Source organism: Orbicella franksi, chromosome 2 (genome assembly GCF_964199315.1).
Source record: "Orbicella franksi chromosome 2, jaOrbFran1.1, whole genome shotgun sequence".
In the NCBI taxonomy this organism is placed as follows: Eukaryota; Metazoa; Cnidaria; class Anthozoa; order Scleractinia; family Merulinidae; genus Orbicella; species Orbicella franksi.
In genome coordinates this window covers 12,983,079-13,055,167 of record NC_138146.1, presented here as the reverse complement: position 1 = coordinate 13,055,167, position 72,089 = coordinate 12,983,079, and the positions used below count along the sequence as shown (strand labels likewise).

Genomic DNA, 72,089 nt, shown 5'->3' with positions numbered 1-72,089 from the left:
AAAGTGAGTCTTGAAGAAGCCAGAAAATAACAAGAGCAATTAATGTATGAAAAAACCTACCCATTACAGGGTCCCTCCAGATGAAAACGTCGTCAATATAAAGGTCCACGCCTGCATCACGTGTCACGCTGATGAGCTCCACGTAAACCTTATAGCGTAAGTCGGCCTTGATATAAGTATCATGTAAGATCTGATCGTAAACATTCATGCACAGTGAATTCCATTTCTCATCCGGGACAGTAACAATACTGTACTTCCGCCATGATCGCCGGTCAGCACCGGACTCGTCTGTGTATGAGATACGAAAACTGATGAAGTCTTTCATCTTTCCTTTGTATGAAAAACAAAGCTGTCAAATGAAAAAGAAAACAGCAAAGATTAGGGCTCGTAAACGTTGATATAAAATGTGACAAGGTTGGTGTCGGGTTTGCTACAGAGCTAGAAAGAACAGATAGTCGAAACTACTTTTGCCATCTCTTTAATGAACAGATCGTAGTCCTTGGAGAAGAAAAAATGCTTTGCAATTTTTGCACCATTTTTAGTCAGAATTCAGTTTTAATCTTTTCTGGTATGGATGACAAGCATACAGTTACTCAGACTAACTTAAGTGACGCATTAGTTTCACGGCAACATAAAGCTTTACTGTGAATCCCGAAACTCATCCATGACAAGTCACAAAATTACAAACGCCAGAATGCGAGATGAACTCTTAATCTCAGCACATGCATTGCGAAGTGACAACTCGCCTCACTCGTTTTGTGCCTCGTGTTGCTGGGTAAGCAACCTTACAGAAATTCTCCAAGTTATAAATGGAGAGATTCAGTTCTTTTTCGTCGTAGCCTACATCTTTTTTAGCCTCAAGTTATTGTAACATTGAACAAACACGAACCTGTTGGTATCTTGTTACGTCGTAGCCTCTTAAGACTCTCCCCCACATATCTTTGGTCTGGCCGCTATAGAATATATATTGAGGATTCTTCAAGGAGAACCGACCACAATGAGGTTTTGATTTGAAGACTCTTTCGCCCCATTCAGGGCCCTGCGACGAACTCTCAAACCCGTTATAATAGTAGGCTTGTCCGGGTGGAGTCTGGTAACTACAGTACCAGTTTGTCATGTTTTTTAGTTGTTGTTGGATGTCGTTATCTGATGCGTCGATGTGAATGCGTTCTGATGTTCTTCCAGCCAGGGACAACTTGAACCAGTAGTTACCAGGAACACCTTGTTTAAGTGAAAAGGAACTCTGTTATCACATTGAATAAAAATAATTGTCAAATACTAGTAAAATAAAAATTCCTGGCAAGTCTGACACGGCGTTTTGTCTTGGCCAATAGACTCTTCTGGGCTAGACCTTTCAGAATTGATAAGATTCACATTAAATTACTCTGTTATAATGCTTTCTTGTACAAATCGGTTTGTCGTAAAACCAAAAACAAATCAGTTACTTGCCGATAAATCAGACTACTCAGCCAATCTCAAACCTTAGTAAAACTAAAACCAAAACCAAAGAAATTGCCTGATAACTTTCTTTATTCAATTAAAAACCGCTCTATCTAGCTCCGACTACTCCAAATATAAAACCGTACAATTCAAACCAGTCGTAGAACCTTAAAAAACCAAGGCTAAGCATCTGCAATGTTTTATAAACAACGAACAACGAGACGTAAAATGAAATTTATGTGAAAGTGTATTTGCAGGGAGGTTCGGAATACTGTATTTTCTGTTTGCTGTACAGTCTCGTATCGAGGTCCTAATGGCTCCCCACCCCAGCACCCCAGCGTAAACTGCTGACCAAGAAGCCGGAAGGCTCTGTATACGACACTTCTGTCAACATTTTACCTTTCTGTAAGCGTGTGATTTTAACAGAAGTCATATTGGATGTCACAGAGGTATAAAACAGCATTCGTGTTTCTTCAGGGTTCTTGAAGTAGAAGGTAACTCTATAAGCTGTGGAGTTTTTGCTCTTGATGAGCTCTGTCACATTTACTTTGCCTTGCTTCCTGACACTTGTAAGATTGTTGAGTGCTTGTTGAAGGGTTTCAGCGGTCAGATTGTTCATTGACACAGAAGTCGTGTTGACTCCGTCATAGCTTAGAGAAAACAAGTCGATGCAAACAGTAACATTTCCTATAAAATATACAACAATCTGGTATTAACATGAATCTGTTCCTTTGATCCTGCTACTTTCGCGTTACATTCACTAACAGTTGAACTTCAATTTCCCGTGGTGTAACTGCTCAGCGTTTCTGAACGATTTTCTGACATCCTATTTAATGGGTTGACTTTTAAGCTTATATTTCCGTATAATTGCGTTTTCTACGCCAGTTATAAATCGATCCAAGACCTAACTTGTGAAACTTTGTCTCCAACCAAAGCGAATTATTTCCCCAGTCTTGTTTCACAGCTGTGTTTTCTGTGCGTTTCTTCCTCAAACAAAAGGGAAATGTGCAACTTACCTTGACTTTGGTTACATGGTGTCACCTCTATTTCTTGGACTTCAAACATTTTCCCGTCAGCCCAGCTAGAAATGTTGATTATCTAAAAAGATATAGATGATGATAACATTTTTATTTTTTATGTGAAATCCTTCAATAGTTTTACTTCACGGGTGTTAACCATTTTTCGGGTAGCAAGCACTGATTCTGCACAACTCTCTCGACATAGTCTATTAGAACAAGAGGAACTGTTTAATAACAATTTAAAACTCGGTATCTATGCGTGTTTATATATTACATATCTTTACTTGAAAACTGTCGGTATAAATGAATTGCAGTGAAGCTGAATAGTTAGTAAGAGACACCATGAAAAATATCAATTAGAAGGAAGCTTTTCATAATGTTGTCAGAAGATTTTGCATCAAGTCTTACTTGCACTTCTGGATGTTTTAATGATTTAATAAGAATTTCTTGTTTTTCGTTCACTGCCGAACCAGTCTGCGAGTTCACGTAACGTGTTTTCTGCATTTTAACTCCAATCATCACGTGACTTTTCCCGCCATCCTGTACGTGCAGAGCCTCGATGTAGTAACGCTGTCCTTTCTTGAGAAAGAAAACCGCTGACTTCTGTTCGGGTGAAGCAGACCAGCTTGTTGATGGCTTGAGACAGGATGCGATTTTCGTCTGGAAAAAAAAGAAAAACGAAAATTTCGGCTTAATGTTCATTCGTTTCCAAACATTTTAACGCTGAAAAATCATTTTAAAAGAAGGTGCATTTCTCTAAATCTGCACTCTTCATTGTCGTTTATCGAGCACTCAGTAAATGAGATACTTGCTGTACTTAGCTGGCAATACCTTTTCCAATTCATGTCATTGATCAATCAGTCGATCAACGGAAGAAAAGAACGTTGTTGATAGTAATTCAGTATCAACCCCAAGACGCACAAGGTAAACTACAATAACTTACACCGCGGCCTTAATTTGCAAACGTGTAACTTACTTTGCCAGCCGCAGATTCATTCATACTCAAGTACAACTCGGCCTGATCATCGGCTTGAATGTAGAACGTGTAGTTATTGTCCGAAGGAGGAACGAAGAAGCCTCGGAGGCGATCGCTGAATGACGTTGATTCACCAAACGAGGCCTGGGTTGGAGAGCTTGCCTCGGGTAACACTTCCGAGTGGTAGTCTGCAGCAGTCGTTTTCAGACCTCCGACAGCCGATACAGACAAGGGTCTGGTGCTAGTCCAAACTTCACGTAATAAACCACGTGATCCTGAGACATTCAAATTGGAGTGTGTCAGTGATTCAAATTCAAGCAGCTGAATCACTTTTCATTTGATGGAAGTATTGCCAGTATTACAGTCCCTGGCCATTATTAATTACATCATGTACAAGTAGTAAATTGAACTATGTTCACTGGAATCGTGCTTACCTGAATAAAAATCATATTTATCTGCAGGAGGAGCTTCCATTGTTTGGCATTTAATGGCATCATTTTCCATCAATAGTATTTCACAAGGAACTCCTAGTAGAGAGAAAATAGCATTTGAACATAACAAATTGACTCGATTATAAATGACCAGACAGTTATTAACCTTGATCAAGTCATGAATTAACAGTCTTAACATTACATAACAGAGTTATCTTCGTATCTTAGGGTGAGATAACAATCCTCGTAGTCCATCTGGTATATGGTATGCACTATAGACTCGCTCAAAATTGGCAAAGTTCATTTTACAAGTAGTACCTGCTACTTCAACTGAAACCTTGGTGGCACGCTCATCAAAACCTTTGCCTTTTATGGTAAGAACTGTTCCACCTGCCGTGCTACCAATAGAAGGACTGACTTCTAAAATATCTACGGATAAAAAGAGAGACATGAGGATAAATACTATCTTCAAATCAGTAACATCAGATAGCTAATGTTACTGTCGGGTTTGATGAGCGCTTTGGAATATCCTTTGGTGGTATCAAAACCGCTCGCCCAGTAAAATGCTGGAGATAATTTTAAAAATAACAAAAGTTTCATTGAAAAATGAAACGTTTTGCCATTTAATTGACTAGGACGTAAAAAAAAAAAAAGTAAGGCGAAACTGTAAGGAAATTTAATCAGCATATCACCAAAGGAAAATTGTTCGCATACAGTACAGCCCGGAAATAATGTACGCGCAAGAACGTCTTTTTGCGTCCGCAACTTCTCGTAGTTACTTCGGTAAGCTTTCGCTTAAACCCAGCAGGCAGTTGCACAAAACTTCTTTCAATCGTGAGAAAAGCACAGGGTTTAATTGTCTTCTTGTTGATATTTTTTTCAAGCTCTTCTTCTTAAGGAAGTATTCATGGTCTCATTACGTCATACCTGCGTGAGTTTGGAATAGATAAAGCTTGTCCTGTGAATCAACTGAAATTACATCCTTAAACATCTGAGATCGCCCATATCCAGAGACCAGGAATGACACTCGCTGGGATCCTAAAGAAAATAGATACACACTAATTTCTCCCATCCTCTGACGTCGTATGAAATTTTACTGCTGGTAAGAAGTCACAGCTTTTCAGTGTTAGGCTATTCGGAATAACTTCAGAAATATAAAGTTTTAACGCAAACGTTTACGAGTGGCGTGACCCCTCAATTGTTGACGTACCGTGTGACTCTACTCGCAGGGTATCGTTGAAGGCAAATCGATGTTAAAATTCGATAAAGTTTAATAAGAGGCAAAATTTGAAAGGAAATTCAAGACATTTGATGCTTAGCCACTCATTTAAGGATGTTCGTTGTACTGCGCAATTCATTCAAGGATCAAACTCAAATCACGCATCACAACATTCCAAATATAACTTCAATTCTTACCGATCACTGTGGATGCAGGCTTACATTTGATGTAACCAATCTTCGCCACGTTGTCTTCAATTTTCATCCCATACCTAAAAATTGAAAATTGACACAAGTACAAAAAATTAACACAGGCAAAACGCGTGTTTTAGGAACGTTTATTAATGATTTTGGAAGTAATTGTTTCAAGTTTGTTGAGCCCAACAACTGGCGTACGTATAACGTGCTCTGAAAAAACGCACAGAGTTCTTGAGCACCATTTCCTATTGGTTCAATGTCCTATTTGAGTTTTTCCGCCTTTATTGTACGATTGTCGCGAAGACGATCAAATCTGAGTATACATTTCCGGGAGTGGATTTATCCTATAGCATTAATTGAATTTCTTTTTTCTTGTGTAAGTATGTCGCGTTTAGTAAATAATAACCATTTATGTAGTTATGTACAACAACTGAGTATTTTATAGGTTACTGGATGGGTCAAAATCACAATGAGTCACTTCATGAATAACAACACTTCATAGCTTACAGTTGTTCCGTTTCTGGATCTTTTATCTCACAAAGACCCGCACCAGCATATATCCTGAAAGAAAAATCACAGACAACTGAGAAAACGAACTGTTACAGAACTTGAAATTTAACCTACTCCTCGTTAGCTTTGATTGGAGGTCAATGTAACAAATGGCAAATACTCCGAAACCCTTATTAATTCAGCTGAACTATCATTTTATTATTTAACTTACTCTTAACTCCTTAGAATTTCATCAGCAATTTATATTAATAACACAGAAAATGTGGTTCTAACCTTGTAAATGAAGTACTGTGTGTGTAGGATGCGCAAGTGTTCTGCGTGAACTTCTAAGTCTAGTCAGTGTACGTGTAACCATTAAAATGAATGCTATGGAAAAGTACTGTAACTGACATCAGTGGTGATATTTTTCCTCAATATTTTCCAAAGTTGAATTTAAAATTTTCCGGGGTAGTTTTCAATTCTGAGCTTTGCAGCCATTAAAAATTTTACAGTTGGCACAGGAGTAATCTGTGTTGTGCAAACATTTTGTGAGGGGAAACTGGGAAGAGTAATCAAAGTGGTTTCAGACTCTTCCCGTTGTGTACCTTTCAATGGTAGGCATGCTGGGGTCAAAGTCCTCTGTTTCCATAACTTGATCCGTAAACATCCTTCCACGTATTGTTAAAAGCGTCCCTGTGATGAAGAGTTTGGACATCAAACATCGTTTAGCAGCCGAGTTGTACATGATTATACAATAAGTAACTGGCAGATAGACAAAGGTTAAAGCTGTTACTCAGCAAAGACCTAAAGAATAGTTGAGCACGCAAAACCTTTCGCTCAACCATTCCATTTCACAAAGGCAATCCGCCACTGACAATAACTGTAAAGTGTTATTTTCTGTGATTAAACAGCGCGCCTGTGAAACTATTTCAAAGAACCTCAGAAATACCACGCTGATAGTTCATAAGCACAATGCCAGACTGCCGATCTGGCAATCCGCCACTCACAATAACGGTAAAGTGTTATTTTCTGTGATTAAACAGCGCGCCTGTGAAACTATTTCAAAGAACCTCAGAAATACCACGCTGATAATTTATAAGCACAATGCCAGACTGCCAAAGAACGAATACCCCAAAGGTCAAGATCAGGAGGCAAGAAGAAGGCAGCTCGGCTAGTCTTAAAAAACATTTTACAGACCACGTTTTATTTCAAGCTGTATTATGCAATCGTGTTCAGCTTTCGCCGGCCTTACTAAAGCCTTTTGACTTGCTCGTATTCTATCTACATGTAGTTTCTTTTTTCAATTGTTTTAGTTCGTAATTAATGGGTTCTGCCTATACTATGCCTGCAGCTGGATTTAACATGGAATCTCTAGTAAGAAATTTAGCGCCGTATTATCTCTAAAACCAGGGAAAATTAGTTCATAAGGCTGACAAAATAAATGGTAGATCGCATAGTGCAAGCACTTTGATCGATTGGCAAGCAATGATATATGTTTAGCACGCGCATAGACTGTCATTAAACTCGAAACTCGAGTTTTTTATCAGCAAGTCTCCATCTACAACTATAACCCATTGGGTTGTTTACAAAAAACACTGAACCCTTACAAATTTGGTGGGAAGCATACTAGTTTGAATAACATCCTAACAAAGGTAAATGACAAACGTTATGAATAAAAATAGCAAGCATGTCTGATGGTTGTGTAAGTCTTGGGTGAGCCTCTATCTTCTTCGAGCTACAATAGGCAATGAAATATTGAACGCTTTTGAAAATTTTTTACATTGTGCGCTTCTGATAGATTCGGGAACTCATCAGCGTCTCGGTCGATCAGTATTTTCAGAAAAATCTAACACAAATGAAATTTATTCTACAGAGATATTTCATCCAAGAAATATAACGGAATCTTAAAAGAATATTTGAAAATAATTCTACGTTGCACTGACACTGCGCGTTTTGTGTGACCCGTCGTGCGCTCGGGTGCATTTTTGTTCGCTTATGAACCCTTATGAACCCTTATGTAGTCAACCAGACGAATACAAATACCAGTTTTAATGTCAATACAACGTTTATCAAGCAATTTCCAAGGTAGTTATAGTTTTTCTCCCCGAAATTTGCTGGTCAATAATTAAGTGCAGAAGAGTTTCTTTTCTTGCTTAGGAATGCGCTTGGTGAAGGTTACCTGCTGTTCTTCAAGATGTCACTTCAAGTGGATACCATATGTGTTTTGACAGTAATTAAGAACGCGTAACATTTGGCGCCTAAGTTTCACAAACATATTTTTGGTAGAGTGATATTACAAAATCGGTGAAACAGATACCAGGCACTGTATTAAACACCGCTTTAACATTTTTGCCTTTTGTTTACTTTTTGGTAACTAGTTAAAGAAGATTAATTTTTGTTTCAGGAGTTTTATGAGATCACGCTAGCAGTAAAGCGAATATTGCTGACGAAGGAAAATTACAATGAATCCAAAACTACTCCGGGGGTCCCTTTTTGCTACCTTACAAACTATCAGACTGAACTTTTCCGCAAAGGGAAATTGGACTGGTACTTGGCTGTAAAGGCCAGTAAACAGTGGAGCCGTTAAGTTACTTTTGATTAAATTAGTATGCGCATAATTTGTTACATTCGTTTCCATCAGTTTTCAAACTGCACAGAAATGAAAAAGCTACAAATACTCGTTCATAGCCTGTTTATGGAATTCGGATAATTTTGGTTCTGCTCTTTTTATTCATAACACCGCAAAGTTGACTTACTTGTTAATGGATTTTTCCGATGGAGTTCTGAGTTCCTTTAATCTAAAAACTAGGGCCGAGTACAAGAAATGCAACGAGTGTCCCAGAAATAATGACAACAAAACTAAATTGCCTTGAATTGCGCTTACCTGGGAATTCATATCTTGGTGTTAATGAGGTAATTGTAGGAGTTCTGTCCTCGGTATACTGAAAAAAAAAGGCCGTGTTGGATACATCACTCTGATAATGTAAGGGAGCTCGACTCTTAGATGCACTAAGAGTTATCTGCTAGTTAATTGAAATGGTTGCAATAAATCAATCCATATTCAGGTTGATCTGTGATGATGCTAATTCCTCAAGACTTAGAGAAGGAGGATTTGATCCTCAGAAGCAAGACTGGTTTTTGCCTCAATAGCATTTTCTTCATCTTGTAATTTAATTAACTACTCAATATTTTAGATGTGCTTTCTGACAAACTGTAAGCAGGTAAGCGAATAGCTGGTTTAGACTAGCTTTCATGTGTTATAATCATTAAACAATTCATAGTATTTGAACTGAAAGAAGTGATCCAAACTTGAAAAATCCCATACCTTAAACACACATTCACCTCCACAATACGCTCTTCCATCACTGTTATCCAACCACTTCCCATCCACCAGCACTCTTATGTTATAACTGTCTTCTCCTGACAATGAGGGTCTTTAAACGACAAAAATAGGTTCAATTGATGAGATCAAGACAGAGCTACAAGTTATGCTAGTTCACTTGACAAAGCGATTATACAACATTATCTCCTAAAAATATTCCGTCTACTGGATCACGGTAGTAAATCACCACAAAAGAAAATTGTTTATAATAACCTTTATTTTAAGACCGTTCCTATGAAACCAAAAGTTAACTCTAAGCTCGTAAAACTATAAGTTTTGTTCTTCCAGACAAAAACATTATACTTATTGCTATAGGGATACAACATTTAGACAGTTCACCAACCTTGTCAGACAAACGATTTGATACTGGGTCGTGTAATACGTTATGACGTCACAAGGTACGATATAGGCACGCGACACTGACACAAGGGTGACGTTATTGCCCAATTCCTTTTGAAACTCGTTAAACTGGTCCTCTGCAAATCCTAAAACAGGAAAAACCAGTCAAAGGCTTATTATGTATGAGAGTAGGTCAGAGAAGGAAGTCTCGGCTCTGGAGTTCAAACAATGGTGACGGGGTTTTTATGAGAAGTTATTACGTTTCGTTCGGTTTACTATTCGGCAGCAAGTCTCAGCAAATATTTAACATGTTTTATAGTTTTCATATCGGTTTACGCTTTGGAGTGCCATTCCAGAACAATTAAGACTTCATAGACAACAAAAGCTCTTTTCTAAACCTTTAATTAATCTTATTGTTGTATGAACTTCTCTCTAATGGGGTTAATTATCCCTTCTGGAAAAACTCTTCAGTTCCTAATAAAAATGTCAATTTGTAATAATCTTTTTTAATTATATGAAACATGTTAATACACAAGGAATTAAACCTTCAAATACAACAAGTAATCATATCCGTTTTGATAAGTTGGTGGCAGAAGATAGCTTCAGTGAAAATGTTACTATCAGTGGTTTGGAAAAGTTTCCATAAGCTTATCTCGTAAAAACAGTCTTAATTCAAGTTCTATAAAGCTTAGCTTAATTCCTTGCCATGGCCACAATTAACGGCTGAAATCTTAGGTGATAAGTGACAGAGGACTTTATACCTCCAGCTCGACACGTGTACAATACATAAGATGACAAAACAATGAAATTTAATAAAACAAAAAGGCATAAGGCAATAAACCATGTAAGCTAATTAATTTTGTAGTCATGCATCGATAGACCCTTCCAAGGAATCAAAATTTCCCAGCCATTTGCCACGTTTGCTTTCCGGCACTTCATTACGTGTATACACGCAGGGAGCGTGGGCGTTCGAGTGGAGTAAGCGTGATTCAAGGGCGTCTTACACGTGGTACACAAAAACGTGACCGTTTAATTAAGCCAAATTAATGGTTTTGATTTCCTGTTAAAAAGGTTGATCTTCATCACGCGCGCGTAGACAGACATTGTCGTTTAACACTGGAATTTTTTTCCCGCGGTTTTATTTGCGTAAAGACATCGCGGGCGAGGCGCGATTCAGAGCTCAGCGCAAGTCTTTTCTGTGTAAAACGTGACCGTTTATAAATTCTGGTAGTTCAATTTTATATCCTAAGGCCAGATTCATGAAGATCTTTTAGATAAAGGTGTCTCGTAAGTATTGTTCGTTTACAAAAGCCTGTATCTGTTATAGAAAGCAATGCTTTGTGCATGAATTTAGCCCCTGTTCAGTATCAAATTTGGCAAAAGATGGCTACAATAACTTGTTATATAACACTGATAATGTTGTTTATCATCTTTCTTGCCACTACGCTTCACTGACTGAGTTGACTGCAACACTGACACAATAAATAGCCTGATTTGAATTCCGCTCAAGTGCCGGCCGGTGAAAACAGATCCATGATTCGAGCTTTCCAACGTTTTTCACCTGCATTCTGCAGTAAAATGACGCGTCAGTGACTTACGACTTTGAAAACCACCCCATTCTTTTGAGTTGGTGAAAGATTGAAATCTCAGTTTAGAAGTTAAAGCTGGAATTCTCAGCCCGCTCATAAGGTTTCTTATCTTTGTTATGACCCTGTCAGAAGTGTAAGTCAATCTCTTTTAAATCGCTCGGCAGCCTAAAGTAAGATCCTGGAACTGATATTTTCTAAAAACGTGTACACTTTGGATCAATAATAGGCGGTTTGGTTCATGATATATTGAGACAGGGTACGTTTACACAGACGAAACCAGATGGCCGGTTCGGATTTTCGAAAACCAACACTACACGGGGGTTATAATTTCCATTGTTAACCCTCTCTTAGCTTTGAGTGCTATTGTACACAAAATACCTGAAAACTGCTCTGTACCTCGCAGCACTCATAACGTACGCTAACTCGAAACTTGAAATCAGAGACAGTAAAAATGAACAGTTTTGATTCACAGTTTTAGGCCCCAGATGGAGGGCTGGTAGCTATGGAAATTTGTGGCCTACCTTCACCATGTATTGTTAATTTTGTCTCTCCTTGCAAACTTCCAGTATTTGGAGTTATCTTTATTACCCGCCCACCTGAAAGATGAAGCATGTTGATCGATTAGCTTAAGTACTGGTCTTTTTTCAAATCGTAGAACTGTAAATGAACATATAACACCAATTTTTGAAGAATTAGACAGAAGGTAGAACAAGTTACCTTGAGCTAAGGCGAGAGCAGAGAGCAACAAAACAGCTACAGCTTGCAGAATGCCCTCGTCCGGTTTCTTCATCTTGCAGTGAAAGCAAAATCGGGAAAATACTCTCGAGTATGTCGTGTAATGTCGTCTCCGGCTGAAATCTTCGCTGTGTACTTAATTTATAAAATCGTGATTCAAAGACTGACAATTTTTCACAGCTTAGTAAGCAATTAATAAACCGTGGCTTAAAGGTCACATCCAATTGTGCGATCAGTCGAACAAATCGCTTTGCAGCGAAATCAATGAATACTGTGTCCTGTCCGGGTGTAGTCAATTCTGGTGACATAAGTCAAAGAGACTAAGGTATATTGCCAATGGATTTAAATAGACCGGTGAAGTTAAATTCGATCCTGTTTACATTGAGATTAGACATGGTCAAGAAATTTGAGTGCATATTTTTATTAGGGTTATGTAAAACAATTGGGTTGATAAGGATGCAGATCACATCCTGGCGATAATGTCATATTCTTAACACGATGAGTAGCCTCGAGTAGCCCATTAACTTAAGAAAACACCAGGTAGAGCGTAGCTTTTGACCCCTGAAAATATCTGTATGCAGCGACGCACGCACACCGCAAAGCCTCAAGAACCGACTCAAAACGTGCGCAAACGGAACTTGTCTACGAAATGAGATAAGCAAAGCTTTTGAAGGACACCTTAAATTGCTTAAGATTTTTGTTGACATAACATGTTTACAGTTGAAAACAAAAGAATTGTAATGCAGCTCAACTGAGACTGCTGCAGTGGGCATTAATGACGTCACGATTTGATCTGAGTTTGCGTATGACAAGATTGCGCAAGCTCGCGCAAGCTATGTGGCTTTGTGAAAAAACATTTTCATCACGTCTTCAATTGAACCCTCATAAATAAACTAATGGGCCATTACCCTATCATCGTGTTAGTGTGTAAAAAGTGGGTTACCGCAAAAGTAACTTTTTAACCCTTTTAATGTTAAATTGACTTGAGCTGAACTCGGCACGCAACCATCTGCAATTAAAAGGGCATATTTCACATTCCACGAAAAAACTAATAGAACATAGCAAGCTAAAATCAATGCTTAGTTTAATTTTAGTTGTTCGACAAAACGTTCTGATTAGAACGGTTGCAAGTTCCCTTCATGGTTTGCGTTGCTGAGCAAATAAGAAACAATAAAACCGCCCGTCGAGAACATTCAATGTTCTGCTTGGCTGTGGTGAACAATGAAATGCCCAGAAGCACTTTAATTAGCTGAGTTCACACGACTTAGTCTTCTTCGCTGCGTAGAAGGTTTTACAGGACTGTGACGTTATATAAAGGTACACCTTTCAATAAACAACTTTCCCGCGGCGTGTCCATTTTGCCACGTTCTTTCTTTTCCTCATTCAGAGGCACTCAGCGTAAGGATCTTGCCCAACTTCCCTCAACTCGCCTGCTTGGCACGAACAACTTTGCAAACAAAACAACGAGCATATTTATTTTGTAGGAGTCCATAAACATTGACTCGCCCTTGGCGGGTTAGAGTAGATCTAGGCCCCCAACAAAAACTGTTTCGGTCATGTTCCAAGATCTTTCCATCTTTCCATCTCCAGGGGGCGGTAAGATGAGAGACACTGGAAACGAGGTTGTCCATCGGGCTAGTTTTTAAAATTTGATCCCGGACACATCATTTCCTGCTGAACGATCAAAAGAAACCCAAACTGTATTTCAGTCTGTGATATTTATTGATGACAACAGAAGCACCATACTCAACAATTGCGTTGTTCTTTTTCGGGACTGTGCAAAATTTTAAAAGTCAAACCTACATAGCTGAGAAAAATATACAAAAGAGAACGAAGTATTGGGTATCGAAAAGTATCTTAATGTCTTTCATCCGACAGCCTGTAATGGGTTTCTGCTACCACCTTTGTTCAGCGTTTTGTAAAATAACTCCACTGGAGGGGGCCAGACATGGCTCCGGGGCGTTCCAAATGGCGACCGTGTTAAATTTAACCGTAGCCGAAGCAGCTAAAGTAGATCACCAGATGAAGCAGAGTCATCCAGTCTCCAGTCTAGTGGAGCCTATGTTGTCAATCCCAACCCACAATGAGACAGATTTGACAGAGTTTGAGCCAGCAGCTAACACATTGTCCTCAATGAATGACAGTGCACTAATGGGCTGTTGGGATAGAATCATATGCCAGGGCTGTGTAATCAATCCTGCCGCTGTGCTCTTTATCACATCAGAAAGTTTGTAAAGGTTAATAGTCTGGCCTTGATTGACTGTTGCAAGCCATCCTATTAAAGAAGGAATATGAACCTTTCAGAGTTTCTGTTAGATTTAATACCGTCACCGCGCTGGTTTCGATGTACACCTGTATTGTGTTGTCTACAGTCTACACACAGACTGTTGGCTTCGTAGAATCAACCCGGGATCATTTGATCAAATAATAATAAATAATCCTAAACAGCATTTCTCACACAACAAATTGTCAAGCTTCACAAAAGAATACTAGGGAGCTTAAGCAACGACGACGGTGACGCCGGGAACGACGCCTATTCAAAAATGAATTTGTATTTTACAGGCGAAATTCGCTATTGTCTAGATCTGTTCAGTACGCCAATGGCTCTGAAAACGTACTCAGGCTAAATATGCAATGACAGCGTTCAGGTCCAAATGAAAGGAAGCAAAATTAGGCCTCATCCGTCGCGTTCCATTTGGTCATTTCACGCTTTTGTTTTGCAGAGGACCGCAAAGAAATGTACCAAGATTTATAACGCACGCACACAGCCATTGTTTTGCTCATTAAACGTTTTGTTTGGTGACGTTCTCGTTGCCGTCGTCGTCGTGGTTTGCTTAAGCTCCCTATTACCTGGCTCATCACGACATGAAGCGTACATGATGTAGCTAATAACTCTTTATTCTCAATAAGGAGGACATTAGCTGACATATTCATACCGTAAGGTGGAGGAGGGGCTTACATATTCTATAACGATTTTGGCATGTTCTGGTCAGTTAAATTTGAACTATGTTTTTACTGTAATTTATCCAGTTTCCTCCAGTTTCATCTGTCTGATACTCCTTAGATGTAGAAGAGAGAAAAACAAAATGGTCCAAATCCAATTTCAACCACATAACTTATATCTTACCTTGCAAGAAACTATCAAAATCTCCGTTACATGATATAAAGATAGCAAACTGTTACAGAACTAAACTAACCTTCCGTCTGACCATGTTTCGCCTGGACAGCGAAAACACTGTGGCCACCTTGACTACTGGGTAGCATGATCTGTTGCAGATGAGGAGGGTGAAAGTACCACAGGTCACCAGAGCTGTCACACAAAACACAACTATCTGCCGATGCACGCTGGATATCTACAGCAGGAAAAAAAAATTCAGAATAATTTCAGATTTCCTAACATTGCAAAAATTTCCATTAAATGTTTCAATAAGGCAGAACAACCCAGGCATGGTTACCACAGACATCACTTGTCAAAACTCGCTGACTTTTCCCGGTAAAAATAAAATTTCCCTGACCAAATAAATGTACAAATGACAGATATAGTAGCGGCTTCTGCCCTCCTCCATACAATGATGGTTAATATTAGAAAGCCTGACACAGGACTGATGTTCAAACCATAGTTAGTGGAGGTTCCCTTCCACAAACTATGTTCAAACTGAAGATGTTTTACATGTATCTATAGAGAACTTGCAGATGTTCGTTGGGTGTACATGTATACATCAATCTAGTAATTTTAAACAAGCAATAAACAAACACAAAGAAGTTTTTGTATGTTAATCACGAACGTTTTTTTCAAGTGTACTATACACACTGTATTTGTAGGACAGAGGTTGGTAGGTGTAGGCCAAGCACTCAACAACCACACAAGCCTCAAGCAACCCTGTTTTTCTTTTCTCAACCAAACTTCTTTGATTCATCTTAGCAACGCAGTGGTCACAGAGAGTACATTATTCGCCCTCTAAAGTAATACCAACCTTGCACAGTATTTCCAATTTCTGATGAAGGAAAGGGGATATGACTAGTGACAAACTTTACATCACCATCCTCAGAGTTTACATCTGAAAAGCAAATGAACTGTAACTGTAAACTATTACAATCTACAACGAAAACCAACTTTTGGACTTTCCCTTCTGGCTAGCCATACCAATGATGTACTAACCTGACAATCATTATCACTACCGCACTACCCCCTCGCCACCCCCATCCCCGTCCCCATAGTTACATTATGATGTTGCTATCAACAACAATCAATGTTTGGGTACACCATGGCCTAAAAGTTCATGTGCTGGATTCTGGGTTGAGTACTCTGGGTTGAAGCCCTGGCCTGAATCACTGCATTCTAATCTAAAGGTTGTTCGTGCCCACTGTATCTGCGCATGCTTACTGCGCGCGTAATTCACGTTGCAACATCACGCCATTTCATACATCAGGCACCTGTACTAGGGAAGAAATATAAGCAAGTGTAGGGCTTGGTAAAAGTTCCATTAACTTCACTTGCAGTTTACCCTTTTACATGGTCAGTGAACCAGTCTTTTCTTTATACAGATCATTTCCTTCATTGATTTTCTCCATTTTAACAAGAAACAGACAAAATCTATATGCAAGAAGTAAAAAATATTTTGCCTTATCTGTATTTGTGGGACCGAAGTTTTCTTCAAACATGGATGGGCAAGACTAATATGGATTCTTTTCCGAGGCCTATCCTAACTCAAGGAATGAGTCAACTGCAAAGGTTTACTGTACTTCATAGACCTTGCTGTGTTGAATTGAGTATGTTTACCTGATCTAAATGTCACTAAATGTAGCTTCTTTTACTAGATTCCCTATAGTTGTAAGCTAAGATTGTCCTAAAATAATGAAAGCCTCTAAAAACGCATGGTCTTCAATGTGCCTTAGCTAAAAAATGGACCCGGTGATGACTCTCCCCCCTCCCCCCCTTCCCCCTCCCGCTTTATTGCCTTTTTGGCCAAAGTTGGTCTTTAACTAACTGCATGGCAAGTTTTAAAAAAATTTTGGGCACAAACGTCCTTAAGCAACACCCTTACACCTGTAGGTGTATGCACAGGGGAACAGCAAGTCAAATGCTGAGGTGCAGCATTAAAGATAAAACAATATTAATCAGCCCTGTCAAAATGTGTTAATGTAATTTTACTGAATTGAAGTCCTGGACAGAATCTCTAAGTTCTAATCTTAAGCAACACACCTTACACCTGTAGGTGTAAAGACTGGAGAATGGCAAATCAAATACTTAAAGGTGCCGCATTAGAAATACATGTAAATATTAATCAGCCCTGTCAAAATGTGTAAAATAATGTACAGGAATGTAATTTTACTGACTACTGGGTGACATTAAATTATTTACTAACAACTTCACACAGTCCACAGTGTAAATATACGGTACAATTGAACATTATGATCCCAACTCAGAGCAAGAATTAAACCACCCCTCAGAAGTTAAAAAAACAACAACAACTTGAATCTAAACTGGACAACAGGACGAGTAGGATAACTTTTGGCTGAAAATGCCAACTTACAAATTTGTGGTTTTCACTGGTAATTTCACAGTACTCTGGATTCGTAACAACAACATTAATGTTTTGAAACATTTCTATTTCTCATGGTTTAGCTATGAAAGCATTGCCAGCTGTAAAAATGCACTTAATTAAAGCAAAAAAAGTCTAGTTATGTATTGTACCAGTATGTTGTGTGACAGAATACAGTTTGACTCCCCCTGATTCACCAACCACTAAAGATGGAGGACCTAACAAAAAGGAAAAAAGTGTTATTCATTGCAGGCATGATAATATCTAACAATCTGATGCAAAAAACAAAAAAAGAATGACAGCAGCTCAAAGGACTAGACAATACAAGCCCTCTTAGCTGCTCTTATGATCTAACAAACAAGTATATAATTGGCATCTGTCAGTCTTAGAGACTATGGAGTGGTGCTCTGGATAGAGGTTGTGGTACAGCCCCAGGTGTGGCTGGACAAACCAATGCAGGAATAGCAGTCCTTCCCACAGCAACTGCAGACAAAGACTGGTGGTGGTCTCCCTCCCTGTCTTCGACCTTTCCTTTTCTGCCTCTTCTCCTTGGACTGCTGGGCAGGCATTGCCTCAAGGCTGGAGAGGCCTTTCTGCACTGCACTGATGCTCAGGGCCTTAAGGTCCCTTTTGCAGACGTCCTTAAAACGTAGCTGTGACCTGCCTCTAGGGTAATTCTTGGGGATGCAGCCATCATCCGTGTACACTATACTGTACATGTACATGGCCCAGCCAGCGCATACCTGTCTTGCCAGGTAATATTTAGTATATTGTAGCATATATAGTATACATAACGCATGTGGAAAGCATTAAGAGGGAATCCACCAGAAGTTCGAGTAACAAGTGGACAAAAACTTTGTACCAAGATTATTTGTAAACAATGTATTGCAAACTTCAGTGTGACTGTTTTGAATGTCTTCTCAAAAGAAATCACTTTTAACAACATCAAACATCAAAAACAAAGTTTGAAGTTCCTACGAAAAACACTTGAAAGTACTGGTGAAATGAAACTGATGATAGGATTGGAAACCCATTTGGATTGCCTTAAAAACAGTAAAACACCCTTTGATAACTCTTTTTAAACCTGCTGCAAATGCTTTTAAAAACCCTTTGGAAACTCTTTAGAAACCCGGTTTCAGAAGTTTGAAACCCTTTGAAAACACTTCAGAAACCCTTTAGAAACCCTTTGCAAACTCTTTAGAAACCCTTTCCAAACTCTTTAGAAACCCTTTGCAAAATCTTTGGAAACCCTCTGCAAACTCTTTAGAAACCCTTTGGAAACCCGGTTTTAGGACTTTGAAACCCTTTGGAAACCCACTTTTATACAAATTGCCATGTTTCATAACGTGCTTTCATATTGAGGGTCACATTTTACCTGTGTTTATACAATTTCTCTGAACTTCAAAATCATTTAATTTATTTCCTCGAGTTCCCATGGGAAATTGTTTTTGGTGTTATTTCAGACAACTACTTATATCTTAAATAAACTTTTTGAATATGCAAAAAGGACTGAAATATACTTAAATTATTCTGGTACAAGATTTTTGTCCACTTAAAACTGAAAGTACTCGATTTCCTATCGGATTTTGTCTAAGCTTTCACTCTGCCAGGCTCAAAGGGTCCAGCACTCACTGCCATACAGGAGGGTGCTCACGATGTAGGCTTTGAAGACCTGTGTTATCGTGTGTACCACCAGTTTCTTGTTTGACCATACTCTCTTTGTCAGCCTGGACAACGTGTTGGAGGCCTTATCAATTCATTTGTTGAGCTCCATGTCAACAGTAATGGAATCTGAGATTGTTGAGCCCAGATCCACAGATCAGATCCACATCTTGTCTCATGACTTGCGTCTTCTTCAGGCTGATGGATAGCCTGAACTCTTGGCATGCACTGCTGAAGTGGTTCATCTTGGGGCTGAAGATCTTTAGCAGAGTGGGCAGTAACTGCTGCGCACTCAGCAAATAGAAAGTCATGCAGGCATTTCAGCTGGCCTTTAGACCTCGCTCTTAGTCTGAAGAAGTTGAAGAGCTTTCCATTTGACCTGGCCAGCCCAGAGGTAGAAACCTGCTGTGGCAGATCCAGAGGCATGTTTCCGCAAAACAGCAGAGAAGATACCAAACAGGGTGGGCGCTAGGACACAGCCCTGTTTCACTCCACTTTGGGTGTCAAAGGCATCTGATGTTGAACCGTCAACCACCATAGTGCCCTTCATGTCTTCATGGAAAGACCTGATGATTTTCAGGAGTCTCAATGGACATCCAGTCTTGAGGAGTATCTTGAAGAGTGCATCCCTGTCGACAAGATCAAAGACCTTTCTTAAGATCGCTACAAAGAGTGGCTGCCTCTGTTCCCTGCATTTCTCCTGTAGCTGTCTGATGGAAAAGACTACGTCAATGGTGGACCTATCTGCATGGAATCCACACTCCATTTCAGGGTAAACTTTTGCTACAAGTACTGTCCTTAGAGCCTCATCAGTGCAACCCAAGTGAAGAGCTTCCCAATAATACTGAGGATAGTTGTTGCAATTGTTCATGTCATCCTTGTTAAAGCACAGTATGACATTTTTGCCATTCCAGATGTCTACTGTAAATTAACATGAATCCTGGGTACTTCATATAATAAATGGCGGATGTAAAGTAAAATCTGCTCTGGATTTCAAAATGACATTTGAGTGGTTAATTGTTAAAGTGATGCAAGATACATATCATTCTCATTTTTCAGACTTTGTTTGCACAGATATTCTCAAAATGCTGTTGGCTTGTTCACTTTCTAAGTAAACACATGTCACCTGTTGCATCCTTATTGTTGACAAAACACAATTTTGCAATAACTGTCTAATTTCTCGTGCGCTGACTGGCTAATTTTATCATCAATAAGAGTACAGATGGATAAAATTTTAATTTATGCAAGCTTTCAGCTGCCAAACTGTCAACTTTTTAACCAATGAGATTTTATGGACTTTTTAAGTAGCCAATCAAAAAGCAAGAAAAGCTATTGACAATGTTTGCGTCATTTTGATTAAAATTCACTTTGTTTATGGTAAGTTTATGGAATCTTTTCCCCTCATTTGTTCCCAGCATTTAACCATTTTGTGGTCTTGTTATTGTAAAAAAAAAAAGTTTTTTATGCATCTGTCCTCTTATTGATGATCAGTTTTGTCATAGCATTGTCAAAGTTTACTGTGGAACCACTCACCTGTGGCTCGTGGTTCCTCAGCTACTTTGACACTGTTATGACACAATTTATCATCAATAAGAGGACAGACATATAAAAAACTGATCTCAATTTGTTAATTTTGAAAAGCAGCTAAGAGGTCTTGGAAAACAAAATAAACCAAGAAATACATGTGGAAATGTCTTTCAAGGAATTACAGTGTACTTATTAGACGCTAGTAAGATTGCAACATACATGCACAAGTAATTAACCTACAGAAATGAAAGCTATGGACATCTCATAACTAACTGATTAGAAATGCTTCACTTCTGTTTTAAATTTTATACTAACATGTAAATGTTCAATTATCAAAAGTACCTTTCTTTGAAGTGTTTTCATCCAGCACAAATGCAATGTCTTGAATGGTCATAGATGACTTCATCACAGAAACTAATTCAAGGGTGATTGTTAGATTTTCTACCTGTAGAGGAAGATATTTAGAATAAAATATCAAGCACTAATGCTCACAGTGCAAGGGTTGACCTATGACACCACCCACTCACCCTCACTCCACTACTACAGTAGTACAAGAAAAGCAACACAGAAGCACAAAATACATGTACCAGCACAGCATTGCTTCACCAATATTCCACTCTGCTTTCATTATTAATAAATCATCAGTAAAACAAGCAAAGCAATTTATATGATCTACATACAGATGTACATGTATATCAGGTTACACTACAGTACCTAGTAAAAAGAGAAGCATTTGGTTACCTTTCTACATTTCCATAAAATAATCAATCCTGATGAGATAGCTACCGATACAAATTCCCTTACAAATGCAGCCTTTAAAGAGAAGTGTGTTCCTAGAGCCTCTGGAAGATTGACAACAGCTCTAAACAAAATAAGGACCACAAAAATATGTACAGTAGTGAGTGTCTATTTTTCATCTTCTGCTCAACTACATGTAAACTGTACATGTATACAATGTACACCAGTTACACATGTAAAAAGTTTTATCCAACTTGCAGTCAAAACTTGATCATCCAGTTTTAATGTGTCAATATGGTTCAGCCTTTTCTCTATTAAGCTTACTTCCCACCTATAAGGGCACAAAAAATCGTTTTTTCTTTCAACCGTTGACAAAATCTCAAAAAGTGGGCCAGTTATTTAGAAAAAAACGTATTTTCAAATAAAGTTTATAAACCTAGAAGGTGTCATAATCGCTAAATGGATGAAACTACAAAGGGAAATTTTCACGGCAAACGCTCATCTTGGGGCTCATGTTTTATGTTATCTGGTATTTGCTCTTTTGCCTTTGGTTACTTTGCCCGTTGTAGTGTCTTTCTCTTCAATGCTACAGCGAGATAGAAAACGTGCTTCAATATGATGCTTTTCCCAGGAAATCATGATCCATTGTCATTGACACTAGGAGGTCCTGTTGTTCCATTGGTTTGCGGTTTCATAAGGCAAGATAATCTCCTGGTGAGGCGCGAGTTGTTTACAAATCTTAACAAGCTAAAATCTCGCATTTAATTTTGGGAGGAATACCTCCACTCTGAGCAAATTTATAGGGTATGCAGAATTGATAGATTGTCACGAAATTTTGCCAGAACATTCCAGGGATAATGACAAACGAAAGTGCGTCAGAAAATTTTGATATTTAACATATTTTTCCCGTGGTGTCCATTTACGCAACACGTCTCGTATATTTTTAGCTACTCCAACTTAAGATGTGGATATCTAGACAACCAATCAGAATATCGAAAAAGCCAGACACACTTTTGTTGATTGATGCCTTGTGAATAAGACTATGCAGCCATTTCGTTTGTGTGGAAGCATCTAATGGCCGATAAATTCAATGGAAGAACCTTCAGTCATTTCACGCCTTACCGGCTCCTGGCACTTCCTAAGAGAAAAACTCACTTAAATTGTATTTTTACCATAAACTACATGTAAGCTTTCTTCTGATGTATAGTTTGTTGGGGTTTCATTGAAACTGGCACGCGTGAGATTTTTTTCCCAAAGTACACCCACGAAGGTGGGAAGTAACCTTAAATTACATGTACTCATGAAGTACGACTCACTATAATTTGCGCAAAAGCGAGTTTCTTATGTGCAGCCAAGAGAACAAAAGCAATTCTTAACAAAAGTCTACAGTAACCTAAAAATGGTTACACTAGTATGGTACCATGCAGTTAAATATTAAATATTTTTTATCAAGAGAATTCAGATTTCCAGCTGTATGTCATAATACACGTTTTAAACAATGCCTGTGAGTCCTCTTTCAACTCCAAGTTTACAAACTGAATAATAGCATTACAAAGAACATTTGCATGAGCCTCAAACTTACAGCGTAGTGCAAATTAACTTACTTAAACTTGCCATCATTAACTGTATTCCTCTGAACATCTTGAGCTGTTATCTCCTTTGCAGTAAAACCAAGTGAGCTCATGACATCCCAAGCCCTGATTTCCAAACAACACTTTCCTTTCCCAGATTGAGATATCCCCAATAAGGACATCCCTCCATTTTCATGTGTTACAAATGCAGTGCTTACTCCCTCCTCCAGTGATAAAGGTGGGATCTCCCTCTGAGGTAAACAAAAATAATTTAAGATTAATAATATTTAGATAAAATATTAATTACAAAGTTGACTCCCATGCAAAAACAAGCAAAAACAGTCAATTTAAGGTGGCTCACAAGTACACCCTGTAATAACCAATCAAAATGCAAAATAAATTCATAGGGGATATTAATACATAGGCTTGATTTCTACCGCTCTCTCGTGTCTGGTCTACATTCCTCCCAGAGAAGAACACCTAGATGCACGAGCAGCAAAGCATGTCTGTGACATATACTCCTAATTTAATTCATGGGGCACTCCTGGTCACTGGAAATGTCATCTGATTACAACCTGGACAGGCCCACATGACACCTACAACTTGAATCATTTGTACATTTTCTGTTCTCATTTTTAAGACTTTGTTCTTCCAACCTAGTTTGTTCCACATTACTGCTGTGGAACGGCACTATATGTGTAGACACTGTGTTCTGAGGAAGCAGCAGTGTTTGACTGTGTTGTAGCAAACTGGTCATGTCAAAGGTCACATGCTGGTCTGCATGGTTTCCATCATTAAGTTGTAATTTGCCATGTAAGTTTTGCTAGTCAGGTTTGCTTTACCCACACTTAAGCTCATCTAAAAATTTAATTTTGCCTGGCTTCACCAGAGACTGGAGTCGCTATCCTTAAAGAAGGCTATAGATCTATTTGAATGACTGTTTTGTCTCTTGAGCTCATTGTTTAGGTTCATCCCTCGCTTTGTTGACTTTGTTATCTGTTATCAAGATTCAAATGTTCTCAATCTTCTTGGCTGAATAAGGAACGCATCTTGGCCATTGACCAACTATCCCATCATTCCTCGTTGTGAATTTTTAAACTTTCGACCTTAAACTTCTCTTAAGTTCTCTTGCAGGACATTTATCAAATACACATCGTCCGCCATCCTGGACCGCCATTGAACTGACAAATCAGATAATTTATGCCCAACAAAATTCTGCGGGCAGTTATCTGACTGGCTAAGACTAACAAAAGAGTCCTCACGCGTACAATCGGGCCTTCTGGGGAGGAGCGTGGGCTCCTTTCCCTAACAGCAGCTTGTAAGATCAAGCCTAGATATTACATGGTGGCGGGAAGATATGACTTTTATGTTTGAGTGGCAAGAACAATATCTTACGAGTGAGCGCTCTGAACGAGTGAGATATTGTTCTCGCCACGAGAACACAAAATTCATATATCTTCAAGCTAACATGTAATGTTCTTTTTATAATATAGACTGATGACGATTTTCCGAAGATTTCCAACCAATTTCTGAAGATTTCAGAAGATTCTCCAAAACTTGTCCAAAGGTCACACAAACGTTGCCGAACATTTTCCGATAATGTCCAAAGATTTCCAAAGATTGCCAAAGACTTTTGAGGAAGACCCAAAGATGTTTCGATCGAGACAAACTTGATATCAATGAAATCATAGATCTTCTTCACTAGTAAGGATATGGAAAATATGCCACCTGAGTCCTGGACGTGTTTTCAAATGAATTTTACAAATGGTGTATTTTCCAGTAAAACATTCATGTCTATATAATAAAGGAAAATAATAGATTCTGTGTTGCTGTGTATCTGTTTAATAATTGATCTCAGATGACATCAAAATGTGGTAAGTGCAAAAACAGTGGCACACAAGGTAATAGCCAAGTGTGTCACTAAATGTTCTTAGTACCACATTTTGAGGTCTTCTGTGACGAACAGACAAAACGCACCATGGAATCTACTTGATGTTAATCTGAGTAATGTTTTATGCCAATATCTGCAAAGTTATGTACCCAATCAATTTTTGTAAAGTATGGAATTTAAAAAATAATATCATTTGTAAAATTGTATGTTCATGTATGTCTAATTTAGTTAGCGACATTCCCTAATTTTTAAACATGAATGTGTTGTGAAAAATATTTGAAGGATAATAAACACATTTAGCTTCCATTTGGTATGAAAGTATGAACTGATATTTGTCCTTGGACATTATCTGTTCCTCAAAGCTCACAGTTTTTCTTGAGCTATGTTCTTGGAAAACTGTTCACTTCTCAGAACAGATAACGACCTCGGACAAATATCCAAACATGTGTTTGTAGTGTGTTTTTTTTTGTTTTGTAAGTTTTTTATTCTTTAATTTGTAATTTATTTGTGTTTAATGAATTTCATATGTAATCATTTTTAAAAAATGGAATCTACTTGTTCTATTTAATAACAAAACAAAAAAATGTTATGTAGATGTCCTCCACCAGATCATAAGTGAGAACCAATTAAAATGCCAGTTAGAATACGTAATTATATATTTCTGACCGGATTCGCAAAAACATAGCCATAGAATTTTACTTGTCACTGATAACCTTGATCTAATTCTGTCCTAGAACTAGCTTTCCACGAGGCTTATCGTAGCTCAAATAACAGCAAATAACTCTCCTGTATGCCTTTTGAGGCCAGGAAGACTAAATTCACCGTCTTTTTGTTGAATCATGAATTGTACAATTAAATTAAGAGTGCTTTCAACATAAAATTGGAGTCTAAATCAACACGAACGTACAGATATCAAAACCGCGGCGGAGAGCTAATCTATCGCTTCCTAAAGGCCTGCATCGTCCTAAATGGACTGAACAAGAGCTTCCTACATCGAGAATTGATTGACCTTCAAACTAGGCCATAGTTAGCGGTAAGCGAACACTCAACGTGTTCTCGTTACGTCAATTATCGCCAGAAGCCACACAAATAAATTTGTTTCAGGCTAGCGAATCACAGACAGTTCTGCTAGTTAGCTACGCTGAGAACGCCTAAAATTGATAAAACAAGGAAATTCTACTCATGATCAGCACTTGAACTCATGTTCTTCTCTCTGCTCGTGGCCATGTTTTGCTCGCAAATAGCAATGTCCCGGATGTACTTCAATTTTGTCGAGTGCAGAATGGCACATCCAGATTTCAACAGATTTTTTTTCTTTAGCTACATCAAAGTTCAGAGCAAATGACGCCAACAGCAGCTAGAAATGTCTAGTCCATTGCACGTCTAAGTCCTAAATTGACGTGGCTAAAGATTTTTGCTGTCTATAGCAAGCACAACATTATCACCACAGGGCAAACGGCCTACTGTTACGGGACTAAATGTGACCCGAACAGTTTACACATCTCCTCAGGCCTGCCTCACGTACGATAATGGATGACGCTTACTAGCAAATCATTAGAAGTGGGCCTTCATTGGACTTAATGATGTCCTCGGGCAGACTTCCTTTAGACAGCAAATACAGAATGCTAATCGGTCGCTCCTTGTCAGAGTCACAGCGTGAACTGAATTCAGACGAGTGTAGCCTAGGCTAAACTTAATGCAAATTGAAAAGGGGTTGGAGGGGGTGGTCGATAAATAATGAAAAAAATACCTAAATTAAACATGCGGCAAGGAGTTTCTACATTTCACGCTAGGTAAGATTTACAAGCTGCTGTCATAGTGAAAGCAGAAAAAAAAAATGAAAAAAACAGATAAATCAAAAACACTTGATTCAGTCTTTAACACCGTTTTCATAAATCCAGACATATATTTCAACTGCATGACCCAGAATGGTCGAAAAACGAGCATGTCTAATTTCTGTTGATCTTTCTAAAGCATTTAGAATCAAACTAGGGAATTCCCTGCGCAGTTTAGGACATTCTGTGCCAATATATGTCTGAATTTATGAAAACCGTGTTGAAGACTTTGCACCAAAATAGCGGGCATGTTTTTGGAAAATCGGTTAGATATTAAACAGGACTTAAATCTATAAAACTCTTCATCTCAGGTCTGGTGCCCTTACTAGTGATTCAACAAAACCCTGAACACTTTGAAATAGTTGTCATTTATCTGAGAGACATCCTTTAGACCACACCATGGCTACCGACCCAGGGCTGTCAGTAAGGGCCGTAACCAGTAACACCTGTTACGGCTGAGTCTGTTTGATGGACCCTTGATGTTACAGGTGAACTGGCCTATAATTAATACAATTCACACATCAATAAAGTAACAAGTTTGCTGCAGGTGTGAAGATCAAGGCTACAGGTGAATTAAAATTCAATGACAGCCCTGGCTACCACAGACATCAATTTTAACGTTGGCATGCACTAGTGAACATGTAACTTTGATTAGTCCCCACATCAAGTCCCTTGATCTAGTTTCTACTAGGGGACTAGTTGCAAAGGACTAGTCCCTTTTAGTATCACCCAACTAGTGGACTAATGCAAATCCTGCATTTTAATTGGCTACACTACTAGAAGGCTATTAGTAATAGTCCATGAGTAGCAAAATTTGTGCACTCAAGCGTGAAGCTTTCTTTCGTTTTATTCTCAAGTAAATATTTCTTCAACTTGCATCAGCTAACTTTATTATTGCCTTTTCTGTCCGACTAGTTAGGTGATACTAAAACAACTAGACCCTTTGCCCTCAAAGGCCACGGATCAATAGCCCATTTGGCATTGCCTCATGGGCTATTGGCCTGTGGCCCTTGCAGACTACGGGTCTAATTGTTAAGTAGCATTCACATGCGGGGGGTAACCTGAAAACACTGACGCCTGGTCCACGGACCCCCACTACCGACCGCGTCCGCGGACTACCTATGGACCGGTCCACGGACTCCCCCTACGGACCCACTCTACGGACCACCCCCCAAAATATAATAAAAATAACAAATAAATATTTCAGTTACGGGTTGTCTAATAGATTACTCGTGACAGCGAAATTTCGAACGTTACATTCTGCAAATGTAACAGACCCAGATTCAGGCTCGGGTGCAATTTAAATCATTACACATTGCCATTTCCTTTGCTGTGGCAAGGAAGTATACGAAAGATGCATACAGGGAAGCCTTCGGAAAGCCTCGAAATTTGTGTTCTTTCCCCTCTGCCATTTTGTTCAGCCCATTCTCCCGTGGGTTTATGAACTCGTTCCAGGCTTCACAATTTGCTCAGCGGAATAACAGTTACAACAACAATTAACGGCCTAAAAATATATCTTCCAAAGCCAGATTGAGCCACGAATGGAAGGTAAGAACTTTCCTCCTTACCATTGGCATCTCCTTATGCTGAAAACAGCTTTCAGGCATTTTTTTTTTTTGAGAGGCAGGGACGGGGGCGGGGTGTTAAAAACCCAAGTCTGTTACATTTACACAGTGTAACACTCGAAAAAGCACCGACATGAGTCTGAATCTATTAGACAACCCATAAGTGAAATTTTTATTTATCATTTTTACACTATTTTAGGGTGGTACATAGAGGGGGTCTGTAGGAGTAGTCCATGGACCGGTCCGTAGGGTAGTCTGCGGACCTGGTCCGTTGTGGGGGTCCGCGGACCGGGGGTCAGTGTTTTCGGGTCACCCACACGCGGGGACTAATGGCAGCATTTTTTCACTTTGTTGCTTTCCCAATGTGAAACCGAAATTATTAAGCTTAAATTAACAATGCGGCATTGAAATAAGTCAGAAGTACGGTATCATGGTAGCACTCCAAGCTGTTTCTTCGACATAAATGCCATCTTTGCAATCGCTTTGTTACTATGTCTTGATCATTTTCTAGCTGAGAATGAACTGTTTTAGCTTGTCCACTAAAGCAGCATGTATATGAAACAATTTCTTTAGGTGATATATAATCACAATTGGTTATTGCTCCCAGGGTTTCTCACCTTCAGAGCGTGAATTTCTGTTTTCCTGTCCGTGTATTCAAGGCCAGCCACAAGCCCTTGGCTGTTTTCCGTTGTAAAAGCACGCACAGAGTGTCTTGCTTTTAACGTCTGAAACCACATTTTCATTTCCAATAGCACTAAAAACTAGAGGGTCATGTCTCCAAAAAGAAAACACAGTAAACTTTCAAATCATTCCGCCGCCATTACGAGAAACTTTGTAACCAAGCTCGGAGAGACCGGAGAGACCGGAGCCCGCGGAGGTTGGCTAGGTGGGGCATGGGGCGGATGTAACATTTTTTCTCGTGTTTCTTCAAAAAGAGTCTTCTTAATTCCTGACCGGAGTGCATAAAACAGACCTTATTAAACGCATGGAGCAGGTTTAGACCAAAATCACTCCAGAACTATACTATTTAGTTGATTTTTTGTCGTGGGGAAAGAATAGATAAATGCATTCAGTTGGTGTTGCACATACCATATGGCCTATACTGATAATGAAATATCTAGGATAAGTAAGGAAGCAAGAAAATATTTTTAAAATCAGTAGGTTAGCAAGAAAGCAAACTGGGAGGTGGGTAAGAAAACAAACAAGTAAGCGGGAAACACAGGCAGACTGACTGTACAGGCTGGCTAGCTTGCTGGCTGGTGAGTTGCTGGCTGGATAACTGGCTGGCTGGCCTGCATGCATGGCTGGCTGGCTGGCTGGCTGGCTGGCTGGCTGGTTGACAGTGAGTCACGCAGGCAGGTAGATAGCCTGCGAGGTAGGTTTGTAGATGGGTAAAAGAAAAGTATACTGTTCTATGATAATCCAATTACGGCTAAGCCTGTCCAGATTGCCTCGGCAACTTTTGAGCAACTTTAGGCGTTTGCAGCAACTTTTTGCGTTTCTAGCAACTTCGAGAAAGTTTTGCCTTTCTGAACAACTTTTGAGCAAAATATAGGTTTAGAGCACATATCAAGCACGAAAAAGTCAACGATTTCATAGAAAACTTCAATTTTTGCCGATTTCTTGAATATTTATCTACCTTTCGAAGATTGAACACACAGCCCGTCATAGCCTTGACAACGTTTCTCATGCCTATTGTTTTATTCTGTTAGACTTTAGAGTATCCTTAAATTTCGCCCATATTTAAGCTAAGATTCAAGCTATTTTCCTTGATCGATGTTAGCAATTATTTTGAAGAACGAAAAACAAAGCTTTCAATTAACTTTTATATAAAAATATCATAAAATTTAAATAGCAACTTTTTGGATTTTTGGCAAATTTTTAGCAACTTTTTTGCATTCCAGGGAGCAACTTTCCAGCGATTTACGAGCACAATCCGGACAGGCCTAATTACGGCCGCGCAGGAGACTGGGCGCTCGTGGAGATGATTAGACCGATTAGACAATATTAACCCACGTCATAAAAGTAATCTGTCAGATCTTTTCTCTCTTCGGTGAGCTAAGGAAGAGCTTGCTCTCATGATTGATCGATATTATCAAAACATGCATCACGCCAATGCTTGGAGCCAAAGGTTAGTTAGCATATAGCTGACACCACCACATGAAAGATCACGTTGAGAGTATTCATTTGACCAAGTTTGAAGCTTTTAGAGTAAACAGAGACCAAGTTATAGACCTTGAAACATGGTTCAACATCCATACAACGGTCTCTTAGTTGAGCCAGAAACTGCAAGGGAACGCATACGATAAACGCTACCAACGTAGGATCTACAAGAGATCTGATCAGCCAAAAATATATGGATATATATAACGCAGAACCGATAAAGCAGGATCGCAACAGTGGATAGCTGTTTCGTTCTTCTTGGGACTCGTCAGCACTGTGTAGCGAAGATATGTAAGGCCAGCCCAAGAGCCAGCGCACATAAATTGCAAAATGACCCGTTTTTTATGCTGTCACCAGAGGTTTTTGAGAAAGACCTCAGCTGATCTAACAGTTCATTGACAGATATCGAAGATCCAAAGCGATAATGAAGACTATCAATCAAGTAGCTAGGGGATTCACCTTAAGCGACTTATAAATTATTAATAAAACCTTAAAAATATTGCGATAATTGATTGCATCGCATGGAAGCCAATGAAGGCCAATCAAAACAGGGGTAATCTTAGATTCAACCCGTGCAGGTGTGTTCTGAACATACTGAAATTTATCGCAATACGAAATCGACTCAGTCAAAAGTCAGTTGACTCGCTTTCGTATTTTTTTCTCTCTCTCTCTCGGAGCAGGTGGTCTCAAAGGATTTACCGCGGCGAAATATTCAGGTGTAAAATCGCGCGGGAGACTGGGCTTTACCGGCACGCGCAGGTAATCAGACAATATTTACCTACGTCATAAAAGAAATCTTTCAGACGGCCATTTCAGACAGAGAGAGACAAATCTTATCCTTGGAGAGAAATTCGAATTGCTGGAAAAATGTATCAAGCTAAAAAATCCACGCGAACCGCGAAAGCGCAAGGTAAGTCAGCATACGTTTATATGGCGGTTGTACTTTCTGGTCTTGGTCAGAGGAATTTGTGCATCGAACAAATAATTTTGAACAAGACAAAAACTTTCACCAAAGTCTGCCTAACACATGCCTGCGACACTGAGGGATTGTGTGCATCTGTTTCATTAGTCTCTGAAGTGATTTTTGAAAGTTCTGGAGTAGTTAAATTATATATTCTACTATTTGTTGTTGTTGTGTTTTGTTTTCCCGCGTTGTTTTGATAATCCTTCTTATAGATTAAAAAGAACTACTTATATCTTTTAAAAGAAAAATAAAAGAACTTATAACAAAAAAAAAATCGCGACAAACGCAGAAGTACTGGCTGCTAACGAGATTACAATATCCATAAAATTCGACAAGAAAAGAAACAGAAGATAATACGTTTTGCTCAATTTTCCGAAAACCGAGCGGCCATTATCTTTGTTTTGCTACGTGGGCGAACTTGAAACCATAACAACGCACCATGGCAACAATTACTCTTCGCGCGGTCCAGAACCCAGACTTCCGCAGAATACTTATACAGTAGCCAACCTCCTTTCAGACAGCCCCCCAGTTGCGTCCTCACATGATCGATGCCTCGTTCAAAATAAAAAAAATGCAATTGTTCGCAACCATTCCGTTTCCTCAAAATGAAGAGGAGAGGTTCTCAGAGAGTCCTCAGTAAGCCTAAACTCGAACCGCGAGTGCCAGTTGGAGCGTTAGAGACTGGAAGAAATACAGACTGCCGAGAGTGAAGCTGTATTACACATGCGAATCTTTAAAGTACGTTAAAGCCGCCCTAAAAAAACTCAGTACTCGTAAGCCGGCATCATAATCCAGTGATACGTACTTATGGCGTGAGCACAGTCACCTTCGTTTCACCAAAGAAATTGTTCTCGTGCTAGAAGGCCGACTAAGCGGACGGAAAAAGAAGATTTTACCACGATCATGGGCCGAGCCCGTCAGCCACTGAGTACATGCATGTACTTGATGATTGCTCACTCTTATATTAGAGTTGCTAAACAATAAATTAACAAGAAAAAAAACTCTCTATCAACGTGTCATAAAAACTGTCACTCTTACACACGATTATCGTTCGTGTAACTTACAAATTCAAAATGTCTCTGAGCGCGCGCCATTCGCGCGTTATGCCACTTCCGACACTTACGTTAAGAATTTGAATAAAAGATAAACTGAACTTTATTGTTTGTGTCTTGTGTTTTAATTTGTGGCGGCCATTTTGAATTTTAAATAAGCGGTCCGAAAGCGCAAACTCTGGCAACGAAAAATTAGGTAGTTTCGACGGCCGGGAAAATAAGCAAATGCTCGGAGGAACCGATCAGTCACCGAGAATAATTATGTGGCAAAGGAGAAAACCTCTGACTAGCTTTCGGCGTATCTCTCCGCCAACTTTTGTGAACAGAAGTAAGATGTGAAAAAAACCGCCCGAAAAAAAGGACTAGCCGTTCGTGACGCGTGCAGTGCTCCAACATGGCGGACCAGTGGCGTCTTCTTGCTGCAGAAGAATTGTTATGTGAGACTCGAGGAAAGAATTAAATAACAGAATGGTGAGTACAAAAATTCGCTACTTCACTTTTAAAACACTGTCCCGTCAGTCAGGCAGTGAAAACACTTTTTCCCGGCTAAAACTAGGTTGCTTGAGAACTAGAGTGAACTTCAGTGCACTACGTTGAAGCGCACGAGACAAACTGAGTGCCATGTACCAAGATTTGAAGCCAGTAGGTGTACAGTCATTTGGTCATATGATTAAAAAAGCAGAACTGAAAGAGGGAAGCCACCTACTGGAGTCTAACTTGGGCTAGAATAACGACCCCACCAGCTGTGCACGATTCTCGTTCTGACAAATCTGTTTGGCTGAGAATACAATACAAGTACAGCTCTGCAGTTTTGTTTGTGCAAATATTTAATAAATGGCCGCTTGTCGATGAAAAAGAGAGTCCGCCGATGCGTGTTTTGCAGGTAAACATGACAAGTTGGACTTCCTCTCTTTCGCATAAAAACGTACATCGGACTCAAACAATATCTCTAGCTTTTAAATACCAGGTTTAAGACTGATAAATGTTTGAGAACATATTGAAGTTTAGCTAGAAATAGGGAGTATAAGAAACCAGGATGCGGCGCCGAGGACAACGTCCATTATAAAAAAATGAGTTTATATTTTTACCTGCGAATCTCGCGATACTCTAAAGTCATTTTCCTTTGTTTCTTCGTGTCAAAATTATCACGGAATTGAATCTGGGACAGGGCGAAATATTTAAAAAACATTTAAAAAATAGCCGTCGTGGTTCACGGTCTCAGGACAACGCAGAATTTGGTCATTTCACGTTGTTGTTTTGCAAAGGACGGCAAAGAAATGTAGCAAGAATTATAACGCACGTGCAGAACCATTGTTTTGCTCATTAAACCTTTTGTTTAGCGACGTTCCCGTTGCCGTCGTGGTTTTCTCTAATATGTGAAGACAGCAAACATAATCAGCAAAGTTACGGTAGCACTTTCTTTAATCAACCCCAATAACAAATTCGATTTTGTTGTTTGAGTTCTCAAAACTCCTTGCCGATTTCATTTCGTAATCTGAAATTTCAATATGTTGAAGAACCACACATGATGTCAATAGCCTATTAGCGTTGGGGAAAATTGTTGAAGCATCTCAGCAAAAAAAGAAAAAAAAACTGGGAAAAAAGTCTTTGACTTGAAAGTGCACACGCTGCACAATGTAAATTAGATACTTGTACCACAGATCACCCAAGTATGAGAGTTTGTATGGAGAAATGTCGCTAAAATATAAGAGTTTCTATGGAGATCAGGAGTTGACATTAAATTCGTTCAATGTATGGATAATTTACCAAATAAAGACTCTTGAACATTCAATGATGTCATTTTTTCTCATCCTGGAGAGTTAAAACGAGATTTGAGCGAATTTTGATATGTTTATCCTACGGTGTTAAAATAGGAGACAAGGTAGGAAACTTTGGCCAGTTTGACGACAAAACACTCTTCGAAAACGAGTCAAATTTGCACACAAAAATAGCATTTACTCACAATATTTCTCCCTGAACTCACGATGTAAGGCCTGTAGTTTCTCTCTCTGCTGTCCAATGAAGTACACATTCAGTTTTCACCGTGTTAGCTGGGCAAAAACTTGAAATATGACGGCCAAAATAGCGGCAATTTATGCTTGACGCGGCTAAGTTGATCAGTTTGCTGTCGTCATCGCTCGGTCGAGACTGGGAACGTGGTCAATTTCTCACCTCACGGGTGGAGGGCAAGAAATTTTTAATCTAAGACTTACAAACTTATGGCGTTTCGTTGCGGACAAAAATCCCCCTAACAAAAAGAAGTGACTTAGGAGAAATAAACAGTGAGAAATAAAAAAATGAGGTCGATTAAATAAATTTTACTTCAAAAAAATAGTAATGGTCCACGATTAAAATAGATGTAGTTTTAAGTCTAAAAACTGAGCCGAGTTTCGAAAAAATATGGCTGACGCAAAAATTGCAGTCAACCGGAAAAATTACCTTCGAAAGAAAAAAAAAAACAGTCAAGAGGAAGCGGAAACTGATTTGCCCCTCAAATGGATGTAAGGGGCATGTCCTTATATTGAACGAATTTAATGTCAACTCCTGATGTCCATACAAACTCTTATACTTTAGCACAGTTCTCTATACAAACTCTTATATTACGCTTGGGTGACCTGTGCTTGTACGTGGCAGATTTTACTTCCAAAAACTTCTGCAAACTCACCAAACAAGTAGAAATAATAAGAAACTATCGACAACATGCTCTGAGAAACTCACAAATTAATTCGACGCAAGAATAGAGAGTTTTTTTGCATAAGCCTTATTTTTAAGTCAGAAGAAATGCAAAAGCTTAAGCGAACAACTAGTGCGAGCAGATATTATACATTCACAGCGAGATTTGAAGTCCTGTTTTCAATCCTGAAAAACTCACCTTTTCCCATTGCCTCACTCACACAAAAATGCACCAGAAATGTTACAGCTTCATACAGAAGGGAGTTTCGTGGAATCTCTTTGGAAATCCAGGCCCGAATGTAAAAGAGGAATCTGCTCGTTTTAGTAGACCCTAGTCTACTTTTTGCTCGGACCCGCTCGCTTCACCGCCCAGCCTTTTTCCGCCCTCAAGCGTCCCGCCGCATGCCTCGATCATTACTGATTATATATGCATGTCGGATGAACGGATACGAGTTTTATTATCCAGAGAGGCATTGTAACTTCGACGGGGACGCTCGAGACGTCAGGGAATAAATTCTAAAAAGGTTTGGACGTTCACTCACGAATTCTGTACCAATGCTTGACTTTCAACAAGACCACTAAACTTTCTAGAGAAACTGCCTTTGACGTAAAAGCCTCAGCTGTTTCGTCATGACCCTAGCCTCGCGAAATGAGAAATGGCAATAGGACTTCGTGTCGTCAAATTTGGTCTATAATCGTACGAGTGATGACAAATCGGACGACCGCGCGGCGGGAGTCCGATTTGTTTATCAATCTTATGATTGCAGGCCGAATTGAACAACACAAAGTCTTATAACCAGTTAATCATAAAAATTACATTTCCAAGAAATCACTACTGTCTTCTGAAATATTCTTATTGTTCAAGGGAAAACAATTCTCCATTTTGAAGAAAGCCCCAGATTAGGACCGTACACCGTTTCCCAATGGTGATCGAAACCAAGGTTGTGATTAGTTGATTTAAACTACAACTTTGAACGTGATTGGCTTACTGAACTGTTCGATAACAACTTGGCAAGTGAATTAGTGGAAAATAGGAGTTTTTTTGAACCAATCACAATCGAGGAAATTGTAATTTTTATGATAAACTTTGAAATTGCCGCCTTTTGGGGGAAGACGTAACAGGCACCCGATTTTATTGACTAGATTCTTAAAGTAAGAGTTTTCCACGAGCCTTGTAACCGCTCGGCTAAGGAGGCAGGTGGTTCTGTAGACGAGGATAGTTTTCGCACAGAGAGCGTTTCAGTCATGGAAGTAAAACAAACCGTTTTGAGAGTATATGGCAATATTTCCGTATATCAAACTGCCTAGTATAGACATAACTCAACCTCGTTCCCAGGGTCTTTTCCCGCCCCACCCCCAAGCCAGGGAAAAGACCCTGGGAACGAGGTTGGACATAACTTTGTGAGCTTCAAATCATGGCTATTGAGGTTCTTTAAAGGTGATCTTACACGAGCCGATTTTTAACTACGATTTTTAATCCATGTTACAAGAGACAACTTTTGACGCAACTTTGTTGCGGCAACGGTCGGCAATGGTATGTTATAGTACATGAGACGATTATAACGCAACATGCAAAATTCGGGCAATAATGTTGCAAGTTTCTGAATTGCTTTCAAAAACCTGCAACATGTTGCCGCAACGAAATGTTGCGTTAAAAGTCACACTGTGCGCCATGTTACACGACATCGATTTTTAACACAACATTGTTGCGTTAAAAATCGAAAGTGAATTTTACTAACCTGACGAGGAAAATGTTCTTCAAGAGAACAAATATTTTGGAAAACACAAGCAACGGCAGTGCAGCATACTAACGATAATATGTAACTCTTATGTTATGACATTAAATTAAATTGTCTTATTTTTGTTTGGATCATGCTCTAATGCGCCTGCCATTTTTACAATCTGTAGGACCATCTATATCTCTTCTCCACTTAACGTTATCGTTTAAAATTATGCGACTGCAAAAAGAACGAGAGGTGAGTCTTGAGAGATCTTTTACCCCAATATAGTAATATATAGATTTAGCCAATGCTAAAGGCGAAGCTCCTGGGTCGGGTTGTTCAAAGCCCGATGAAGCTAACCCAGGATAAGCAAAAATTTTGATTTGAGTTTTGTAATTTTACAGTGAGATTTTCTGCTTATGTTGTTTGGCCTTCTGTTTTGAGTTTGAATAATTTCAAAATACACAAAACATAAGCAGTGAAAAACGTTTGTATGGAAGAATACTTCGGTTAACTTTTAATCCTGGGTTGGCGTTAACCAGCTTCCGAACAACCTGGTCCTGATTACGGCAAGTCACAAGCAAGTTACCTTACACGAGCCCGCGATCCAATCTAACACCAGCAGTTGGTCAGCGGTCAACGTCGAAAAAACACGTGATCTCGATGAGCTCTAAACTTGAGCCCGCGATATGGTCATGTGATACTGGTTAGCGAATATCTTAATTTGACAGGTGTCAATTGACCTTAACATTCATGTCCAATATCAAAGAGGGACGCTACAAACCGAGGCTGCAAGTCTCTGTCAACCCCTTAGGTGGAGTATGTCCGCCATTTTGCGCGACTCCGCCGCCGTCGTGCGTACGCGCCCACGAGTAATACCGCTAGCCAAGATAACCACGAGAAAATCAATTCATGGGTTTCCTTGTCTTTCCTATATGAGTATGGGGCTCCGCTATATGAGTACGGAGCTCCGCTATAAATCAAATCAAGAAAACAATCAAATGTTTTGTTCGTAACTGGCAAACCTTTTTTCAGGACGTTAGTCCGAGTTAACTGCTATTGTTTCTCTCGCTAGTTCTCCCTTTTCACCCTTTTATTAGTGTGCATTTCTACTGGCAGGTGGCTCCTGCCTGTCATCCGCCTCAATTTATGAGACGGGACGAGCTAAAATTCACTGATTGAAATATTTCGTTAGCAATGTAAGAATCATAAAGATGATTCTGATAATATTTGTTGATATAGCCTACTTCAAACCTAACAAAGGTTTGTTTTAAATTGTAGGAGCTTTTGAAATCTAACGCTTCTCTCATGAGGTAAGTAATTATCAGACATGGTTAATCGAGGAGAAACGGATAGTTCATACTCCCTTCCATTAATCCTCCAACTACAATAAGAATAGTAGAAATAACACATGAAACGAATGTAATGATACTCACCATAGGTGTACTTTAAGAGACCATTTGGCCAGTTTGTTTCACATGTACATAGCTTTAGTTGTTCTTCCTTGTGAGCTTCAAATCAGTAAAAGTGTTTGTTTTGAAATATTGGATGAAAAATCTCTATTTAGACATTTCAGCGCACAGCTTCCATGTAAATTTTAATTTTAAAATCATTTGAATTTTGACAAATCCGATGGGCATACCAAACTAATAGAAGATTATTGATGTAATGTGACGTGATGTAACGTGACGTGATGTGATATGAAGTGCGTTATCAAGTTAGCATCGTATTATTTTAAGTCTACCACTATTTTGATTAGAAAAGAAACAAGATATAAATAAAGGAAAAATACAAGTTTCTAGACGTTTTACAGTGATTGCTTTCATTTGAGTTGAGTCACGTTATAGAATATTCATCAACGTTATGGTTTTCCTTTTTTAGCGAATTGACGAACAGCAAGAGACTCGAGACGGTAAGTGAAATTAAGGCCCCGTCCACACGTATCCGGATATTTTTGAATCCGCAACTCTTTCTCTCCGAATTCAAAAATTTCCCCGTCCACAAGTAGCGTATTCGAATCGAATTCGCCTGTCCACAGATATCCGATGGTATCCGCATTCACTCTAGAGAAACTAGGCCTATACGTTGTGCCGCCATATTGGTTTATTGTTCGGTGGGAGACTGGACACGATTTTGCTACGTCATCGGATTCGAAAATATCCGGATTCACCGTCCACACGTTATTGGATTCGTTGCGGATTTATTTTTTCCACTCTGGAGAGCGGATTAAAAGACATCCGGATTCGCTGCCGAATTCGAATTCGCCGGATGCGTGTGGACGGAAGCCGTATCCGGAAAGAAAATGTTACTGATTCAAAAATATCCGGTTACGTGTGGACGGGGCCTTAATCCACAGTATATTTACACTGTTAATGGTTGAATCCAATACCAAAATGATCATTCAATTCAAATTGCTTATCTCCAAGGGGATAATTAATGAACAGACTGAAAAGCTTCTTGACGACGTGGATCAGGGGGTACTAGCCTGACCATAACCTTGAACAGCCAATTCGTAAAAGACAAACGGTCGAAATTCCATTCAGCGACCACCACCTAGGTGGTTGCTTGCGGGAGGTGGTCACCTACGAGAGTTTAGACCATATTGGGTCAAAATTTTGCCTCATTAGCAGATGGTAACCGCAGAGACTTACCCTACACATCAATGCACTTCTATATCCATGTAATAAACATAAACTTGACGTTTCGTATGTTTAATATACCACATAAACTATTTAACTCTTTAATTTGTAGCCACATAAACTAATTCAGCTTCCAAAATTATTTAAAAGCCAATTTCGAGTAAAAAATCCAGTACTTCCCATTAAAAATTCCTGTCTCTTGTACTTATGTGTACTGCTCAGGAACGCGAAAATGTTACAACACCTTATTATCCAATTTCCGCTCCATTATCCTTCAAGTCACGTACGGGAGGTTAATAGGGAATATCCACTAAGACCGAGCCATATTGAAAACATGTGGCACATGATGAAAAATTAAAACTTTTCATATTTCGCCCAGCGATAGCCTATGATAAGCCCCCCCCGGGGGGGACTCCCATATGGAATGGACGGGGATGCTCGTCGTCTCGCTTAGGGGTGTAAATTTCGAATTTGGTCTCGCTTAGGGTGTTCTGGGCAAAATGTCATTATTTTTAGCCGTCAAGGTCTCGTTAAGGGTTGCACGCGAAGAAATAACAAAACAGAAAGAATTTTGATTCTTTATATTTACTCAATTCATATAAACAAATTCGCCATCATTAAAAGTCACTGTACTTTTTATTTGTCTGTTTTATAAACTGGTCTCTTTTAGGGGGTCTGCATAAGCTTCGGCCACGCCCAGATTGGTCTCTTTTAGGGGTTAAATTCAAAATTTCCGACGAGCATCCCCGTCCACTCCATATGGGAGTTTCCCCCCCCCCCCCCCACCGGGGATAAGCCTAGGAACGTGGTGGATTTTTTTCTTCTTGAAGTAGTTTTTACGCCCGCCAAAAAGTCACAAATTCGTGACGGCCCCACGTCTGGTCGAAAACACGCAAAATTTATAAGTGACTCATACCTTATCATGAGCCTAACTCTGTTCAATCCGCATCACAATAGCATTCCGCAGTTTGAGCCTGGAAATTTATTGTTGAGGGGTTTACTAATGGGATGTTGGAAGAACACGAGAAAAGCTTGTAAATCACGAGCCGTTAGGCGAGTGATTTACGAGCTCTTCAAGTTTATTGCGTCAGTAAACCCATAGAAAGAGTGGTCTATCGCTTTTATGAAATAGCTGTCGAAAAAGTCTGTCAATGATGTCCTCTACTAACTATGATGAGAGGAAAATTTATTGTACTTTGGTGATCAAGTTGCTTATTCTCATGAAATTCAGGAGATGACGCGACAAACCAATCACAGCGACTGAAAGAATGAAAGCAGACTCCGCGCGGGACACGAAATCCGCAGAGCAAAGCGACGAAAACATTTCACGCAAAGAAAGCGTTAAGAAAGGATAGGAAAAGCCATTTAGAGGTTATCGGTGAAAGGCAAAAAGTATATTAATTAACTCAAAAGTATTCTGACGGGGAAATTCAGGGATTCGTAGGTGGAATCGGTCATCGCGAAAGTAAAAGGCTGTACGAAAAGTGTGCAAGTAGTCCAAACTTCATGTGCTTGGCGAAGCGATTCAACGCAGTGTTAAACGACAACTTTCCAAAGTTTTGCGAGTGGAATAAAGGTTAGTTACAGAAACGCTGCTTCCGAAATTTATTCAGAATTTATTTACTTACGCTGAAGGCTATGAAGTCCGTGTTTCTCTGTATTTTGCTAAATGAAAGCTATTGCTTGAAAGCTAAGCTTATGGAAACCAAATTCATTTATCGTGTTAGGTGTGCATGCATTTAGTTTAAACTCAAAATTTCTGATAGAAGGAAATCTTTTCCCTGCTTTTTTGGCAACCCAAATTGATCAGTCAGGCCCAGCTGACTTCGTCCTCCACGGACCGTGCCGTGGAAGGAAAGATAAACTTAAAGCTTTATATGACAACCAACTTCTGGTCCTTTTTTTCCTTGCAAATTTCCATGTAAGCTTGTATGTTGAATGAAAATTAAGATATTCATCTTACTGATATCTCAGCCCGTGAAAGTCAAAACTGTTTATTACATTTGTTATCGCTAGAGTTCCGAGTTCTCTAGTTCCCGCGTAGAGCTGCCACAGATCAAGAACCTTGGTTTACCGGTACAATGGAACACAGGTTTAGCAACTCTATTGACCAATCAGAGCGTGCGTAGTATCTCAGTTATTTTATAAAAGTCTTTTGAGGCCAATTATACTTCTGAGGGTTAATTTTCAAGGTCATGTTGAGCCGGTTAAAAACACTAAAATTCGCTTCCTCAAAATTCTTAATTATGCACACTTTTTCTAGCAGCAAATTCACTACTTGGTAAAACACGGAAACACCTAAAATTCTGACTTTTCGAAAGAGGAAATGTCAGTGTAAAACCTGGTATAACTATTTTTTACCGGGCTCTTCATTAGTGCTGAGTACTGACACTCTCAAAATCGTGATAATCAAAACACTAACCTGCTAGAAAGGAAAACAATAGGCAAATGCCTGTGACTAGATAATCAAAAGGAATGTGAAAATGTCTTCCTCGGTATTTGGACTTAAACTATGGCAGAAAAGTAATGTTTAGCTCACCTTCTGTAAGATATTACATTCACATATTAAGTACTGGTGTATTCAGAATCCTACACGATAACACTTGTGACGCGTGGAGTTCGGCAAAGTACATCATCTTGCTATTGACATTAACAAATGACTCCAAGATAATCCACCATATTGCTATCCCTTGTTTGACTTATTTGCATCATCTTTTAAGTCATTAAGATGACTGAATTGTGCGATATCATTTCCTTAGACAACCATTCAATCTGTGCAGTTATCATGCGATTTCTGGCACTGCAATATTATACAGGTCATGCTTGGATTCTTCAGTTAAAATTTTCCTTATCGAAACCCACCAATGACCGATGACAAACTTTACATGAGTCTTTCAGCCAATACCATCATGGCTAAACTGACCAATTACGTTCAACGGACGAGACTTATAACATCATCAACTGATGAACACTATTCCCTTAACTCTGAAGATGACTTCTGCTCAGGTTGTCGAAACGTCAGTCACCAACAACAGTTCTTTTCAGAACTACCCTTAGCTGGACGATCACACCATACAAACTAATGATACTCCTGGGTTCAAACCATTTACTTCGTTTTCATAATGTTAATCCAACAAGTTTGTTTGGTTAAGATACACAGTGCAAAAAAAGAAAAAAAGAAAAAAGAACTGTTGTTGGTGACTGACATTTTGACAACCTGAGCAGAAGTCATCTTCAGAGTCAAGTGAATAGTGCTTGTCAGGCGATGGTGTTACAAGTCTGGTCGGCTGAAGGTGACTGGTCAGTTTAGCCTTAATGCTATTGGCTGTAAGACTCGCGTAAAGTTTGTCATCGGTTTGGTCAGTTTCGATCCGCCTATTGTTAGTAAAATCGGTCTGTTAGAGGTCCGTCTAGTGTTAGTTGAATTAAGTAAGTCTGTTAGAAGTCCGTTTGTCGGTTTCATTTACGTCGTGGAGGCGCCAGTCCTTGTTGACATATAGTTTGTACCGTAGGTTTTCGCTGAAACGCTTCTCATATCATTGTTTATTAATTTGAAGTGGTTTTTGACGGCAAAGGTGACAACAGAATAAGAACGCGCTATTCGGTGACTCAACATGCCAGATGTGACTATCTGATAATTAGATTAGTTTTTGTTTATCTGTGAATAGCGTTTTGAAAAAAATTGTTGTTCTTCTATTTTTCCCCAGATATTTAACTTAAGACCATTTATCTCCAGCACTGAAGAAAAAGCATATCGCCCTTAAGTTTTCGAGAAAACAAGGGGATCGTGTTGTGTACCCTTACGAGGAAAACAAAAGTGTCAAGTTACAAAAGTTCGCGTGAAAAGTAACATTGTCATGTCATAGTGTAGAATGGCTATTGTTCTTTTGACATTTACTTCCAGTTATATAGGTCTGTCATGATGCTTGTTACTATTCATAGATGCCCAAAAGGAGCTCATTCATTGGTTGCTATGAACACACGGCAATGCTGCCAACATAAAATTGTATTTTACTCACTTTATAACAAGACCCAATTTAGCATGTTCTGTTGCCAGCTATAATCGTAGATTTTTTTTCGGTTTTGATATTCCACAAAACCACTTCAAATTAATATCGATATCAAAACCCATGGCACATGATAAAAAAAAGTGTTCATAGCCAATTCCAAGAGGTCATTAGAAAGTCGCCAAGTCATTAGAATTTTCCCATAGACCTGTTTGAATGCGGGAAGTTAGTTGAACCTGACTTGTTGGGTTTTTGATTGAAAAGTCCTTACTTATCTGACTGGAGTGCTGCAATATTTTGTTTAAATATTAAGTCTTAAAATCTGATTAATTAGTTTACTTTTATATGGATTCCATTTACTGCATTGCTATGTAACATTTTAACATGGTTTACTGTTTAATTGCAGCAAAAGAATTGTGAAATTGAAGACCTTACTCGGTAAAGAATTTGTTGAGATGGATTCTTCATATATTAAAGGTTTTAAGTAAAGGCAACGCATTGAATGGTTTAGTGTAATGTAGATATGTGTCCAGTAATGACAATATTGGGCTATTATTGGTGATCAATCGAATAGGTGGACAAGTATCAGAATGAATGTGAGTTTCTATGATGTTGTTCAGTAGTTGATTTCATTTGAACTTAGTCGCCTTGCAGGGTCTGTAAATGTTTAGCGCACTTCTCAGCAATCAGTTTACTCTCCAAATCTCGAGTGTCAGCTGAAAGTTACAACCTTGAGTAATGTGCCCCTATCGGTTAGAACACGTTTAGACTCTCTTCTGCTGTGCAATACAATTCAGTGGCCATTTATGTGTTTTATGAAGTAGACTGTCCCTGGTAATTGGTAGAATGTTTAGGATTTTTGAACTACTGTTTTGTCTTATTACTAATAACAAAGAAATATGCATTAACGATGTGGAATTTTTTTTTTCAGACAACTGGGTAAATCTCAGGAAGTCATTGATGTAAGAGAGCGTATTAAGTATATTGATCATTGTCTATTTCCTGGGGTTTATATACGTAATTAAACCGATACAAGACAACTCCAATTTCTTTTGTTGAATTGTTTTCGTTAAGCAAAATTTGAATAGTCAAACTTCAAAGTAGCATTTTGGTGTACTTAAGCCACAACATCTTGTTAATTTGAAGTTATGCAGAAAATCTTGCAAAGAGCAAAAAATAAATTTCATGCAACTAAAATTATCGTGAGAGGCTAAGGTTTTCCTCTTCGGTGATGAGGGTTTTGTTTAAAAAAAAAATGGACCAACGATTGCTCAATTATTTACTATGTACTAATATTTGATTGACAGTTTGTAATTTCTTTAACTCTGCTGACTGAATTAAGCCTGCCTTAATGAAGAGATTTTCACTGTTTTAAATATGCTTTATTGGGATGGTGTTAAAGTGCACCTAACCCCCAAAATTTTTTTTCGCTAGAACGAACCTACTTATTATTTGAAATAGTTCTGCGAAAAAATTTTTGGATTCCGTTAAATCCTTGATTTTCTGTGCCACGACAAAATCTCGAAAATAGCTCCAAAACACCGCCATTTTGTTTCACGACCGAGTTTGAGGAGAATGGGTCCAGCAGCTCTTGTGACGTCTACCCAGGAAGGTTGGATATCTCATTTCCTCTCATCTCCTTCAGGATGGTGCAATACACATTCGAAAAGTGCGCAGAAACGCCTTCAAGAGGTGCTATCGGCTGTTGCAGCAATATTCCAGATTTAAAGAAAGGTAAACTGTACAATTTACTGGCGATGATCGGCTAATGGTGCAATAAAGACGTAAACGATGGTTGATTTTGTCAAACCGAAACAAGCGAACTGAATCTGTGAGAACCATTGAAGAACTCTCACTGGAATTTGTTCCGCAGACTTTCGAACGCTGTTTTCATAAATTTTCTGCTTAAAGCTAACCAGCAATTTGTAGAAATACCACCGACAACCTATATCTTCCAATCCCGCAGTATTTATAACATAACCGGCAAAGCTGTGTGATCCGGTCATGATCAAGAAGTGTTATACTGATACGTAAATAGATCGCAACTGTACGCCGCTAACCAACACTTATTTCTCTTTCGATTTAGATGAAAGTCGAAGATTGATCCTCTAGAATTACATGATAACAAAATTGTTAGACTCACAGAGTTTTTCGAAGGTTTGGAAATCAGCGGTGTGACAAAGATTCTGTGCAATAGCGTCGAAAATATGACCGCGTAACATTATCTGCGGACCGCTTAGGGAACACATCCTTTTCGCTTATCCGACGAATTTCACTGCAAACTTTGAGAACAATTTACATTGGTTATTTGGAGTTACGACTTAAAACATGTGACAATGTGAAATCGGTAATTGTATGAAATGTTTCCTTCCGCCTTGCTTCCTGCAGCTTCAAAAATACAGGTCCAAACAATACGATTTTCAATCGATCGAAGCCAATGTTTTGGAGGTCATCAAGTCTCAAAAACTGCAACACGTACGTCGCTCTTATAAACATGAAGCATTCAACTGAAAGTAAAACACAAACTGGATTTAACAGAACCTTGACAAAATACATTCTCGGTAAGGACAAATGTAAACGGGCTATAAACACGCGTGGGAATCTTATGTTTAGTTGACGAAATTACCATCCAAAGCAGTCCTTGAGTTTTCTTTCCTGCTGTTCGTTTGCCTGCTCCTCCACTTCGTATCTAGCTTTCCATTCCTAATATACAAGCAGCTTGTCCGCAAAGACGTCTTCCCCGTCGTCGCTTGAAATATTGCAAATTGCTCTCAAAGCTTTAAGCAGTGAGTTCACAGTTGTTGAACGTGCTCGATCGAAGTTTATTTCGGAGCCTTCCGAATCGAAACTTAACTCTGACTCCAGTGACGAAAAAGAAATGATTCTGAGACAAAACTTGTACGTTTTAGTCCCAAAATACATCGGAACGATTAGTTTTGCATTCTGTTTTCTCGAGCAAATACAGTGAGTTGACTGAGGCGCTATTGTGTTTGGTTCCTGGGTAGACGTCATCAGGTACCGCCGCCCCAGACTCCCTAAAACGCGGTCGTGAAACACTTAATCGCGACTTTTAAAGGGCATAGGAAATCGAGGATTCAACCAAATTCAAAAATTTCTTCGCCCAAATGCTTCAAATAAAGTCTAGATTTGTTTTAGCGAAAAAAAAATTTTGGGGTTAGGTGCACTTTAATAGCCAATTTCCACAGGTCATTTGAAAGACACCAAATTATTAGAATTTTGCTATACACCTGTTGCAATTTAGGAAGTTAGTCAAACCTCATTTGCTTGGTTTTTAACGAGAAAAGCCTTTGATGTGTTACTGGCACTTTTTTAAAATATTAACTCCGAAAATCTGATCAAGTAGATAATTACTTTTATATTGATCCCGTTCACTAAATTTCTATATAATTTTAACATTGTTTACTTTCTTATTGCAGGATCAAAATATCAAGATCGAAACTTCATTCAAGTAAAGAATTTCTTGAGATATATTCTACATTAAAATATTTATGCTTAGTGCATGTGTGATGTAGTTTTACCACTATTTTTGCTAGAGAATAGACAAGATATAAGTAAAGGAAAAATGCAAGTTTCTAGACACTTTACTGTGATTGCTTTCATTGGAATTGAGTCACGTTACAGAGTCTGTCACATTGTTATTTGTCACTAGGAAAAAATTTTCATTAACTTTATGGTTTTCCTTTTCAGCAAATTGAAGACAAGCGAGAGGCTCGTGATAGTAAGTGAAATTAAGTAGAACAAGATTTTTTTAAAGAAACGAGCTGCCAATCGATTGCCCATTAGTAATTGCCAACGAGACAGGCGAGTGAAAACGTCAGCCTGTTGAGGCGGCAGGATATAGAGCCGTGAGTAGTTTGATGGCTAAGCAGAAAAAATCTCAGATCTTTCAGCTCAATTTATGTGTAATCCAGTTCCGTCAGTGATATTTTTTAGGCCATATTAGGATGTAGCTGGATGTTGTCAATATATCGCATGAACCAATTAGAACACTATTTTTCTTTGTGACGTGACAAGGCTTTGATATTTGTTCAGCTCATTGGGTGATTATGTTGGCTACCATTCTACTTTTTGATGCGTATATATCTTACTGAAATAATTTGTCAAACAGATGGCAAACAAATCCCGAGCATTACCCTGCATCAAATAAACAACCTCGAATTCATTCCAGAAAACAACTTGGGTCGTGTTCAGCTTTAACAATTGTACGATTCAATCACAACAAATCCAAGATGTATACCAAAATAATCGCTGAACGAGGGAAAAGAAATTGATTTTAACACCTGTTATACTGGAAGTATAACACGTATGATCTTTAAAAATACAAAAAAAGTGTTCAGCGTTTTGTTCACTTACTGAGTTGAAAAATAAACAACGTTGTGTTCATTTGCAGCAATAATTTGAAACATTAACTGAAATAAATTGATTTTAACACCTGGTATACTAGAAGTATCCCAAATAAATATTACAAAATTCAATTGACTCTTGTTTACTAACTCATTTCACTCGTTGGCACTTACTGATAGGTACAACTAGTATAATGTATTAATATGTGATGGAAAGTTTGGATTTTCTTTAACTCTGTCCATTAATAAGCCTGCATTTATGAAGGGAATTTTCTGTTCACTGATAAGCCTGCATTTACAAAGGGAATTTCATTGTCATAAATACGTTTTCTTGGGATGGTGGTAACAGCCCATCTTAACAGGTCATTAGAAAGTCACTAAGTCATTAGATGTTTCCTACGCACAGTCAAACCTTAGTAGCAGGGTTTTTAACCAGAATGCCCTTTCCTATCCGACTGGAATGCTGCAGTATGTTTTTTAAATATTAACTCTTAAGACCTGATTAATTAGTTTACTTTTGTATGGAACCCCTTTACTGTATTTCTGTAAAATTTTTTTTTTCTAATTTTGTGGTCTGAACTGCTGGGTAGCAACAATGATGTAAACATGTTAACCAAATCCATGTTTAGTGTTGGAGTGAAGGTATTTAGTCATAATTTTAACACCCAAGTTTTAACAAATTTGTAAGACAGCCACATTCGCACTGAACAGACGCACTGCAAAATGGAATATACTTGTTTTAGATAATAAAGAAACAAATTGCCAGTCATGTGATCTACGCATCTGTCAAGTTCTCCAATAGATTTTACGTAAAAAACAATCAACAATGAACATGCGAGAAAACTCAACATACATATATTAAGTAGAGTCAACATATTGTTTACTTTTTTATTGCAGGAACGTGAATATTCACTCCAAAATCTCTGGAGGTAAACATTTGCTGAGTTACATTCTGCATACAAATTTCTATCTATAAGCAATGCATTTTATGATTTAGTGTAATGCAGCAAAGAACTGAGGGTATTGAAGGCGTTTCTCGGTAAAGAATTTGTTGAGATGTATTCTTCATTACACTTTTTATGTAAAGGTGAGGCATTGGATTGTTTAGTGTAATGAAGAAATGTGTCCAATAATGATGGTATTGGATCATTATTTGTGATCAATTGAATAGGCGCGGACAAGTATCAGAATGAATGCAAGTTTCAAGACGTTGTTTAGTGGTTGATTTCATTTCAGCTGAGTCACCTTGCAGGGTCTGCAGGGGTGCTGGAATCTTAGTTATCAGTAAAATGCTTAGCCCACTTCTCAGCAATTAGTACACTTTCCAAATCTCAAGTGTCAGCGGACAGTTACAACTTTGAGCAACTCGCAGCTATCGGTTAAATTACATTTACATTACACTCTTTCCTGCTCACAGAGTAATACAATTCAGTGACCATTTACTTGTTCTTTGAGGTAAAACATCTGTGATAGTTGGTAGAATGTTTAGGAATTTTTAACTACTCTTTTGATTAATCACTAAGTATAATTAACTAAGAAATATTCATTAATGATATGGATATCTTTTTCAGGCTCTTGCATGAAGCCGCAGACTACTCTGACGTAAGGCAGCCTAAGTAGATTAATCAGAGTCTATATATTTAGTAGACCGATACAAGACAATTCCAATTTCTTAGTTTTGTTGAATTGTTTTTCAAATGGGAACTATTGAAAAATCACTAAGCAATTAACTTTTAAGAGTCAAACCTCAAAAGACAGAGAAAACAAACCATTGATGTCTATGATTGATAATAAGTAGCATTTTTGTACACTGAAGCTAAAACATCTGGTTAATTTGCAGTTATGAGACAAATCCTACAAGGAAAATAAGAAATGAATAGCGTGCAATTAAAATATCTTGAAAGGCTAGTTGTTTTCCACTTTGATGAACAAGATATTTTTAAAGAAATGGACTAAAATGGACTAAAATGAACATTAGTGATGTACTAATATTTGATGTAAAGTTTGGAATTTCTTTAACTCATTTGCGAAGAGAATTTCACTGTTATAAATATGTTTTCTTCGGATGGAGTTAATAGCCAATTCCAGCAGGTCATTAGAAATCTGATCATTTAGTTTAGTCTTATATCGATCTCCTTTACTGCATTCAGTAAAATTGTAACATGGTTTATTTTCTTAACTTATTGCAGCAAAAAGAGGGCGAGATTGAAAACCTTTCTCGGTAAGGAATTTGTTGAGATATATTCTTTATTAAACGTTTTACATATAGGAAATGCATTGAGTGGTTTAGTATAATGTAGATATGTGTCCAATAATGATGGTATTAGGCTATAATTTGTGATTAATTGAATAGGTGGAGAAGTAGCAGAATGAATACAAGTTTCTAGACGTTGCTCAGTGGTTGATTTCACCTTGCAGGGTCTGCAAGGGGTGCTGCAATCTTAGTTATCAGTAAAATGTTCACCCACTTCTCAGCAATCAGTTTACTTTCCAAATCTCAAGACTCAGCTGACAGTTACAACTTTGAGCAACTTGCAGCTATTGGTTGAAACACATTTAGACTCTCTCCTGCTGAGCAATACAATTCAGTGACCATTTATGATTTTTATGAAGTAAAATGTCTCTGATAGTTGGTAGAATGTTTAGGAATTTTGAACTGCTGTTTTGATTACCAGTAATCACTAATTAACAAAGAAATACTCATTAACCATATGGTTTTTTTTTTCAGCCAACTCTGTGAATCAAAAGAAGACCTTGAAGTAAGAGAGCTTATGTATATTAATCACAATCTATTTATTTAATTAGACCGATACAAGACAATTCCCATTGCTCACTTTTGTTGAATTGTTTTTTAAAATGGAACTATAGAAAAATCACTAAGCATAACTTTGAAAAGTCAAACCTCAAAAGACATAGAAAAAAACCATTAATGGCTATGATTCGTAATAAGTACCATTCAGTTTAAGTGCACTGAAGCAAAAACATCTTGTTAATTTGTAGTTATGAGACGATTCCTACAAAGAACATATGAACTGAATATCGTGTAATACAAATATCTCAACAGACTAGAGTTTACCTCTTTGATGAACATGATTTTGTTTAAAAAAAAAGGACTAACAATTGATTGCTCTTTAGTAATATACAAATATTTGACGTAAAGTTTGGAATTACTTTAACTCTGTTCACTAATAAGCCTGCATTTTCGAAGAGAATTTCACTGTTATAAATACGTTTTATTGGGATGGTGTTAATAGCCAATTCCAACAGGCCATTAGAAAGTTACCAAGTCATTAGAATTTTCCCATGGACCTGTTTGAATTTGGGAAATTAGTGAAGCCTGACTTGCTGGATTTTCAAGTCAAAAGTCCTTACTTAGCTGACTGGAATGCTGCAGTATTTTGTTCAAAAATTAACTCTGAAAACCATCCCATTTACTGCATTGCTATAAAACATTTTAACATGGTTTACTTTTTAATTGCAGCAAAAGAATTGCAAAATTGAAGACCTTACTCGGTAAAGAATTTGTTGAGATGGATTCTTCATATAGTAAACGTTTTATGTAAAGGCAATGCATTGAATGGTTTAGTGTAATGTAGATATGTGTTTACTAATGATGGTATTGGGCTATTTTTTGTGATCAGTTGAATAGGCGGAGAAGTACCAGAATGAATGCTAGTTTTAGACGTTCTTTAGGGGTTGATTTCATTTGAACTGGGTCACTTTGCAGGGTCTGCAGAGGGTGCTGGAATCTTAGTCATCCTTACTTTCCAAATCTCGTCTCAGCTGACAGTTGAAATATTGAGCAACTCACAGCTATCAGTTAGAGCACAATTAGACTCTCTTCTTCTGAGCAATACAATTCAGTGGCCATTTATGTGTTTTATAAAGTAAAACGTCTCTGATAGTTGGTAGAGTGTTTAGGATTTTTTAACTACTGTTTTGTCTAATTACTAATTAACAAAGAAATATGCATTAACGATGTGGACTTTTTTTTCAGCCAACTGGGTAAATCTCAGGAAGTCATTGATGTAAGAGAGCTTACTAAGTATATTGATCATTGTCTATTTCCTGAGTTTTATATACACAATTAAACTGATACAAGACAACTCCAATTTCTTTTGTTGAATTGTTTTTGTAAATGGGAGCTATTGCAAAATCGCTAAGCAAAGTTTGAAAAGTCAGACCTCAAAGGACAGAAATAGACCATTAATTGCTATGATTGATTATAAGTAGCATTTTGGTGTACTTAAGCCACAACATCTTGTTAATTTGAAGTTATGCGAAAATCCTACAAAGAGCAAAAAATTAATTTCATGCAACTAAAATTATCTTGAGAGGCTAAGGTTTTCCTCTTCGGTGATGAGGTTTTTTTTTTAAAATGGACTAACGATTGCTCTCTTAATTACTGTGTACTAATATTTGATTGACTGTTTGTAATTTCTTTAACTCTGCTAACTGAATTAAGCCTACATTAACAAAAAGATTTTCACTGTTTTAAATAAGTTTTATTGGGATGGTGTTAATAGCCAATTTCCACAGGTCATTTGAAAGACACTATATTATGAGAATTTTGCTATACACCTGTTGCAATGTAGAAAGTTAGTCAAACCTCATTTGCTCGGTTTTTAACGAGAAAAGCCTTTGATGTGTTACTGGCGCTTCTTTAAAATATAATTAACTCTGAAAATCTGATCAATTAGATAATTACTTTTATATTGATCCCGTTCACTAAATTTCTATATAATTTTCACATGGTTTACTTTTTTATTGCAGGATCAAAATATCAAGATCGAAACTTCTTTCAAGTAAAGAATTTCTTGAGATATATTCTACATTAAAATATTTATGCTTAGTGCATGTGTGATGTAGTTTTACCACTATTTTTGCTAGAGAGGAAACAAAATATAAGTAAAGGAAAAATGCAAGTTTCTAGACACTTTACTCTGATTGCATTCATAGGAGTTGAGTAGCGTTACAGAGTCTGTCACGTTATTAGTCACTAGGAAAAAATTTTCATTAACTTTATGGTTTTCCTTTGCAGCAAATTGAAGACAAGCGAGAGGCTTGTGACAGTAAGTGAAATTAAGTAGAACAAGATGTTTTTAAAGTGCCACTGAAACGAAATTTTCGTATGTGAGATTTTTGCTTAGTAATAAAGTTTCAACCTTACTTGGAAACACTGTGGACTTTTTTCCGCATACGGTAAGCGAAAACTGCTTTTTCAGCTGTTCGAAGTTGGCTGGTTAAGTCCAAAATTGGCAGCCATCTTAGCATGGCCCAAACAGCCTAGTGACGTCACTGGTTGTATTACTCTCATGCCGCGCTGAAAATTTGGAGTGATTATGGGAGAAGAGAATACTGTTCGAAGCCCCCCAAAAAACATCTTCAGGACATCTCAGGGCTGTAAAGCAGATAATAACAGTAGCCTTAGACATGAAGAGGTGGAGAGTCGATCCTGGGGCTTTTCAGTCTATTTAATTGGATATTTGCAGGATATTTTATGTAAGCAAGCAAACGAGCGGGAGTTCTTAAATCGCAAAAAGATTGGGACTCTTGGTGAAATGGCCAGCACTCAATTAAACAATATCTACACTCATAAAGTAAAATAGACATGAAAACAAGAGAAAGCGGCTTTTGAAAATATTATCCGAAGTGCTGCTGCACGAATCGCTGCAATAACGCTTTGAGTTTTCGAGTTGCTTCACTTCGAGGAAACCGGACGCTTTGTGAGTTTCACCTCGGACAAAATTGTGCCACAGTGACCTTTAGTCTAGTTGTATCTGTTACATCCTACAAGTTATCACAATAGCAACAATTTACGAAACCCTCTTCTTTTATATGAGGGAGTGAATTTAAACTAAAAGGTAAACTAAGCTGCCATGACCCTACTGGTATGTTTTCAGGAAACGAGAGAAAGTGTGACAATGTCGGTGGTGAAAGGTCATATATGCAAATTAGTTCAAATTCTGGTTAATAAACCTTCGAAAGGAGTGTAAACTAGTGACGTTTTAATGAATTGCTTTGAACTTGGATACTATTAAATGAAGATCATAGACATAAGTATGTGCTAAAGAACTCAAAGTAATCCATCGGCCGTGAAATATTACAATTGGGAGATACGTGTGAAAGAGAAGCGAAATTTCCACTTTGTTTACACTGATATGTATGTGGCGATAAAGCAAACCCTGCTGCGGATCACAATTTTCAAAGATACATTTTGTCTACCACAAGAACTCTCACTTATTAGTATCATAAAAAGATGCTCTCTGTGTGCAAAGAAGTACTCGACTCAAAGCTTATGGACCGTTAATAACTTCGTGATTGTGCGGATGGCTGATGCACTTACGGCTTTTGATGCAGTAAAGTTGCCGAGGATACTAGTATATTCAAACCTTGTTAATAGACCTTGTTAATAGATAAACGTGAGAATCCAAATTTCAGAACCAGGCTAAAAACAGATGACGAAATATCGTGTTTAGGCTTCAGGACATGATACAAAAGTTCCCACACTCGTCTTCGAAATCTCCAATCGAGTACTCAAGATGTTCGAAAAGTATTCTGAGCTGTTCTAATCTGTAGCATTCATTCTGGTGAATCTACATTCTTTGGCGCCCTCCAACATTTATGATGTGTATTTACTGTCAAGGTTGGACTGAAATTACAAGGTAGAAAACTAGTAGGTATCGACAATATGAAGAATAAACTTAAATAAATCAAGTGAAAACAAGAGAGAATCTATAGCACTTCTTGCATGAATACAACCAGTGACGTCACAAGGTCCTTAAACTCGGTTCCAGAGCCCAGACACAGTTTTGCTCCAAAAAGTCAATTTCAGCAGCTAAAATAAGCACTTACCGTTAGGACTTGACAGAAGTAAAGTTCACCATTATTTTAAGCACATTTGAAAGTGTAAATTGGGCTAATAAAAGAGAGTACGAAAATTTCATTTCAGTGGCACTTTAAAGAAACGAGATACCAATCGATTGCCCATTAGTAATATAATGTACTAATATTATATTTTGATGGAAAGTTTGGCTTTTCTTTTACTCAGTTCACTGATAAGCCCGCATTTACAAGGGAATTTTCTCTTCACTGATAAGCCTGCATTTACAAAGGGAATTTCATTGTCATAAATACGTTTTCTTGGGATGGTGGTAACAGCCCATCTTAACAGGTCATTAGAAAGTCACTAAGTCATTACATGTTTCCTGTGCATGGTCAAACCTTACTAGCAGGGTTTTTAACCAGAATGCCCTTTCCGACATGTATCTGACTGGATTGCTGCAGTATGTTTTTTAAATATTAACTCTTAAGACCTGATTAATTAGTTTACTTTTATATGGAACCCCTTTACAGCATTTGTGTAAAGTTTTTTTTTTTTAATTTTGTGGTCTGAACTGCTGGGTAGCAACAGCGATGTAAACATGGTAACCAAATCCATGATTGTGTTGGAGTGAAGGTATTTAGTCATAATTTTAACACCCAAGTTTTAGCAAATTCGTAAGACAGCCACATTCGCACTGAACAGACGCACTGCAAAATGGAATATACTTGTTTTAGATAATAAAGAAACAAATTGCCAGTCATGTGATCTACACGTCTGTCAAGTTCTTCAATAGATTTTACGTAAAAAACAATCAACAATGAACATGCGAGAAAACTCAACATACATATATTAATTAGAACATATTGTTTACTTTTTTATTGCAGGAACGTGAATATTCACTCCAAAATCTCTGGAGGTAAACATTTGCTGAGTTACATTCTGCATACAAATTTCTATCTATAGGCAACACATTTTATGATTTAGTGTAATGCAGCAAAGAACTGAGGGCATTTAAAGCGTTTCTCGGTAAAGAATTTGTTGAGATGTATTCTTCATTACACTGTTTATGTAAAGGCAATGCATTGGATGGTTTACTGTAAATATGTAGATATGTGTCCAATAATGATGGTATTGGGCTATTATTTGTGATCAGTTGAATAGGCGGACAAGTATCAGAATGAATGCAAGTTTCAAGACGTTGTTCAGTGGTTGATTTCATTTGAACTGAGTCACTTTGCAGGGTCTGCAGGGGGTGCTGGAATCTTAGTTACTGTAACTGACTCCAGGCGCGATTACCGCAAGTTGAGAATTACAAATTGAAGGACTTTGAAGCACTGATCAAGAGCACTGGACTTTGTGTTGATTGCAACGATTATCTTTATTACAATGATCCAGTGCTCAAAACTGCCAAACTGAAATACAAGTAAAACATCTAGTCTAAGCGACACGAAATGACAAAGCCGAACAATAATCGGATATGATAAACACACGAATGCAGAAAAAGGCAAAAACAACTAAATTATAAATAAACCGACGAAAGGTGCAGGGTGCCAGGTGCAGGTTGCAGGTTGAAATTTAATTATAACTGGAAAACCGCTGGCACTAAAAATAATTAATAACCTATATACTCGTCAGGGGTTCTTACATAAAGTAGTTCACCTCTTTCACATAGTGAAAACACGATCAATGCGTTATAATTACTTATCGATCAATACGCCGAGACAAGTGACATCTCTTCAAAGCCATCTGAATGGCCGCTCCACAGATGTTTCCATCGATTCCAGAATTGGCTCGGTTCTTCCTGTAGGACCCCACATGTGAATTTTTATTTTAGCTTGCCATTTATGTATGCGAATTAGGACCATACTTAAACGCTACAGTTTCCTAGCGCGCCAATCTTTTCAACCTTTTCTATAGCTTCAAGTTAATATTGTTGCGGAATCTATACTCTACCTAGCTTCACCATCATCGCTACAGTCAGGAAACATTTGTAAGCCTTTATATTCTGTCCTGTATTTTTCTTATTGCTCGGCTCTTCTTCACATGTAGTTTTGTTTATTTTTCTAGTCGAACCTCGCTCAATCTTTTAATACTTGACAGGCTCCTCGAGTCTCTTCAACAGAGTGTGAGTTCGAATTCTCTAGGCGTAGCGTCAACAAGAAGTGTAACCCACACTTCCCTTAACAACAGAAGATTGCCATCACAAATGAAGCAAATAAATAAAGAAATGGAATAATATAAGATTTTAACCTTCGGAATATAGTAGCACAAGCTCAGTGTGCTTTCATTTTGGTACTCACAAGGAAGAAACCAAATTCAGCAGATATTTCAGATGATATTTCAGATGTTTCTTCAAAAACAAGAATTCATTGCAGGCTTAAAATCATAGGAATATACTCTCCTCCCATCGCTTCGGCGGGTTTGGCACTTAGGTGGAAGCCACCTTTCTGAGCGATCGTAAACTGCATCATGTAACAGTCACGGTAAGTCTACCACCTGTACATCTTCTTTTAAGTGCCAGCAGTTTTCCAGTTATAATTAAGTTTCAACCTGCAACCTGCACCCTGCAAAAAAGACCTGCCGAAACGCACTTAACTTAGGCACACAGACAAATAGTAAAACTGACGCATAAGGTTCTGAAATATGATCCAACAGAAACATCACTAATATCTAACCCAGACAGTTACAGTTACAGTATCAGTAAAATGCTCAGTCCAGTCCTCAGCAATCAGTACACTTTCTAAATCTCAAGTGTCAGCTGACAGTTACAACTTTGAGCAATTCGCAGCTATCAGTTAAAGTACATTTAGACTCTCTCCTGCTCGCAGAGTAATACAATTCAGTGACCATTTACTTGTTCTTTGAGATAAAACATCTGTGATAGTTGGTAGAATGTTTAGGAATTTTTAACTACTCTTTTGATTAATCACTAATTGTAATTAACTAAGAAATATTCATTAATGATATGGATATCTTTTTCAGGCTCTTGCATGAAGCCGCAGACTACTCTGACGTAAGACAGCTTAAGTAGATTAATCAGAGTCTATTTATATATTAGTAGACCGATACAAGACAATTCCAATTTCTCAGTTTTGTTGAATTGTTTTTCAAATGGGAACTATTGAAACATCACTAAGCAATTAGCTTTCAAAAGTCAAACCTCAGAAGACATAGGAAAGAAACCATTAATGTCTATGATTGATAATAAGTAGCATTTTTGTACATTGAAGCTAAAACATCTGGTTAATTTGCAGTTATGAGACAAATCCTACAAAGAACATAAGAAATGAATAGTGTGCGGTTAAAATATCTTGAAAGGCTAGTCGTTTTCCACTTTGGTGAACAAGATATTTTTAAAGAAATGGACTAACAATTGATTGCACATTAGTATTGTACTAAAATTTGATGTAAAGTTTGGAATTTCTTTAACTCTGTTCACTGATAAGCCTACATTTGTGAAGAGAATTTCACTGTTATAAATATGTTCCTTCAGATGGTGTTAATAGCCAATTCCAACAGGTCATTAGAAACCTGATCAATTAGTTTAGTCTTATATCAATCTCCTTTACTGCATTCTGTAAAATTGTAACATGGTTTATTTTCTTAACTTATTGCAGCAAAAAGAGGGCGAGATTGAAAACCTTTCTCGGTAAAGAATTTGTTGAGATGTATTCTATATTAAACGTTTTACATATAGGAAATGCACTGAATGGTTTAGTATAATGTAGATATGTGTCCAATAATGACGGTGTTAGTCTATTATTTGTGATTAATTGAATAGGTGGAGAAGTAGCAGAATGAATGCAAGTTTCTAGACATTCAGTGGTTGATTCCATTTGAACTGAGTCACCTTGCAGGGTCTGCAAGGGGTGCTGGAGTCTTAGTTATCTGTAAAATGTTCACCCACTTCTCAGCAATCAGTTTACTTTCCAAATTAAATCTCAACTCTCAGCTGACAGTTAAAATCTTTAACAACTCGTCGCAATCGGTTAAAACACATTTAGACTCTCTCCTGTTGAGCAATGCAATTCAGTGACCATTTAGGATTTTTATGAAGTAAAATGTCTCTGATAGTTGGTAGAGAGTTTAGGAATTTTGAACTGCTGTTTTGATTAATCACTAATAAACAAAAAAATGTTCATTAATGATATGTTTTTTTTTTCAGGCAACTCCATGATACAAGAGAAGATCTTGAGGTAAGAGAGCTTAAGTATATTAAGTATATTAATCGCAACTTATTTATTTACTTAGACCGATACAAGACAATTCCCATCGCTCACTTTTGTTGAATTGTTTTTTAAATGGGAACTATAGAAAAATCACTAAGCATAACTTTGAAAAGTCAAACCTCAAAAGACATAGAAAACAACCCTTAATGTCTATGATTTTATAATAAGTACCATTCAGTTTAAGTGCACTGAAGCAAAAACATATTGTTAATTTGCTGTTATGAGACAAATCCTACAAAGAGCATAAGAAACGAATATCGTGTAGTAAAAATATCTCGACAGACTAGAGTTTACCTTTTTGGTGAACATGATTTCGCTTTTAGAAAAAGGACTATCGATTGATCGCTCTTTAGTAATATACAAATAAATGACATAAAGTTTGGAATTACTTTAACTGTGTTCACCAATAAGCCTGCATTTTCGAAGAGAATTTCACTGTTATAAATACGTTTTATTGGGATGGTGTCATCAGCCAATTCCAACAGGTCATTAGAAAGTCACCAAGTCATTAGAATTTTCCCATGGACCTGTTTGAATTTGGGAAGATAGTGAAGCCTGACTTGCTGGATTTTTAAGTCAAAAGTCCTTACTTATCTGACTGGAATGCTGCAGTATTTTGTTTAAATGTTAACTCTGAAAACCTGATTAATTAGTTGACCTTTATATGGATCCCATTTGCTGCATTGCTATATAACATTTTAACATGGTTTACTTTTTAATTGCAGCAAAAGAATTGCAAAATTGAAGACCTTACTCGGTAAAGAATTTGTTGAGATGGATTCTTCATATAATAAACGTTTTATGTAAAGGCAATGCATTGAATGGTTTAGTGTAATGTAGATGTGTCCAATAATTACGGTATTGGATCATTATTTGAGATCAATTGAATAGGTGGAGAAGTATTAGAATGAATGCAAGTTTCTAGATGTTGTTCAGTGGTTGATTTTACTTTAACTGAGTCACCTTGCAGGGTCTGCAGGGGTGCTGGAATCTTAGTTATCAGTAAAATGTTTAGCCTACTTCTCAGCAATCAGTACACTTCCCAAATCTTGTCTGAGCTGACAGTTGAAATATTGAGCAACTCACAGCTATCTGTTGGAACACATTTAGACTCTCTTCTTCTGAGCAATACAATTCAGTGCCCATTTATGTGTTTTATGAAGTAAAACGTCTCTGATAGTTGGTAGAGTGTTTAGGATTTTTGAACTATTGTTTTGTCTAATTACTAATTAACAAAGAAATATGCATTAATGATGTGGACTTTTTTTTTCAGCCAACTGGGTAAATCTCAGGAAGTCATTGATGTAAGAGAGCTTATATTAAGTATATTGATCATTGTCTCTATCCCGGGGTATATATATGTAATTAAACTGATACAAGACAACTCCGATTTCTTTTGTTGAATTGTTTTTGTAAATGTGAACTATGGCAAAATCGCTAAGCAAAGTTTGAAAAGTCAAACCCCAAAGGACAGAAATAGACCATTTATTGCTATGATTGATTATAAGGAGCATTTTGGTGTACTTAAGGGCCCATTAACCGATTTATGCGCGCGCTCGCGCGCGTTGCTAAGGAGGTGAAATTTCACTTCCGGTTACTTACGTCAGCCTGAGCGCGGAAAATAAAAATAACTCAATAACTTCCAAATTCGCTTACATTTTAGATGTTTTTCTTTGTGTTTCACAAAATGCAAAGTAAAAAAAGTACAAGCAGAGACAAAATAAGAAAAAGACAGAAAAACAAGAGCAATAGAAATAGAAAAACTAACTCCGTGTGGCTTTGTTTGATCTTACCGAAGTGTGCTGGTAGTGTAAATTGCGCACGCGCTGATGGGGTAACTTCCAATATATATCGGGTGCACTTCCGGTTTCTTAAAATACTAAAGGAAACGCGGTTTTTCATTAAATCCAGCCTTTTTCAATGGATTTCAATCAAAGCCAAGGTTGGAAAGATAGCTATGCATTCCTTTTTAAAGATCGTGCTTTTTTTCAGAAAACTACGAATTTTTTAATATTTTGAAATTCTCTCAAAATCTGACCTTTTAGAAATGAAACAAAATCTATGCATAGCGTAATGAGAATTTAAATTAAAATATTAAATCAATGAAAAAAATGCCGATAAAGTAATTTGCCTGGGAGCCTTTGCGTTTTTTCGGTATTAGTCACATGACCATGGGCGTGGCCTGATGACGTCATCACTAGTGTTACTAATCATGAAAAAGTTAAAACACATGAAATAACTCTGAACTAACTAAAAATGATCAGATTATATGAGAATAAATTTTCCTTAGCAACGGCTCGAAAAGATCAGTTAATGGGCCCTTAAGCCTAAACTTCTTGTTCATTTGAAGTTATGTGAAAAATCCTACAAAGAGCAAAAAACAAATTTCTTGCAACTAGAATTACCTTGAGACGCTAAGGTTTTCCTCTTCGGTGATAAGGATTTAAAAAAAAAAATGGACCAGCGATTGATTGGTTAATTACTAAGTACTAATATTTGATTGACTGTTTGTAATTTCTTTAACTCTGCTGACTGAATTAAACCTGCATTAACAAAGAGATTTTCACTGTTTTAAATACGTTTTATTGGGATGGTGTTGATAGCCAATTTCCACAGGTCATGTGAAAGACACCAAGTTATTAGAATTTTGCTATACACCTGTTGCAATTTAGGAAGTTAGTCAAACCTCATTTGCTCGGTTTTTAACGAGAAAAGCCTTTGATGTGTCACTGGCATTTCTTTAAAATATTAACTCCGAAAATCTCATCAATTAGATAATTACTTTTACATTGATCCCATTCACTAAATTTCTATATAATTTTAACATGGTTTACTTCCTTATTGCAGGATCAAAATGTCAAGATCGAAACTTCATTCAAGTAAAGAATTTCTTGAGATATATTCTACATTAAAATATTTATGCTTAGTGCATGTGTGATGTAGTTTTACCACTATTTTTGCTAGAGAAGAAACAAGATATAAGTAATGGAAAAAAGCAAGTTTCTAGAAGCTTTACAGTGATTGCTTTCATTGGAATATAGTCTTGTTACAAAATCTGTTTTTATTGGTCACCAGGAAAAAATTTTCATTAACTTTATGGTTTTCCTTTTCAGCAAATTGACGAAAAGCAAGGCGCTCGTGGCAGTAAGTGACATTAAGTAGAACAAGATTTTTTTTAAAGAAACGGACTACCAATCTATTGCCTATTAGTAATATAATGTGCTAATATTTGATGGAAAGTTTGGATTTTCTTTAACTCTGTTGACTGTCATAAATACGTTTTTCTTGGGATAGTGGTAACAGCCCATCTTAACAGGTCATTAGGAAGTCACTAAGTCATTAGATGTTTCCTATGCACCGTCAAACCTTACTGGCAGGGTTTTTAACCAGAACGCCCATTCCCATCTGACTGGAATGCTGCAGTATGTTTTTTAAATATTAACTCTTTAAAGCTGATTAATAATTTTTTTTGGTATTGATCCCCTTTACTGCATTTCTTTAAAATTTTGACATGGTTTACTTTATTTTTTTTATTGCAGCACAAGACAATCGTCATTGAAGACCTTACTCGGTAAAGAATTTGTTGAGATATATTCTTTATCAAATGCTTTATTTGAAGGCAACGCATTGAATGGTTTAGTGTAATGTAGATATATGTCCAATAATGACGGTATTGGGCTATTATTTGTGATTAATTGAATAGGCGGACAAGTACCAGAATGAATGCAAGTTTCTAGACGTTGTTCAGTGGTTGATTCCATTTGAACTAAGTCACCTTGCAGGGTCTGCAGGGGGTGGTGGAATCTAATTTATCAGTAAAATGTTAGCCCACTCAGCAATCAGTAAAGTTTCCAAAGTCTCAGCTGACAGTTACAATCTTGAGCAACTCGCAGCTATCGGTTAAAACACATTTAGATTCTCTCTTGCTCAGCAATACAATTCAGCGAACATTTATATATGTGCTTTATAAAGTGAAATGTCTCTGATAGTTGATAGAATGTTTACTGAAGAAATATCAAGATTGAAACTTTTTTCAAGTAAAGAATTTCTTGAGATAATATTCTGCATTAAAATATTTATGCTTAGACCATGTATTGGGTGGTTCAGTGTGATATAGTTTTACCACTATTTTTACTAGAGAAGAAACAAGCTCTAAGTAATGGAAAAATGCAAGTTTTTAGACGCTTTACTGTGATTGCTTTCATTAAAGTTGAGTCACGTTACAGAGTCTGTTGGTATTAGTCACTAGCAAAAAATTTTCATTAACCTTATGGTTTTCCTTTTCAGAGAATTGACGAAAAGCAAGAAACTCTTCTCAGTAAGTGAAACTAAGTAGATCAAGATTTGTTTAAAGAAGTGGACTAACAATCGATTGTCCATTAGTAATGTAATGTACTAGTATTTGATGCAAAGTTTGGATTTTCTTTAACTCTGTTAAGTAATATGCCTGCATTCAGGAAGAGAATTTCACTGTTATAAATACGTTTTTTGGGATGGTGGTAACAGCCCATTATAGGTCATTAGAAAGTCACTAAGTCATTAGAAGTTTACCATGCACCGTCAAACCTTACTGGCGGGGTTTTTAACCAGAACGCCCTTTCGGCTATCTGACTGGAATGCTGCAGTATTTTGTTTAAATATTGACTCTTAAAACCTGATTAATTACATGTAGTTTACTTTTATATCGATCCCCTTTACTGCATTTCTATAAAATTTTGACATGGCTTACTTTTTTATTACAGCAAAGATATGACAGCATTGAAGGCCTTTCTCGGTAAAGAATTTTTTGAGATATATTCTTCGTTACACTTTTTATGTAAAGGCGACGCATTGGATGGCTTAGTGTAATGTAGATATGTGTCCAATAATGACGGTATTGGGCTATTATTCGTGATCGATTGAATAGGCGGACAAGTATCAGAATGAATGCAAGTTTCCACATGTTTTTCAGTGGTTGATTTCATTTGAACTAAGTCACCTTGCAGGGTCTGCATTAGGGGCTGGAATCTTAGTTATCTATAAAATGTTCAGCTTACATCTCAGTAATCACTACACTTTCCAAAGTCTCAACTGACAGTTGAAATCTTGAGCAACTCGCGGCTATCGGTTAAAACACATTTATACTCTCTCCTGCTGAGCGATACAATTCAGTGACCATTTATGTGTTTTATGAGGTAAAAGGTCTGTGATAGTTGGGAGAATGTTAAGCAATTTTTAACCACTTTTTTGGCTAATCAATAATTTTAAAAAAAATATTCATTAACAATATGGATTTCTTTTTCAGCCTACTCCGTGTATCCAATGAAGACCTAAAGGTAAGAGCGCTTAAGTATACTAATCACAGTCTATTTATTTAGACCGATACAATACAATTTCAATTTCTCACTTTTGTTGAGTTGTTTTTTAAATGGGAACCACAGAAAATCACAAAGGATAACTTTGAAAAGTCAAACCTTAAAAGAAAAAATAATGGACTAATGATCGATTGCTCATTAGTAATGTACTAATATGTGATGTAAAGTTTGGAATTTCTTTAAGCCGACTCACTGATAAGCCTGCATTTACGAAGACAATTTCACTGTTATAAATACGTCTTTTTGGGATGGTGTTAATAGCCAATTCCAGCAGGTCATTAGAAAGTCACCAAGTCATTAGAATTTTCCTATGCACCTGTTGCAATTCGGGGAGTTAGTCAAAACTGACTTGCTGTTTTTTAACCCTTTCCTATCTGACTGGAATGCTGCGATATTTTTTTAAAATATTAACTATCAAAACTTCATTAATTAGTTTACGTTTATATCGATCCCCTTTACTGCATTTCTATGAAATTTTAACATGGTTTACTTTTTCATTGCAGGAAAAATATGACGACGTTGAAAACCTTTCTCGGTAAAGAATTTGTTGAGATTTAACGTTTTATGTATAGGCAACGCATTGAATGGTTTAGTGTAATGTAGATATGTGTCCGATAATGATGGTATTGGGTCATTATTTGTGATCAGTTGAATAGGCGGACAAGTATCAGAATGAATGCAAGTTTGTAGACGTTGTTCAGTAGTTGATTTCATTTGAAATGAGTCAGCTTGCAGGGTCTGTAGGGGGTGCTGTAATCTTAGTTATCAGTAAAATGTTTAGCCTACTTCTCAGCAATCAGTACACTTTCCAAATCTCAAGACTCGGCTGACAGTTACAACTTTGAGCAACTCACAGCTATCGGTTAAAACACATTTAGACTCTCTCCTGCAGAGCAATACAATTCAGTGACCATTTATGTGTTTTATGAAGTAAAACGTCTCTGATAGTTGGTAGAATGTTTAGGAATTTTGAACTGCTGTTTTGATTAATCACTAATTAACAAAGAAATATTCATTAACGATATGTTTTTTTTTTTCAGCCAACTACGTGAATCAAGAGAAGACCTTGAGGTAAGAGAACTTAAGTATATTAATCACAGTCTATTTATTTACTTAGACCGATACAAGACAATTCCAATCTCTCAGTTTTGTTGGGAACTATCGTATACAAAAAGTCACTAAGCATAACTTTGAAAAGTCAACCTTTGAAAGACAGAGAAAAAAACCCTTAATGTCTGTGATTGATCATAAGTAGCATTTAGGTGCACGGAAGCAAAAACATCTTGTTAATTTGCAGTTATAAGACAAATGCTATAAAGAACATAAGAAATGAATATCGTGTAATAAAAATATCTTGAAAGGCTAATCGTTTTCCACCTTGGTTAACACAATTTTGTTTTAGAAAAAGGGACTGATGATCGATCGCGTTTTAGTAACATACAAATATTTGACTTAAAGTTTGGATTTTCTTTAAGTGTGTTCACCGATAAGCCTGCATTTACGAAGAGAATTTCGCTGTTATAAATACGGTTTATTGGGATGGTGTTAAAAGCCAATTCCAACAGGTCATTAGAAAGTCACCAAGTCATTAGAATTTTCCCATGGACCTGTTTGAATTTGGGAAGTTAGTGAAGCCTGACTTGCTGGATTTTTAATTCAAAAGTCCTTACTTATCTGACTGGAATGCTGCAGTATTTTGTTTAAATATTAACTCTGAAAGCCTGATTAATTAGTTGACTTTTATTATGGATTCCATTTACTGCATTGCTATATAACATTTAAACATGGTTTACTTTTTAATTGCAGCAAAAGAATTGGGACATTGAAGACCTTTCTCGGTAAGGAATTTCTTGAATGGTTTAGTGTAAAGCCCTGGTCAAACGGACTCGCAAGTAGTCGCAAGTAGCCGCAAGTTGAACTTGCGTAGAGACTTGCGTTGGGTGGCCAAACGGACTCCCAAGTTTCCTCGCAGGTACACGCAGGTCGCAAAAAAAAAAAACCATTTCAAGGCAGACATATCCTGTATTTCATTGGCTAATAAGAGGTTACTAGACGTCACTCAACTTGCGTTGACTTGGGTTGGGGGGCCAAACGGTGAAAAACTTGCGTCGACTTGCGTGCAAATTTGATCTCGACCAAAGTGAGCACAAGTCATCGCAAGTCATCGCAAGTCAACGCAAGTGCACGTAAGGCCTGGCCAAACGGAGTCGCAAATAGACGCAAGTTGTAATGTAGATATGTGTTCACGAATGACGGTATTGGGCTATTATTTGTGATCAGAATGAATGCTAGTTTTTAGACATTTTTCAGTGGTTGATTTCATTTGAACTGAGTCACCTTGCAGGGTCTGCAAGGGGTGCTGGAATCTTAGTTATCAATAAAATGTTCAGCGCACCTCTGAGCAACCAGTGTACTTTCCAAATCTCAAGACTCGACTCAACTATCGGTTAAAACTTATTTTTTTATCGTACCAACTAGAAAACAACACTTTGGTGTATTTACCTTAATACTCATTATGTAACTCAGTTACTCTGTCGATCTGAAAATCGGATTCTACCTTGCATTTGCATACATTCAGAGATCACATGAGATAGGAAGTCACATGACTTCAAGACCAGTGCGAGTTTCGATTTCGGGCTAGTCGCTACGTATGTGAACGACTCCGTATTATTTTTCTGGAATCGTTACTTATCAAGACTGATGGAGCATTAAATGTCATACGAAGGGCATTGTTAATAACGTTACAGCAGCAGAGAACAGATTTCTACTAGTATCTAATAATATGTAACAAGACTAATAGTTAATAACAAACAGATGAGTGAAAAAAAAAAACAAATTACCATAATAATAATAACAATACAAAACGCTAGTAAAGAAAAAGTTTTTCACTGCCAACGTTGACGTTTCGTATGTACAACATACATCTTCAGAAGTGACCGTTAACTAGATTACAATCGAAATTTAAACGCGAAGAGAAAGAAAAAGACTGGTATCTACTAATATGTAACAAGACTAATAGTTAATAACAAACAGATGAGTCTGCGGGAGAGAAAAAAAAAAATTACCATAATAATAATAACAATACAAAATGCTAGTAAAGAAAAAGTTTTTCACTGCCAACGTTGACGTTTCGTATGTACAACATACATCTTACATCTATTAGTCTTGTTACATATTATTAGATACCAGTCTTTTTCTTTCTCTTCGCGTTTAAATTTCGATTGTAATCTAGTTAACGGTCACTTCTGAAGATGTATGTTGTACATACGAAACGTCAACGTTGGCAGTGAAAAACTTTTTCTTTACTAGCATTTTGTATTGTTATTATCATTATGGTAATTTTTTTTTTTTCACTCATCTGTTTGTTATTAACTATTAGTCTTGTTACATATTATTAGATACCAGTCTTTTTTCTTTCTCTTCGCGTTTAGATTTCTACTAGTTGAATACTGGTTCTGTAACAAAAATATTTTGAATAAATTGTCTTTGAAGACACGTGCTACTATGCTAGCTGAAGTCCACAATTATTTTGCAACTTAACAATTTATTGTGTTATTCAGGAACCCTACATTGCGTTGTGTTTCTAAGGAACTTTTTGGCCTAGTGGGCGTATTATCAGTCTCACATAATATTGTCTCTAGTGATTTAATTAATACAAACACCTTATGTTACTACACCACCTCAAGACCGAATGTGTTACTAAGCAACTTACCACGTAACCTCAAACCTAACTGTGTTACTTGGTTACTTCAACACCTCAATTCCTAAATTAATCTACAATTTGTAATGTACCAGAATATTTTTTGGCTCATTAGTGTTTCCCCTTTTTTCTATTTTCAGTGAGAACAAAGAGTTGAAAGAGCAGCTTGCTCAACTGGCTGAGAAGAAGGTAAGAATGATTGCATAATTGCGTTCGAGAGAACACAGTTCTAATCGGGTGATGCGGAAAAATTCGAGTTTTTGTGTATGTATCCTTGTATGGACACCAATTTGGACCCCCCTCCCCCAAAAATTCTTGAGAGGCGAATGACATCATCTTCGTGCTCGTCCATGTGCTTTCTTTAGAGTGTTAGGCAATATTGCGGAGTTTCGAGCGTCGAGGCAGCTAATAGTGGACTGTGGTGGATGAATTGTTTATTTAAAGTTCGAAGTCAGTGTTAATGGCATTTAAAAACCTTACAGACATGTCTTCACGAAATGTGTACAACTATCCGTACGAACAGAAAGCTGTAGTTTGGCTGCGTGTTGTGTACCCTCTTCTCTTCGACCAAAACCAACGCTGCTTTCTGCAGAATAAATCGAAGGAGGAAATGTGTAGTTTCACTTCGCTGACCTAGATTTCTGTGTGCAAAATATGTAACATAAACCCAACGAAAGTGTTAACATAGGAAAAGAGTTTAACTTCCACAGGATTGCTTTGGTACACCAACATGTTTTCTGTTTCATTGTTTTGGAAGAGAAAATGCCCTGTAGCTGTTCGCCCAAAGCCAAGGCGATTCAAAGTCGTGTTCGGAAACAGAATAATTGCCCTAATTTTGGTAATAAAAGCACGTCGTCTCGCATACCGACGGAACAGGCATCGTTTGTGCCGATTTACGCGGACAGTATAAAACACGGACTGCGGACTGCGGACTACAGACTAGGTATAAAACACGGACTTGGGTATAAATTGCGGACTAAGCATTACGGACTGAGTATAAAACACGGACTCAGGTATAAAACGCAGACTGCGGACCAAAGACGGCCTACCAAATACAGTCCGTGTTTTTTACTGACAGATCGTAACTAATATTACGTAATACATGTATAAACGAGAACAAACCCTCTCGGATGCACGTGCTTTGCGATCAATTCATTTGTCTTCGCCCCTGCTGGAGAGAGGCCAATTTCACGTCTACCTAACAGCTCAGGCACAAAATGTTGTTCCTAGAAGTTTTGCTTTTTTAACATACCAAACCCACCCGAACGCACTCTTTAATCTACAATTACTACTAGTATTGATAATAATTGCTGTCAGATCCAGTCAAACGGTGACAATGATGATTTTTCTTAAATTGACCGTGTCACTGAACTTTACAGACGCAATATCGTTCTCGAAGGCAAGGAGCAGAATGTGTGGATAATTATTAACATTACAGTGCAAGCCTGTTAAGAAGACATCTATCTATTTATCTATCTATGATTTAGTTGAAGTCTAGTCGCTCACTTGTCACTTATGTAAATGCTGCAATCTTATTGGCTGAGCTGTTGTGTATTATCAGCTATCCATGTACAATGAGTGGAGCTATATGTTGTCACGTTTTTTGGAAGTTTCAGAGAAAAGGTTGCAAGCATTACTGGATAATTAAAGATGGACGTTCTCTCGTTTCCTGCTTTAACAAACTGAATCGTTGAAAAAATGAAAACAGAAAACGCACTCAAACAACCTCAAGTGTTAAATGACAATTTAGTCCATGCAAATTTTGCTAACCCGTGAAATTGAATACCTGTTAGTCAAGGTAAATTAAATAAGAATTCCATTAGAACAATTGGATTAAGACGTCGAGATTTCTATGAAGTGATCGTTAATTCCATTCATCATCACTATCACTTTGAGGAATTTTCATAGATATCTCGTTTTAAATACATGAAGATGCATTCTGTATAACATGCACCGTATTTCTTTACCGTCAGAAAATCCAGAAGAGACAGCCAGGGTTTCGGAAAAGGCTGACAGCATTTTTTAGCCGTATATTCAGAAGACGCGGAGGCAATTAAAAAGAAATTGGAAAATGTTACTTTTGTAATTATTTATTTATTCAGTTATTTATTTATTATTTAATTTATTTTATTTTATTTAATTAACATGAGTTACTGTCAGGTCAGGTCAGGTGACCTGCTACTGGTACTATGTAACCCAGTACAACCTGCCGCATAGCAACAGCAACTCATAAGTATCAGACTTTTTCTGATTCCTAATCAAAATCAGCCACCTCTGTCAAAACTATTTCAGTAGAATTTTCTTAATTTGTAATAATCATTTTCTTTCTGTACAAAACGTCTTTCTCTACACTTTTGTTATCATAGAAATGCCGATAATTTTATCTAATTAACTATCTGACTGTTTACATTCAGTCAAAATCAACCACCTCTGTCAAAACTATTTTAGCAGCATTCTCTTAATTTGTAATAATCGTTTCTTTCTGTACAAAACTTCTTTCTACTGCACTTTTGTATTCCTATAAATGTTGACAATTTTACTTTATCTGCCTGACCGTTTAGGATGAAAATCAGCGACCTTTGTCATAACTATTTTGTAAGCATTTTTTCATTCATAGTCAAGTATTAAGTTAAGGCATGAAATTTTATGAAGTGTGAATTAGCGGGTGTATTTTTCAATCCTTCTTTTCCTTTTTATCGTTTTCAAGAACTTGTTTTACAAAATTGAAAATCTTTACAAATTTGACAAGTCTTTTTCAGAAAAACTGCCTTTTCAACTTGTTCGTGAGTAAGTTGTTTTCTCCTTCAGATGTTTTCCAGTGGCAGACCTCTTCAAATGTTTAGCTTTGACTGGTATTTCAGTGTAGAATGATTTGGCCTGTGGCAAGTTGAATTAAGCCCACAAAGTCAGTTGTATTAAGTCCTGTTTGCCATCTCAGGCTCCGCTGTGCCAGTTCTAATCCACCACCCAAAAACTACGTTAGCTTGACAACCACAACCGACTCTAATGCCTCAGCTAGTGGAACCAGCTATCCTGCCTCCACCAGCATATTACTAACCAGACTACCTCGACCAGCACAACCGAGCTAGCCGCGTTGACCAACACAGTCAACTAAAGAGACTGTCTCAACCAACAGCAACTGACAAGACTGCAACAACCTGGACACTGAACCGACGACTGCTTCAAGCAGCACTTATGACTAGGCTGCTCTAATCATAATAACCAACTGGACTGACACCACTGACGCAACTTGCTATACTGCCTCGACCAAAACAGACCTGACTGCCTCCACCAGCTCCACCCCATCAACGTATCCACTAGACTGACTCAACCCAAACAATGGTCTTGACTGCTACAGTCAATACAACAGTTGAGATGGGTTGATCTCCATAAAAAAAACCAACTGTGCGGCCTTAATAAACACAACAGGCTTGATTGCAACATCAAAAATCAACCTCCTGGACTTCATCAAACAACACAACCAATTTGACGGCCTCGAGCATAGCAGTCAACTAGACGGCCGTTACCAACACAGCATTGTAATGTTTGCTAGAAAAACGAGTATGAGACAGAATAGAACAACAACAACAACAACAACAACACGTTTAATCGAGCAACATGGCAGCGAGCACACGGAATGTCGCAAGGGCCTCTGGGAAACAATGGCTTACGTAACAGCCTACATCACATCTCCCTTCTAAGCAATAAGCAGTTCAAAAGTTCAGAGAGGAACTATCAGTTCAACCTATGAACTATAGGTTTCTATCAACTACAACAAATGACCAAGTCTGCTTGATAACAAAGTGAAAAAGCAAATAAACAGTCCAAAGGCAACTATTCTTGGAAATGTTATGGGACTCTTATTTCTCTACCACTTCGGGTACTTCTTCTTGGGTCAACAAGTGGGGTAGTGCACACTGGGCTGTCAGTCTTCTCACAGGGGGAGGGTTCTCCACAAGGTGTGCTCTCCATTTCGCTGGGCGTTTCAAGGAGGAGGTTTAGGTGGCGTCTGTTTCTCCTTAGCTGGCCATTTGGCGTTGCGACTGTGTAGGATCGAGGAGTACCAGCTTTATCTACCGCAGTCCCCTCAACCTTTTTGCTGAGTAGCCAGACAGCATCTCCTGGCAAGAGGTCTGGGAGGCTCGTAGCAGAGTGTTGTCTATCAAAGTTCTTCTTCTGTGTGGCTTTTAGCGCAGAATCCTTCTCCCTGAACTGCTCTAAGTAAGGCCAGCTAGGTTCCAGGCAGGTG

At 37.8% G+C, this 72,089-nt stretch overlaps 3 protein-coding genes across 4 annotated transcripts in view; 1 reads left to right on the top strand and 2 right to left on the bottom strand.

The window, feature by feature from the left end:
• The window catches only part of LOC145478039 (fibrocystin-L-like), a 47,283-nt gene extending 35,148 nt beyond the window's left edge, over nt 1–12,135 (bottom strand). For both annotated transcript variants that reach the window (XM_081455925.1, XM_081455926.1), the window contains exons 1-17: nt 11,799–12,135; nt 11,603–11,677; nt 9,497–9,638; nt 9,097–9,205; nt 8,656–8,713; nt 6,377–6,464; nt 5,790–5,843; nt 5,283–5,356; nt 4,794–4,904; nt 4,185–4,295; nt 3,870–3,962; nt 3,436–3,710; nt 2,868–3,119; nt 2,457–2,538; nt 1,840–2,127; nt 890–1,221; nt 61–349 (exon numbers count right to left, since the gene is read on the bottom strand). In XM_081455925.1, the coding sequence (XP_081312051.1) occupies nt 61–349; nt 890–1,221; nt 1,840–2,127; nt 2,457–2,538; nt 2,868–3,119; nt 3,436–3,710; nt 3,870–3,962; nt 4,185–4,295; nt 4,794–4,904; nt 5,283–5,356; nt 5,790–5,843; nt 6,377–6,464; nt 8,656–8,713; nt 9,097–9,205; nt 9,497–9,638; nt 11,603–11,677; nt 11,799–11,871 (2,506 nt within the window). In that variant the 5' untranslated portion in view covers nt 11,872–12,135. The remainder of the gene's footprint in view (nt 1–60; nt 350–889; nt 1,222–1,839; nt 2,128–2,456; nt 2,539–2,867; nt 3,120–3,435; nt 3,711–3,869; nt 3,963–4,184; nt 4,296–4,793; nt 4,905–5,282; nt 5,357–5,789; nt 5,844–6,376; nt 6,465–8,655; nt 8,714–9,096; nt 9,206–9,496; nt 9,639–11,602; nt 11,678–11,798) is intronic.
• An 829-nt stretch (nt 12,136–12,964) lies between these two features.
• On the bottom strand, nt 12,965–29,804 carry LOC145478053 (uncharacterized). Its single transcript, XM_081455950.1, has 8 exons — nt 28,766–29,804; nt 22,891–23,108; nt 21,290–21,410; nt 20,891–20,993; nt 17,512–17,577; nt 15,791–15,874; nt 15,014–15,169; nt 12,965–14,091 (listed from the first exon to the last, which is right to left on the bottom strand). The coding sequence occupies exons 1-8, from the start codon at nt 28,889–28,891 to the stop codon at nt 13,850–13,852; spliced, it is 1,116 nt and encodes a 371-aa protein (XP_081312076.1). The 5' UTR covers nt 28,892–29,804; the 3' UTR covers nt 12,965–13,849.
• Nucleotides 29,805–36,952: 7,148 nt separating this feature from the next.
• Nucleotides 36,953–69,902, top strand: LOC145470757 (uncharacterized). The gene is made up of 32 exons (XM_081454591.1): nt 36,953–36,976; nt 38,003–38,034; nt 38,603–38,633; nt 43,774–43,805; nt 44,299–44,329; nt 46,805–46,836; nt 47,076–47,106; nt 48,629–48,660; nt 49,303–49,333; nt 49,921–49,952; nt 50,460–50,490; nt 51,213–51,244; nt 51,729–51,759; nt 52,505–52,536; nt 52,773–52,803; nt 55,442–55,473; nt 57,540–57,570; nt 58,175–58,206; nt 58,723–58,753; nt 59,512–59,543; nt 60,060–60,090; nt 61,634–61,665; nt 61,900–61,930; nt 62,326–62,357; nt 63,074–63,104; nt 63,529–63,560; nt 64,071–64,101; nt 64,644–64,675; nt 65,181–65,211; nt 65,947–65,978; nt 67,981–68,029; nt 69,814–69,902. The coding sequence occupies exons 1-32, from the start codon at nt 36,953–36,955 to the stop codon at nt 69,895–69,897; spliced, it is 1,071 nt and encodes a 356-aa protein (XP_081310717.1). The 3' UTR covers nt 69,898–69,902.
• The last annotated feature ends 2,187 nt before the right edge of the window (nt 69,903–72,089 follow it).

What these genes read in the sequence shown, in the direction of transcription:
- LOC145478053 (XM_081455950.1), bottom strand. Translation starts at nt 28,891, where the DNA reads ATGAAAATGTGGTTTCAGACGTTAAAAGCAAGACACTCTGTGCGTGCT. An exon ending in CAGAAATTCACGCTCTGAAG is followed by an intron (nt 23,109 to 28,765) that starts GTGAGAAACCCT and finishes TGTTTACCTCAG; the next exon opens with AGGGAGATCCCACCTTTATC. An exon ending in AATTGGAAATACTGTGCAAG is followed by an intron (nt 15,170 to 15,790) that starts GTTGGTATTACT and finishes TTCCTGCTGTAG; the next exon opens with ATATCCAGCGTGCATCGGCA.
- LOC145470757 (XM_081454591.1), top strand. Translation starts at nt 36,953, where the DNA reads ATGCGACTGCAAAAAGAACGAGAG. An exon ending in GAAATTGAAGACCTTACTCG is followed by an intron (nt 43,806 to 44,298) that starts GTAAAGAATTTG and finishes TTTTTTTTTCAG; the next exon opens with ACAACTGGGTAAATCTCAGG. An exon ending in TATCCAATGAAGACCTAAAG is followed by an intron (nt 64,102 to 64,643) that starts GTAAGAGCGCTT and finishes TTTTCATTGCAG; the next exon opens with GAAAAATATGACGACGTTGA.